The 65,000-nt window shown below is 43.0% G+C and overlaps 3 protein-coding genes across 4 annotated transcripts in view; all 3 read right to left on the bottom strand.

Moving 5' to 3' along the window:
* mat1a (methionine adenosyltransferase 1A) overlaps positions 1-1,682 on the bottom strand; it is a gene marked incomplete at its 3' end in the record, with an annotated part of 12,790 nt that extends 11,108 nt beyond the window's left edge. For both annotated transcript variants that reach the window (XM_080545651.1, XM_080545652.1), the window contains exon 1: positions 1,454-1,682. In XM_080545651.1, the coding sequence (XP_080401777.1) occupies positions 1,454-1,520 (67 nt within the window). In that variant the 5' untranslated portion in view covers positions 1,521-1,682. The remainder of the gene's footprint in view (positions 1-1,453) is intronic.
* Positions 1,683-21,606: 19,924 nt separating this feature from the next.
* LOC308164373 (serine protease 33-like) lies at positions 21,607-49,615 on the bottom strand (the record flags this gene model as incomplete). Its single annotated transcript, XM_080538477.1, has 9 exons — positions 21,607-21,614; positions 29,007-29,263; positions 29,367-29,538; positions 29,655-29,919; positions 30,174-30,319; positions 31,672-31,940; positions 32,043-32,202; positions 32,846-32,866; positions 49,588-49,615. 9 exons carry the CDS (start codon positions 49,613-49,615, stop codon positions 21,607-21,609), a joined length of 1,326 nt encoding a protein of 441 aa, XP_080394603.1.
* A 189-nt stretch (positions 49,616-49,804) lies between these two features.
* Positions 49,805-52,290, bottom strand: LOC308164482 (major histocompatibility complex class I-related gene protein-like; the record flags this gene model as incomplete). The annotated part of the gene is made up of 5 exons (XM_080538564.1): positions 49,805-49,815; positions 50,562-50,675; positions 50,793-51,092; positions 51,329-51,607; positions 52,011-52,290. The coding sequence occupies 5 exons, from the start codon at positions 52,288-52,290 to the stop codon at positions 49,805-49,807; spliced, it is 984 nt and encodes a 327-aa protein (XP_080394690.1).
* Between the last annotated feature and the right edge of the window lie 12,710 nt (positions 52,291-65,000).

Raw genomic sequence — 65,000 nt, forward strand, 5'->3', positions numbered from 1 at the left:
TTCAAGAGTTGCATCATTAGTGTTGGTGATCACTTTAGTGATCGAACTTAAAGTGGATTCCTAACAACAAGCTTAGATTGACTTGGAGACTATTCCAGGAAGCAAATCTCAGTTCACAACAAGGACATCTATTAGCTTGACACATTTTAGGACCATACTAAAGGTGGGAGGATGAGGAATAGTAACTACGGTAATCGATTTTTTTGTAAAATTCTTTAACATTGTCTTGGCAAGGCATTGATGTACGTTGTTGAAAGCAGAAACAGTAATGTTCCTAGGCGTTCCATGTTAGATGGGCAACATTGTAGCTGTACAAGTATTTCTAGACGTATTAAAGTGGTCAGTGTGGGAATAGAGCAGTCCTCCTGGTTGTAATCAGGTAGAATGGTGTGTTCCCTACATCAGTGATGTAGCAGATCCAACCACAGGGTCTGCCTCCAGACTCACCAGCCAGGGATAGAGAGAGAGAGAGCCTGATGTGTTCTTATCAGAAGGGTTTGAAAGAACACACTGTCACTGTATCTCCTGGGTTTGGCTTCAGTGGTGGGCTACTGCATTGTTCTCATGAGGTGACCTCACACCAGGCCACTGTACATCTGGTGAACTTTAATGAGAGTGTTTGTGTGAGGAGACATACAGTATGTGTGGGCAGGCTGTGGCTCAGGAGGTAGAGCCGGTGTCTAATGATCGGCAGGTCGTGGTTTGAAACCCCCGCTAGCCACAAGCCCTCAAGGTGTCCTTGGGCAAGACGCTGAACTCCAAATTGCTCCCAATGAGTGGGAGCTTGCCGCCATTGGTGTGTGAATGTGTGGGTGAATGGGTGAATGAGAGGCCGTTGTAAAGTGCTTTGGAATAAGGTGCTATATAAGTCAGTCCATTTACCATTTAGATATGTTGCCAAGCCAAAAACCCGTACCTGTGGTTCATTTCTAAGAAGGGACACCTAGTAAACAAAAGTTACATAGATTCATTACTTATTATTCCTGTCTTGCTGAAACATTTAAAAAGGTTCTATGTCAGTAAATGTTTTTCTCTCTTCTTGTAATCATTGACATCTATACATTATGTACTGTATTTAATTGCAATAATAACTAACTGCTTACTTACTGTGTGTGCGTGTGTGTGTGTGCATCTGTCACTGTCTATGTGAGAGTGTGTTTTTGAGTGTAATTGTGTATGTGAGAGTGTGTTTTTGAGTGTAATTGTGTATGTGAGAGTGTGTTTTTGAGTGAAAATTGTGTATGTGAGAGTGTGTTTTTGAGTGTAATTGTGTATGTGAGAGTGTGTTTTTGAGTGTAATTGTGTATGTGAGAGTGTGTTTTTGAGTGTAATTGTGTATGTCATTAGGTAATGTAGGTGCAGTAGGTACGTTTTGGCTGCTGTTATTGCTGCGTGGCCACAGGTAGAGAGAAGCTGAAATCAAGGTGTAATGCAGGTACGATACGAGACGTACCTGGATGTCCCTCTCCCACAGACTCCGACGTGAACATGAAGGAGCCGTCATCCAGCAGATCACTCATTTTTACACAGGCAGGTGCTCCGGACGACTCAAAAGCGAGAAAGAGAAAGTTCCTAAATGTTCCTCCAACAGCAGGCGAAGAGATCTGGTGACTGCTTTATATTCCTGCTGCTTGTCTTTAGAGGATTTAGAGAGTGAGAGAGTGAGAGAGAGAGAGAGAGAGAGAGAGGTCTATCTACACATGCTCCTATATATGGTTGAGAGAAACACACACACACACACACACACTCACCCCCCATGCTACCCGTGGGACAGACCATTCCTGGGGGAGTTGTTGATGGGAGGGGATTTGAACTTTCAGAAACTACATGTTAACCTCTTGTGCACTTCCTACTCCTGAATGGTACAGGGCTGTCACCCCCCCCCTCCCCCCACCCCCTTCCCCCTATCCAGAGTTTACTGCAGGAGTAGAAGTTATGCAATCTGCCGTGTTGACCCACTAGACTGAGTTACGTTAGTTTGTCAGTATTAGTGGAAAGACAAAAAGTGCTTTTCTTCATGGTTAGGATAGGATGGGGAGAGAACAGACACTTCTGTGGTAAACTCAAGGAGGGAGTGTTACTGTCAATGGCAAATATGATTGGAGCAGCCATGCACAGTATTCCACCACATAATTGGTGTGGAGTGGGTGCCAGGGTACAGCTCTGTTTAAGCTTGATTGATTGTGCAGCAGATGTCTGTGCTACTGAACACTTCCTATGATGAACTATCCTTCTGTACTAGACAGAAATGGAACAAATATGACAGCGTTTTCAGATGTTCAAGATTTGTAGATGTTGATATACGGTGTACAGTGTAAAACAGCTCCATGTCTGATTGTTGGTGTTGGGAATGCGAGGAGCATGGATGCACTCTCATGTACACACAGACACGCACACAAGCATGCACGTGCACACACACACACACACACACACACACACACACACACACACACGCACACATATTGCCTGGAAACAATAAGACCACAAAATACACTGTACACGTGGCAACAGTGACCTACTATCTGACAGTTTTTTTGTGTGAAAGCATAGCTAATACTATACAAGCCTCTCCATTAGCATGGAGATCACAAGACACTAGGTGAAAAGTAAACAAATGATATATATATGATGTTATGAACGGACGAGAATCACATCACCCACACATCTGGGTCTGGTTACCATTTATGAGTTCAGAGAGAATGAGACGAGAATGTTAATAAGTCTTCAGCGCTGTACAAAATACCCTTCTTCCTGACTGGAAGGAACACAAAGCAGATTGTTTAGAAACTCTATAGGCACTGACAGTGACCAACATATTGCAATATCTATTACTATTATTATTAGATAGCATGGCCAACTGCAAATATCCTTTTTAAAGTTATTTTTTGGGGCAGTCCCACTCATGTTTTTTATTTTATTGTATAGATATAGTGAAGACAGACAGGAAAGTAAGGAGAGAGGGCATGGGCCAGATTAGAACCCATGCCGACACGGGCATATGTGTGCACTGTAGACCACGGTGCTAGACCACTGGACCACCCCAGGGCCAACTGCAAATATCTGCCATGCATGTAGAGAGTGTGCTACCTGCAAGCACCTGTTTCACCTGCACTGAGGATCTGTTGTATTATTTCTGGAGTAACTACAGCATTGTCTTTTTAGTTCAGTTCCACAGCCTTTCAGGTGGGTCTCTGTGGTAGTTGGTTAATAATGGATGATGTGATTGGACTAAACTTCTTGCAATGAACCATAGAGCTTATTGAACCAGAGAGCTTATTGTTGCATTTCTTTGACAGAAGCGATTGATTACAGTCCATATCATTACCATATAATGTTAGGGCATTACCATATGATGTTAGGGCATTACCATATGATGATAGGGCATTACCATATGATGATAGGGCATTACCATATGATGATAGGGCATTACCATATGATGTTAGGGCATTACCATATGATGTTAGTGCATTACCATATGATGTTAGGGCATTACCATATGATGTTAGTGCATTACCATATGATGATAGGGCATTACCATATGATGTTAGTGCATTACCATATGATGTTAGGGCATTACCATATGATGTTAGGGCATTACCATATGATGATAGGGCATTACCATATGATGATAGGGCATTACCATATAATGTTAGGGCATTACCATATGATGATAGGGCATTACCATATGATGATAGGGCATTACCATATGATGTTAGTGCATTACCATATGATGATAGGGCATTACCATATGATGTTAGTGCATTACCATATGATGTTAGGGCATTACCATATGATGTTAGGGCATTACCATATGATGATAGGGCATTACCATATGATGATAGGGCATTACCATATAATGTTAGGGCATTACCATATGATGTTAGGGCATTACCATATGATGATAGGGCATTACCATATGATGATAGGGCATTACCATATAATGTTAGGGCATTACCATATGATGATAGGGCATTACCATATGATGATAGGGCATTACCATATGATGTTAGGGCATTACCATATGATGTTAGGGCATTACCATATGATGATAGGGCATTACCATATGATGATAGGGCATTACCATATGATGTTAGGGCATTACCATATGATGATAGGGCATTACCATAGGATGTTAGTGCATTACCATATGATGATAGGGCATTACCATATGATGTTAGGGCATTACCATATGATGATAGGGCATTACCATATGATGTTAGGGCATTACCGGCCTCTCTATCTGCTGAATCATCACACTGGTTCATCGTACTGGTGGACAGCTAGTTGTACTTAGTCCAAACCAGAGTTCTCCAGAGCCAGGCCCAGTCCAGTTCAATGTCATACGTTGAAACCCTCTCTGGAGACGGCTGTCTCTTAGCAGAGCTGGTGCTCCCGTCTGTAAACACAGGAGGTTAATGACTGACTCTCAGGGAGGTTTTTTCCAACACTGACAAGATCGCTCTGGTTGTGTTGTAAGATAACCACTATCAGATGTTTGACGATGCGTCAACATGGAACATATACTGTATATAAATAATATGTTATAAAAAAGTCTATTTTGGCTTTATGTTAAAGATGGACATTACTTATAACTGGATAAATGACGATATATTCAAAAGTATTTACAGTATCATTAGGGTATAACACATCCCTGTCTATCTATGTTGGGCTGAGACAAACATGTATGTTCTATTCTCAGTGCAGGGAGGTCATTCAGTGGTGGTGGGTTTGTGAAATCCCCCCGGTGTGACCGGGTGCAACAGCGGATAAAGACGAGTCAAAGTTCACAAATACTCTTGATCTTTTACTTGTTGAGAGCCATGGGGCCCTGTGTGTGTGTGTGTGTGGTGTGTGGTGTGTGGTGTGTGGTGTGTGTTGTGTGTGTGTGTGTGTGTGTGTGTGTGTGTGTGTGTGTGTGTGTGGGTGTGTGTGTGTGTGTGAGTGTGTGTGTGTGTGTGTGTGTGTGTGTGTGTGTGTGTGTGTGTGTGCGTGTGCGTGTGTGTGTGTGCACGTGCGTGTATGAGTGTGTGTGCAAGTGCTTGCGTATGAGTAGTGTTGGCCTAGTGGATAGTGAGATGACTGGTGATCAGAAGGTCATGAGTTCAGATCTCACCTGGGAACATCACCCCACTAGTGTGCCCTTGAGAAAGAGGCACTTAGTCCTAAGTTACTCCAGGGAGACTGTCGCTGTAATTGTAAGTTGTTTTGGATAAAAGCATCTGCTAAATGGTCAAATGTGAAAATATGTTTGATTGTGCTCGAAAAAAACTAAAAGGCTATAAGAAAGAGCCGTGGCTGTTGAGTGACCACAAATTGCTCCCAATGAGTGGCTTGCACCTTGCATGGTAGCTTGCCGGCATTGGTGTGTGAATGGAACACAGGTTAGACTGTGAATGGTGGCGACGCATCCCTTGACCTTTGAAAAGAGAGGGGGTGTGAGTGACAGGGAGTACTCTGAAGTGTGTAACGTTATACAGTGACATGGAGAATCCCCTGTGTGTTCTCACTCTCTTGCCTCATTCCAAATCAACCTTGGCCTCAACCGACAGGCACTTTGTGTAGAACTGAAATAATCGGATTGGCATAAGTCATATACAGTAGTTCTACCTCCACCCTGCTGTCTGACCCGCCAGGTGGAATGATCCAAAGGGGGTAGGGGCTAGGGTCCATTTGGGATTGGGCAAAAGTCTATCAGACTCAAACTTGACTGAACAAGTGGAAGGAAGGGCTCTGATTCATGTAAATGTAAAGAGGTTGTTAACACCTGTTCTGTCTCCAGGGTCAAGGCCAGGCAGCCGAGGTAGCCGTGGTTACAGCACAGCCCCAGTGTGTGTTTACTTGGTTGGGAACCAGTCCCATCCAGCAGCAGGAAGATCTAGTTGGATCCTGGTTGTCCCTCAGTTCTGACCTTATTATCACAAGGTCAGGGAGAGGCCTACAAGGGAAATTCTAAGTATTACCTGTGAGATACTACACATTTATAATCACTGTATACTCATTATTAAGGCTTTTGTTTACTATTGCCTTCTGTTGACGAACAGTTCTCTCAAATACACGATTCAGGATGGGTGTGACGATGATAAGATTAAGTTTGATACATAACCTATAAACATTGCAAAGTAAGTTCAAGTTTTGTGCAAGTGCTGTATCTTCAATTGGTATTTTTTAACAACTGCACATTAACAGTGATATGACATGTCTGTGATTAAGCTGAAGCAGCTCTCGCAATCAGGGAATTGGCTCACTTCCTTTTCCTCTCCTTTTACCTGGCTCTCTGATAAGCTGGGATCACGAGGAGGAGTGTGGAGCCTGGACCAATAGCTGTTAGGGAGTGTAGCTAACAGTAGGTGGGGTATGAATATCTGATCCTCATTGGCTGAAGGCTACAAACACTCCCCTTTCCCGTCACAGATGCATACTGTAGTGGTCCAGGGGTGTGTGTGTGTGTGTGTGTGTGTGTGTGTGTGTGTGTGTGTGTGTGTTTGTGTGTGTTTGTGTGTGTGTGTGTTTGTGTGTGTTTGTGGAATGCAGTGCGAAAAAACACAAAAGCAGATCCTCAAGAGAGTGTGAGTGATGATGAAGTCAACATGCCTGGAGAGAGTGCAGACAGAGCCTCTCTATTTCCTCTCTCACTTCCCTGAATGAAAAACACCAGGAACAGCCACGCTGGTGAGCTGCAGAGAGGTGGTAAGGGAGAAGTCCAAGATGTTTGTTAGGCCTTCAAAGGTCTTACACACACACACACCCACCCACACACACCCACACATGCATGCACGCGCACACAAGCACGCGCACACAAGCACACACACACACACACACGCACACACACATACACACACACACACACACACACAGATATGACTGTCTCTATCCTGCATCAGCGATGCCGCCGGACGGAACGCAGCAGCTCTCTGGTGGGAGGGGTGTCACCTGAGCACATCTCTGACGCACACACACACACACACGTGCACACACACAAACACACACTATCCTGGCACATCTCTGACTCTCAGCACATTCCTCTCTGTTTAGTGTATCGCAACTGGACAATAGGTATGTCCTCCTCCCCTCCCCTTGTTTGAAGGAAACATGAAGGAAAGCCATTATGAGACAAAGGAGTTTCAGTCTGTTGAGATGCACCCAAGTCTTGACATTCACCTCCAATTCCCCCCTGAACCTGAAAACACCAACCTGTACATCATATGGATTATGTGTTTTATCTGTGTTTATCAATGAATCTGTAGGATATTTACTTTGGTTGAAATAGATAATCTATTATAGATTACGAGTAAAGCTTCTGAGTTATAGACTATTTATTCAATCAAAGTTACATACAGGTTACAGCATTCCTCTCTGATGTAAATAGAGAGCTCTGGTCAATGGTTGCAGGGTGGAAAGAGCTTTTCTTCAGCTCACATATTTTATACCTCCAATGATAATACAAGTCTATGACAAGGCATCTATACAGTCCTATCACATTACTTAGAGATAGTCAAGGTGTGACCTAATTCAGGTCAAAGGGCAGGGGGCAGGTCACAGGAAGCCATTTTGACCATGTGCCAGGACAATGAAATGGGCCAACTGTCTTCTAGGACAAAGGAATGCTAATTCATAAAACCCCCCTTGTTAGTAGAATCTTTACAGAACCTTACAGGTCTATGAATGTGTGTGCAATAAGACAGATGTCTACACTGGTTCTATACACAGGTCTATGTGTGTGTGTGTGAAAATATACCACAAATCCATACAACAATATCACTGTTGCTAGGTTGTTAGTATCCCTGAAGAGTGACATCTTATGCTGTCTTTATCATAATAACCTGTGCATGGTTTTGAATGCCGATTGCTGTTCATGACAGGCCAATGTACTGTCAACTACTACAATATGACTTTGTTTGATGAAAGAGTTTGAATTTGCTGATCGACTGGTAATGTTGTCAATCTATCCCTGTTTTGACTGAAGGCATTGCTGTCTTTAAGTCTGAGTTGCCATCATGTGTGGTTTGTGTGTGTGTGTGTGTGTGTGTGTGTGTGTGTGTGTGTGTGTGTATGTGTGTGTGTGTGTGTGTGTGTGTGTGTGTGTGTGTGTGAGTGTGTGTGTGTGTGTGTGTGTGTGTGTGTGTGACCACCTGAGTTTAGGGGACATGTGAATGTACTGTAATCTAATCTAAAGGTTATTCCACTATAGCACACTTCCAGCTAGAGGTATTACTCTGTCTGTTTCCTTCAAATAGGTCATTATTATACTGCTTCTGAGTAGAGAGACATATCAGAAAGGTCTTCCCTATGCACACAACCTGTCATTTGGTTTATGTGGATAGAAACATATCACACACCAGCAGCGGAGAAACCAACTGAACTGAGGTGCATGGTGTTCTATAACCTAATATTCCACCTGTTACCATGTCGTATGGACTGTGATTGAAACAACAAACGAGAGGTTGTTTGTTTTTTCAAATGGCCTCCTGCCAGACAGGACTAGCCTGACCTGCTCATTCAGTTCAAAGTTTACTCAAGATGGCGGGGGAACTATAGTGAGGAGGGTTAGTGGGCCACGACAAGAGAAGTGACTTCCTTGGACCAGTGATCGAACATTTTTGTTCATAGAGAAAATCAATATTGTAAATACAGAATACAGTACCTAGAGCATTTGATTTAGCTGTTTTGGTAGTCTGTCCAGTGTGCCTAGCTCACTTGCTCCCCTCCACCAGCCATAGTTTTGGCTATAGCTTGCTGTTCATTATTTTTATTATAAATCGTAGGTAGCTAGCTATAACCCCTCTATATTATACATATACTATATATACTATGCAGGCTATATACTGATTAACAGTTCATCACATTGGAAAATCTATGCATGTATGCCTATTTAACAGATTTATTCATATAAGCAAATGTAATGCTCACATCTAGGAATCGATATGGTAAGTCAAATGAAGAACTACAAATCCCTGGAAGCACATAAGTTCTTCACCAGTGGCTGGGTGGATGTGGTACTGCACCACAAACCCTCTGCTGTCATTACAGTTTTCCAGACCCAGGTCAAGCCATCGTGGAGGGTCACTGATAAATCCCACAGCACTTGGGTTGCTGCTAACAGGACTGGAGAGGTTAAAGCAGCTCACTGTGATTGCATGGCAGGCTAAGCTGGCCACATAACATTAACTGTATTAATCACAATGCCACATATCATATTGTAATTGTAATTGTATTCTATTTTATTCTAGACTGGGAGAAAGTTGTTCCCATATCAGGGAAGGCCACTGTTGTTGTAGTTGGGGGGTCGTGCACCCCCTGGGAGGACCGTATAGGATGTTCTGAGCCGCCAAGTGGGGCAGGGGCAGCAGTCTGTTGAGGGAGACAGAGGGAACCAACAGGGCCCAGACCCACCTGGCTACAGAGCACTCACATCAACGGTAGTTTCTATGTCCTGTGTCAGTGCGTCTGTGGGGGAAGGTCTCGGTACGTGCGATGTGCCGCCTATACATAAATGAATGAATGAATGAATGAATGAATGAATGAATGAATGAATGGTCTTTATTTTTTGTCATTGCTACAGTACAGGTACCAAACAACGAAATTGTTGGTACCTCCCTTTTTTTTGATTGATTGAAAACCTTTATTGTCCCCAATGGGGAAATTTTGTTGTCAAACAGCTTAGTTAGGGCAGACAGAAAACATTCAATAAAATACATAAAACAGTGCAGGCTCAATAAGTAAAGTTCCAAGTTCCAAAGTTCCAGCTCCGGGTCTCCCCCACCCTGCAGGGCCTGGTTGTAGAGTCGGAGTGCAGCTGGAACAAAGGACTGTCCAAATCTTTTTGTACTTTGACGGGGGAGAACAAATCTGTGGCTGAACTTGCTCCTCATCCCCGCCAGCTCGCAGTACATCGGGTGGGAGGGATTGGCCAGCATGGCCGCCAGTTTTTTCCCCATCCTCTGTTCTGCCACCACCTCTAGGCTGTCCAGCCCGGTCCCCACCACAGAGCTGGCCTTCTTCACCAGTTTGTTTAGCTTCGCAGCATCCCTGGCACAGATGTTTCCACCCCAGCAGGCCACGGCGAAGAACAGAACGCTGGCAACCACCGACTGATAAAACATTCGCAGCAGCTTGTTGCAGACACCGAAAGACCTCAGCCTTCTCAGGAAAAACAGTCTGCTCTGCCCTTTCCTGAGAAGAGCCTCGGTGTTGTCAGTCCAGTCCAGTTTGTTATTAATTTGTACTCCCAGGTACCTGTAGGAGTCCACCCTCTCGACTTCCACCCCCTTGATGGTGATGGGGGCTGGGGTCCTTCTCTTCCTCCTAAAATCCACCACCAACTCCTTTGTTTTGCTGGTGTTAAGCAAAAGGTAGTTGGTGTCGCACCACTGCACAAAACTCTCCACCAGGGCCCTGTAGTGGGGAGACAGGTTAAATCCCCTAGTGGGGAGACAGGTTAAATCCCCTAGTGGGGAGACAGGTTAAATACCCTAGTGGGGAGACAGGTTAAATCCCCTAGTGGGGAGACAGGTTAAATCCCCTAGTGGGTAGACAGGTTAAATACCCTAGTGGGGAGACAGGTTAAATCCCCTAGTGGGGAGACAGGTTAAATCCCCTAGTGGGGAGACAGGTTAAATCCCCTAGTGGGGAGACAGGTTAAATACCCTAGTGGGGAGACAGGTTAAATCCCCTAGTGGGGAGACAGGTTAAATCCCCTAGCTTCCTCAGCAGGTGGAGGCGCTGCTGGGCCTTTTTGTAGACTGAGTCAGTGTGCTGGGAGAAGGACAGAGAGATGTCAATCTCTGTCCCCAGGTACTTAAAGGACTGTACCTGCTCAACCAGCTGGCCGTTGATGCTGAGGCCTTAGCCTTAAGCCCAATTTATACTTCTGCGTAAAATCTACGCAGCCTACGGCGAAGGTTGACGGGCACCTCTCCAAAAATGTAACTACGCGGCAGTGCCTACGCAACCGTAAGCACTGTGATTGGTCCGCTTGGAAGCACATGATTCCGACATGATTCCGACTCTCTCATAGGCCAAAATGCGGAAGCCATGACAGAAATGTCATTTACTTTTTCTGTAATTACTTATTAATAAAGATTCGAAAAATTATGCTAACCATCGCATTATCTTAGTGTACTGTCATTTCAATGCATCATAGAACCTTTATTTACAACAAGCATAACAAAAGAAAATCGCTATTATGCCTTCATGAGTACACCGTTCCAACGGAGCGCCCTATGGAAGCGTCAGGCACAGCCTTCCTATAAGGAGCGCGATTCACATTTACGAGATGTACAATCCTGTTTATTAAGAAACAAATGATTAGTTACAGGGAGCCCCATGGCTGTTCAATGATATTTATGATAGACATATTTAATGTAAAGTTATCTATAAGAACTGTGATTGGTCCGCTTGGTAGCGTCACATTCCTACTCTCTCCTACTCTCTCGTAAATGCGGAAGTAAAGACACAAATGTCATTTACTTTTTCTGTAATTACTTATTAATAAAGATTTGAAAAATGATGATAACCATCTTATTATCTTAGTTTAATGTCATTTCAATGCATCATAGAACTTTTATTTACAACAAGCATAACAAAAACACGTTTTTTGATCGCTATTATGCCGCTATGAGTACACCGACCAATGCGTTCGCGGACCGACCAACGCAGAACTATAAACTGGGAGAGCCCTTGCGTAGGCTACGCCGTAGCCGTGCGTAAATTCGACGCAGAAGTATAAATTGGGCTTTAGCCTTAGCTCTACCAGTGGGTGGCGTTAGCCTTAGCTCTACCAGTGGGTGGTGTTAGCCTTACCTCTACCGGCGTAGGATTTGTCTACATTGCACATACCTCTTTTTGATATATTTGATAGATATATATATTACTTTTAATATATTACATCTGTACACCATACTGTATATAGCTACTTTAACTGTACATAGTTTACTACCATCCTCTCCTGTATATACCTCTAAACTACCGTATCATGTTTTATATCACTATTTGCACTTCTGGTTAGATGCTAAACTGCATTTCTTTGTCTGGGTCTTGTACTCTGCAATGACAATAAAGTTGAATCTAATCTAATCTAATCTGTTTGTTTGTGCTTTGCTCAACGTGTAGTGTAGTCTACCATGTCAACGTGTAGTGTAGTCTACCATGTCAACGTGTAGTGTAGTCTACCATGTCTAAGAACCTGTGTCCTACCCTTTCATTCATTCACTCTTCTCCTATCCAAATCAAATCAAATCAAATCAAATTTTATTTGTATAGCGCATTTCTTACAAGATGCAACTCAATGCGCTTCACACAATGAAAATGTTCAGTCAATCAGTCAATCAATCAATACTGACAGAGCCGCGAGCAGGCAAAAGTAAAAACCTGTATACTATGTAGCCAGGAAAAAATTCCCTTGCAGCCCTCTACCAATAGAGCGACTACTAGCCAGTTTGCCTACCAGTACCCAGTGGTCCCCAAGGGGAGGCCAAGGACCACCGGCACAAAGCAAGCAAGCAAGGGCAAAAACCTGTACACCATGTATCCAGGAAAAATTCCTTGCATATTATCGGCGTACACTCTGTCCATAAATTTAGTGTTATATTTGCATCGTTCTGCATCCGGATGGTCACAGGTCCTGCCAAAAGAGAATCTTAGGCACAGTTATGATGCAACAACACAATAAAGACAATAAAGATGACAGCAATACAACCTGATGGTGGTCCTGGTACACCCTTGTACCGGTTCCAGTACTGCTCTAGGTGCTATTTGGAGCTGACAGTGCCTCATCAGCACCCGGGTCCATTTTCCTGTCAACACAAATCTCAAAACACGAGTATGGTGTAATGGCCTAGTGATCCTAGTTCTATAATGTCCAATGTCTCCCGTAGTATCAAAAGGCGACATTGAATAAGTAGGTTTTGAGGTCACGCTTAAAAATGTCCTGAGTTTTAGACAACCTCAGGCCCTCAGGTAGGGTGTTCCACAATCTAGGAGCATATATGCTAAAAGCTGATCCTCCAAATCTCTTTGTCCTAGCCTCTGGCACTATTAAAAGTTCCGTGCCACTAGACCGTAGGGGTCTAGCTGGTGTGTATCTTATGAGCATGTCCACCATGTAATTGGGTGCATCACAGTGAAGTGATTTATAAACTAGTAAAAGGATCTTAAAGTCTATTCTATGACTGACAGGGAGCCAGTGTAGTGATCTCAAGACAGGTGTGATGTGCGCTCTTCGTTTGGTCCTAGTAAGGACACGAGCAGCAGCATTTTGAACCATTTGTAGTCTATTTATCATTTTTTTGGGGAGACCTGTCAGGAGAGCATTACAGTAATCTAGCCTACTAGTAACAAACGCATGCATTAATTTTTCAGTGTCTGCCTGGGAGAGAAATGATTGTACCTTAGTGATGTTTCTTAGATGGTAAAAGGATGTTTTAATAGTATTATTAATATGAGTTTCAAAATTTAGATCTGAGTCAATTATGACACCAAGATTCCTGGCCTGACACTTAGTGTTAAGAGCTAGTGTTTTCAAGTGTGCAGATAATTTCTCTCTCCCAGTTTTCTCGCCAATGATCAATACCTCTGTTTTTTCTTGATTGAGTTGGAGAAAGTTTTGTGTCATCCAAATATTAATATCGGCAATACAATCTATCAGGTGGTCAATCATCTTGTAGTCGTTGGGAGTTACTGAGATATAAAGCTGAGTGTCGTCAGCATAGCTGTGGTATTTAACGCTATGCTTCTTGATAACAGAACTGAGGGGTAGCATGTATAGGCTAAAGAGCAACGGTCCTAAAATGGACCCCTGGGGAACTCCACAGGTTGTGCTATAATTTTTTGACTTATGGTCACCAAGGGCTACAAAGTAGTCTCGGTCAGCCAGGTAAGTCCTGAACCAGTTCAAGACCGGACCTGAGAGGCCAACCCAGTTTTCAAGTCTCTCAATAAGTATGGAATGGTCTACCGTATCAAAGGCTGCACTTAAGTCTAAGAGTACAAGAATCGAGAGTTTTTTCGAGTCTGCATTTATCCTAAGGTCGTTTGTTACCTTAAGCAAAGCGGTTTCTGTGCTGTGGTATGATCGGAAACCTGACTGAAGTGGGTCATACCTATTATTTAAGACTAAGAATTCATGAAGCTGTCTATACGCTGCCTTTTCTAAAATTTTGCTTAGAAAAGTGAGATTTGATATTGGTCTACAGTTTTTGGGATCAGAAGGATCTAGGTTACTTTTTTTCAGGGTGGGTCTAACCAGGGCAGTTTTAAGCGCCGCTGGAAATATCCCTTTAAGTAGGGAGTGATTTACAATGCCTAGTATGTCATCAGACACAGATTCAAAAATTTCCTTAAAAAAGGTGGTAGGAATAGGGTCAAGAGGACACGTAGACGGTTTAAGCTGTGACACAATTTTACCTAATGTTTCCGTACTAATCATGGTGAACATGCTCATAGTCATGTTCTGTGGCGGCGGATCTGTGGTGCTACACAAACCTAGTCTTTCCTGAGTAATACACATTCTAATATTTGTTATCTTATCCCTGAAGTGGGCTGCAAATTCCTCGCATTTGGTGACAGAGGCTGCGCCGTCTAGAGTTTTAGGAGCAGGGTTTACAAGGCAATCAATTGTCGAGAACAAGACCCTGGGGTTATTCTTGTTTGTAGATATTATCTTTGAGAAGTGATTTTTTCTAGCATTTCGCATTGCCAAGTTAAAGGCAGATAGATGTTCTTTAAAAATATTCTGATCAATCTGTAATTTGCTCTTTCTCCATCTGCGCTCAGCTTTCCTACATGTTCTCTTTAGGAGATTTATTTCACTGTTTCGCCATGGTGCTCTCCTCTTGGCTCCAACCTTTTTTAATTTGGTAGGTGCCAGGGAGTCTAGGGCCATTTTTACTTTATTGTTAAAGGTAATTACTAAGTCGTTTTCACACAACGTGGGAGTCCAATCCCCAACTCTTCCTCTCCTACATTGGAACCATACTGCCCTCCTCTGACCACTGGAAATACTGTTCTGTAAATCCCAAATCATTGTGTCATTAAACCACAAATTGTGATCCCAAATCAGCGTGTCAGTCAGTCAATCTTTGAAAGTACGTACATTTTCAATTGCACATTTTCAATAGGGACCAAGTGTCTAGAAAACTAATAATCATATTCTGTTATTCTTATTAAATATAGAAGCCCAGCCCCAACTGCCTCCTGATCATGTGTGACTCCCCAGTCAGCAGTGTGGGTTAGGATTAGAGAGAGAGTCATTCACATTCCTGGGGACAATCATGTCACTAGACCTGCCATCTCTCCTGGACCTGTTCCACTCCTGGGGCCTCATTTATAAAACAGTATGTGAACATCATCTTTGACTTGCACGTAAGCACATTTTTCTAAACGGACGTAAGCATTATTTATAAAACGGGCTGCGCTTGTTTAAAATTGCGTACGTACTAAAGTCTATAAATACCAAATATACTTGAGAATTTTTTTTGACTGATTGCCGCACCCTGATGGTCAAGAAACGCAATGCAGAGCAAGGCAACTGATCAACGCAACGGCCCCATTGAGATGAATGACTTCCGGTGCAACGCAATGGCCATGTGTGCACGCAGCTTAAAACCTCTTCTTATCCACGGACCCAGATGGGCATCCGAAGTGATATAAAGAGTTTACCTCGATCAATTCTCTTCATCGATATCACATTTTTTTCACAATTTTGCATGCTATACGATGCCACAATTTTTTTCCCGAGACGGTAAACACGGCCTAAGTCACATCCAGTTTTCTCCAACTGGAGAATGTGTCATGTCCGTTTTCAACGCCAAATTTCCATACCATTGGTCGGCCAACCCAAAAAAACAACAACAACAAAAAAGAAATCTGATACATGAGAAAGGTCAAAGGTCAAAGATGGTGCCAAAATATCTCCAAATGGCCTAAACATATAGGTGTCCGCCTAAACATACCTGTACTAAAACAGGTACAAAGTTGCATTTGCTCACATTACTAGCATCAACTTTGGCACAAGTACTAATAAGACCCTGGAGTACTGATTCCTAGATGATTTGGGCTTGGTTATCAGGTTTCCAAGGTGATATTCACTGTAAAAGCTGTTGTTTTTTTAGGCGGAGACTGAATTTGAGATGTTTTATAATGTTCTAGCTCTATTTGCTCTGACACAGTAACATATATGTTGATTCTGACACTTCTACAGCCACCCCACAGGTGTTAGCTTTATCTGTTATGTTAACAAGATCATTATGAAGGCCCTTGTCATTGTGGAGATATTCTATATTCACTGTGGGCATGTCATTTCGAGCAGAAAACCAGACAAATTAGGTGGATGGCTTAGACCAGTCTTAATCTATCTTTATGCAACCGGCCCCTGGTTACCCTTTGGAGAGAAGGTAGTCTCTGTGAGACTTTTATCTCTGAGAGCTGATCCATTTTCTTCCCCTTCCTCCTCTATCTGAAAGTGTGGGGCCAATTCCAACAGGAGAGAGGATTACAACAACCTCTCGTTGGACTTGTGTCCTGAGGGAACTCTGAGCAGCAGCTTGGACCTCTACTTCAAAGTCAGCATTTTGAGAATAGAGACTTCTTCTTCTTACATTCAGTGGAAACAGCTCACTGCTCAATCTTATTGTTGTTATTGTATTTTTATAATGTGATGTTGTTGCTGGTTACCAAGGTGAAAAAGCTGGAGGTCACCTGCAGCAAATGTGCATGCAGATGGGCGTCAGAGGTGGAGCAGTTCCACACTCTGCCCCGGTGAGTGGCCTCACTATGACCTCTTTTAGCCATTCAAAGCCCTGTTAATCAAAGAGGATTATTCACTACAATATATTTATCACATGGCCTTCACTCTCTCTCTCTCGCTCTCTCTATCGCTACCCCTCTCCCTCCTTCTCCTTCTCTCCCGCCAACAATCTTTCTCTCTCTATCTCTCTCTCCCCCTCTCCCTCCTTCTCCTTCTCTCCCTCCAACATCTCTCTCTCTCTCTGAGCAGCATACTCGTGCTTCACCTGAAGCGTTTCGGCGGGGATCGGGGGAAGAAGCTGAATGCTCCTCTGTTGGGTCCTGCAGAGCTGAAGCTCTCCACCCTCTGTGGAGACACTGGACTGAGGTGGGATCACACTCCTTATGGACAGATGAACTGAACCTGGGCCAGATGTGGGGATACATCTATGAACTGGCGATCACTTCCTATGACCTATGTCATCCAATCTGACACCTGCTTTCTTTGTGTTTCTCTTTCCCCATTGACCCTAACAGATCACCAGAGTCCCTGGGCTTGGGGCATGCTGTGCAACAAAGCCCCTCTACCAACCAGTGCTCCTTCCCACCTGGACACAGGGAGAGCGCCCCCTCCTGTGCAGGTCGGTCATGGCACCACAACACCCACTAGTCTACTCTAACATCATCCAGACCACCGAGTCATGAGATTAACATTGAACTGGAGGAGACTAGTAGAAGCCAGAGGTTGCAGTTCAAAGTGTATTTGTAGCAGCCATTTTAAGTGGTACATGGTAGCCATTTTAGAACTGAGTAACATTTTCCCATGTTTCCGACAGCTAAATATATTTGAATTTAAATATATTTGATTCCTCAGATTCAATTCACCAGAGACCAAGAACAGGGAAGCAGAGAGCTAGGAGAAGAAAGAGAAATAGAAAGAGAAAAGCATCTAAAACAAAAAGACAAAGAGAGACTGAGATAGAGATAGAGAGAGAGAGAGAGAGAGAGAGAGAGAGAGAGAGAGAGAGAGAGAGAGAGACATGTTTACAGAGAGAGCAGCCAGCCAGAGAGCAGCCAGCCAGAGAGCAGCCAGCCAATGGAAGCTACTGGCTGATGATCTCTCATTTGGGAGGCAGTGCGATGTCAGGTAATGACGAAAATTCAGAAACACACACACACACACACACACACACACTGTCACACAACCTTTACTCACACTCTGTCTTCCTTGTACCACAGGACACTACATCAGTGACATCTTGGGCGCCCGGGGGGACTGGCTCTCTTGTGATGACGAGCAGGTGTCCCTGACTGACGAGGCCAACGTCCTCAGGACCCGGGAGCAGAGTTCCTATCTGTTCTTCTATGTCTACAGGTACAGCAGAGTTCCTACCTGCTCTTCTATGTCTACAGGTACAGAGTTCCTACCTGCCCTTCTATGTCTACAGGTACAGCAGAGTTCCTACCTGTTCTTCTATGTCTACAGGTACAGAGTTCCTATCTGCTCTTCTATGTCTACAGGTACAGAGTTCCTATCTGCTCTTCTATGTCTACAGGTACAGCCACCGCTGGACTGGCCATACAATCTTTCTGCCCGCTGGCAGATGGGCCGCGCTAGTTTTGGGCCGGTCGGGCCGCCTGACCCCCCCCCCCCACAAAAAAAAAAAAAAAAAAACTAGCTCGGCCCAAAATAGCACGGCATCAACTAACGCTGAATCAAGCGGCGGCCCCCGTTTATACTAACACATGGGCTGGCCCAATCACATGCTTAGGCCCTGCTGTCCATCGGCCCCCTCCCCCACTCTGATCCCTCGGCCGACAACCCAAGTACAGTGTCATAGATAGATAGACTTTATTTGTCATTGCTACAGTACAGGTACCAAACAACGAAATTTAGGAGGGGAGGCTCCCCTGGTGTTTAGGAAAGGAAAAAGAAACACATTTTAGAAAAAGCATAGATGCATAAAATCACAAGAAGGTAAGGAGCTGGTTTACATCAATAAAGGCTATGTACACAATCCACTGTACTATACTGCACAGATAGTCAACTAGGGTTGTCATATTGCACAAGAAAGTCTTTTTTCACATTATTTTAAAGTGTCACAGTTTGCAGGCTTGAAAATGTACATGTTTGTGCCTCAGCACTAGCTGCCATACAATCCGTCCGGACTGTCCTGGGCCCAGAACTTAGGCCTTTTCTGTGTTCAGGGCCTTGACGGCCCTGTGGTAGAAGCTGTTCTTCAGTCTGTTTGTCTTAGCGGCCGGGGTCCTGTACCTCCTGTTCGAGGGCAGCTTGACAAAGTGTTCGTGCCCAGGGTGGGTCGGGTCCTTGGAGATCTTGGAGGCCCTCCTGAGACAGCGTGTTTTGTACAGCTCCTCCAGAGAGGGGAGGGGGGCGCCGGTGATCTTCTGTGCTGTTCTCACGACTCTCTGTAGCTCGTTTCTCTCCGCTGTTGTGCAGCTGTGGAACCAGTTGGAGATGCCGAAGGTGAGGATGCTCTCCACTGCGCCGTGGTAGAAGGCCACCAGTATCTCCTTCTTGTTGTGTTGTTTCCTGAGGCATCTCAGGGTGTATAGCCGCTGTTGTGCCCTCTTGATGGTGCCTTTAGTGTTGTCCTTCCAGGCCAGGTCATCCCGCATGTTGTGTCCCAGGAATCGGAGGGTTGAGACTATCTCCACGCTCTCTCCGTCGATGAGCAGGGGCAGGATCTCGGACTTTTTCCTCCTGAAGTCTACGATGAATTCCTGGGTCTTTGACTTGTTTAGCAGCAGGTTGTTAACCTTGCACAGCTTGCTCAATTGCTCTACCTCATGTTCGTAGATAAGATAGTGAAAGGGGGTGCCCAGAAAATTAGGGAGAAAAAAAGTAAGAAGCTAGCAGAGGATGCCTCAAAATGTCAGAAACTGACAGATATGTTCTCTGCATCGACTGTGGGGGCTAGGCCTACTACAGCTGTGGCTGCCACAGCAACATCTTTACCGCTAACTAACGTTAGCACTGATGTGCCGTTAGCAATTGAGGAGGAGACAGAGGACACAGCTATAGAGGTAAGCAATGTTGTTACTTGGTTTTACAAAAGCAAAGTTATGTTAGTCGCTTGCATTGGCCAGATTAAGGGAGCAGCAGCAGAGAATGTCTTATGACTTATGCTAACCCGTACAGGCAGCATGATTGCATTGCGCTTCACCAGGACTTGGCTGGAATTCATGCACACACAATGATCTCTCTCGTGGTGTAACGTTAGTGCTGCTTGGCTGTGGACTCTATAGCTAACGTTAGATGGGGGTGTTCTGCATTTTGTTGCTAGCTAGCAAGTTGAGGTATCACTGTCACTGACATAAATGCAATACCAACAATGGGTGTTAATAATACTTTTTATTTGGAAAAAAAAGATATAAAAAAAAAATCTACACTAGCCTAGTTCAGAACTAATGAATGCTTTTTATTGCATGGAGAAATAAAACTCATGCAGTCTGCAACCCAATAATGTTGTCTTGCAACCTTCCATTTGAAATGACTGGGCTTCTGGTGTAACATAATGCAATCATGCAGCCTGTGTGTACATGTAAATGAGAACTTTGCTGATTTTGACAACCAGTTAGTTTACTTCTCTGTCCATGTCTTGTTGAACCAGGTTGAGCTGCTGCTGCCCTCCCCAGAAAAGCAGAGTGTCAGGGAAAGAGAGGAAAAGGAGAGAGAAAAAGATGAAACAGAGGAAACAGAGTGCCAAGTTCAGGACTTCAATTACTTTGCCTGTCCTGAGCCTTCCATGCTAGATCACTTTTTAGATTAGGTCGATAGATTTTTAGATTATTAGTCTTTCAGACTGCCAGCATGTTGATCGGCGGTGTCGGACCGATTGTGTTGGGCCGGTCTGAGCCACATGGCAGGGCCTAATTTTTGTCCCAGTCCAGCCCTGGGTACAGCAGAGTTCCTACCTGTTCTTCTATGTCTACAGGTACAGCAGAGTTCCTACCTGTTCTTCTATGTCTACAGGTACAGCAGAGTTCCTACCTGTTCTTCTATGTCTACAGGTACAGCAGAGTTCCTACCTGTTCTTCTATGTCTACAGGTACAGCAGAGTTCCTACCTGTTCTTCTATGTCTACAGGTACAGCAGAGTTCCTACCTGCTCTTCTATGTCTACAGGTACATAGTTCCTATCTGCTCTTCTATGTCTACAGGTACAGCAGAGTTCCTACCTGCTCTTCTATGTCTACAGGTACAGAGTTCCTACCTGCCCTTCTATGTCTACAGGTACAGAGTTCCTACCTGTTCTTCTATGTCTACAGGTACAGAGTTCCTACCTGTTCTTCTATGTCTACAGGTACAGCAGAGTTCCTACCTGCTCTTCTATGTCTACAGCTACTGCTTTGGCCACCGGTTATTTGACCCTTGTGTTACTGAGGCAGAATCAATGAGATATAGCCAGCTAAGCTAACTTACAGAAACAGGACACTGCGACCCAATACGACCTCAGAATGCCTACAGTACCATGCTGCTAGCTGACCCACTCATTGATCCTGCCTTGTGCAATCCTTGTGCGATCCACCCTCCACCTGGAATGTATTGCCAGCATGTGCTCTGTAAGTAAGTGTTGCCTGTCACATTATGGTTCCAGGAGTGCAGGTGAGCGAGACGAGGGCTTGAGGGAGAGACAGTAGGCTCCAGAAACCTACGCGGCTTCACAGGGCCCAACCTGGGCAGTGGGCAGCACCGGACCCATCTCATCAACCTGCCGGTTGGTGCGAGGTGTTGGTCTTGATAGACCGGAACCTTTTTTCTGGATGGAAGTCTTTGGAAGAGGTGGTCAGCGGTGATCTTTCCTGCTCTCTTACTGGTCCTGGAGGGGAACAGGTCCAGGACTGATGGCAGGTTGCAGCCCGGTTACATGCCTAAAAAGACAACATGACGCACAGAAAGAATATGTTTCTGTTTTGGTCAGTGTGGGAAGCATGGCGCGTTCTGGCCTGCAGGTGGAGCCGGACTGTGGTGGAGTGTGGATGACGGGGCTGATTACGGACAGGTGTGTTTGTTCCCCCCGGACAGTGAGGAAGGCAGAGAGATCCTGCCACGGAGAGAGTGCAATACTTGAGCAAGCAGATCCCGAAAGGGGAGACAGCCGGACGTGGTCGTCCAGGACGGCGACCCGCACTCTGTGTCACGCATTGTCTGTACATTATTTATTTATTTTTGAAAAAAAACGTTGAAAAGAAAAGAGGACGTTTTGCTGAGTTGTACTCTAAAATAAACAAGCTGCTTAACCCATTCCCCTGTGTCAACCTCCCTCTGTGCCTCGAGACTCTTACAGTCAGACATGGTCCATCCTCAAACCACATCTGTCTGTCAATCCATGAGTCTACAATAAAACATTCTAGTCGGCTTGGCAGAGTTATGGTCCCTTACAACACAACCGACAACACTTCGCCTGCGCCCACAAAAACATTTCCAGATGGCACTTATTTCAGGTCAACAGCAACCAGTTTATGACAACACCAACTTCTCCAACAGAACGACCATAAGAACCCGAAAGTGATGCATATCCACCTTCAAATGACTTGAAACTATGGATGTCCCGATCCGATATTGATATCGCATATCGCCGCGATATTGGTCCTGAATGCTGGATCGCAGATCGCACCAGACAAAAAAATAGGCAGCGATCTGAGGCTCGCGATCCGGCGTGTCACTCACGTGATGACAACAATAGTAGTCAGTGGTCACGGGCATGAGAGTTGGCTAGTAGCTACCTGTGTGTAATGAGTCTGACAATGTCATGATGCTAGCTGGTGAAATCATAAACCATTTGCTTACGTAATTTTTCGGTTGTTTACATAGTCTGAAACTACAGATGGTAAGCATTCAAATGATGCGTCATACATTGAAATCGGAAAAAAATTCAAGACGACACGAGTATTTGAATGTTTGTTTGTTTGTATCAATGTTTTGCTCAAGAATGGTGACTGCTAAAAACGCTGCTAACAGCTAAAGTATGTTTACAAGCCAGGTATCACTTACCGGTAGCCTCTGGCAACAGTGAATCCAACCCACAGATTATAAGTATTTAGTGATCGTTAAACTGTTGTATATTATATCGAGTGGTACTAGGCTCAGTGGCGTAGCGCAAAATCCCGGGGCCCCCCCGCAAGGTGGCGGCGGGGGCCCTTTCGCAACGGAGTAAAAAAAAAAAATGCGTTTTTTAGAGGCCGATGCGTTATTGACGTTGCGAAATTTCGCAATATGCACTCTACATTCTAAATGCTTGACTTAGCAAAAGGTACAAACAAGTGAGAGCAATAGCCTATAACTAAAACCAAATGGTAGACTACACTACATCAGTAGAATGTATTATAAGTAGAATAGTACAAGCTTTATTTCTTTTAACAAAGTGTGGTGTGCACAGCAGTGTGATATCTGTAAACATATCTGTAGACTCTCCGCTAAGGGTTGCCAGATGGGATTGAGAATTGCCAACCTAACCAATCTAAAAACTTCTATGTGTATGATGCACTGACAGCCTGTGACTGTGAACCTGGCCGGACCCTGCCCTTCTGCCTGAGTTTGAGTATGATGCTGTCCAAATAAATGTTATTGTTTAGTGCTGTACGCTTTCGTGGTATTATATTGTGTGAATTATCATCTGTATGTTGTTTTTCTTTCACTCGACTAACCGCCGAGATAATACTTGAGACATGTACTTCCGTAAACATACATTTTTTATTTGATTTTTTTACAATATCGGACCGACAGTCCCACATATAGCGGCTATAATGTCCGAATAGAGAATCTACCACCACCTAAAGAATGCTTATTGTACTTTGTATTGTATTTTCGCTTGCTCATTTTCCTTGTGTCTCGCTGCCTACGTTTGACGTCAAAGTCATGTTGCTATTGGATACGGCTAACTACCGGTATGTATATATTTTTAAATATAGGCCTATATATTAAAATTAAGGTTGACACAATGAAGGGCCACTTATTTTCTTTATTTTATATATTTTTAAATTATATAAAAATAAAAAAAAACGTTTGGATCCAATGTTAGGGGGCCCCCTAGTGGCTGGGGCCCCCCCGCGGTGCGTCGCCACTGACTAGGCTACACTTTTAAAAAGGGTGCTATAATTGATTTGCCATTTGTAAGAGAAGATAAATAGAATAAAAACCTGAAGGCACTAAAACTAGAAATCAGACAGTAACTAATTTTTTTTCTACAATGCTGAATGCTGCAGTTTAAATTGTTTTAACTTTAAACCAGTTGGTCACTGAGTACTGCAGAGTACTGTTTTTGTTGCTTGAATAAAGGCTGGTCTTTAATAGCCAACTGTTGTTGTGGACTATATACTGGGGAAGTATTTGTTATTATTCAGGAGTAAAACAATAAATACAAATATCGGATTGATATCGGTATCGCAGATACCTGAAGCCCAGGTATCGGTATCGGTATCGGTAGTGAAAAAATGGGATCGGGACATCCCTACTTGAAACCCATCACACAATATACTGTACATATATACACTCACCGGCTACTTCCTTTTCAACTGCTCGTTAACTCGTTAATCAGCCAACACGTGGCAGCAACTCAATAGATTTAGGCATGTAGACATGGTCAAGACGATCTGCTAAAGTTCAAACCAAGCATCAAAATGGGAAAGAAAGGTGATTTAAGTGACTTTGAACATGGCATGGTTGTTCGTGCCAGACGGGCTGTTTTGAGTATTTCAGAAAGTGCTGATCTACTGAGATTTTCCAGCACAACCATCTCTAGGGTTTACAATGAATGGTCAGAAAAATAGAAAATATCCAGTGAGCGGCAGTTCTCTGGGTGAAAATGGTGGTGGTGGTGTAATGGTGTGGGGGATATTTTCTTGGCACAAATTTTCTTTAACTGTGTGATGCTGTAATGTCAATATGGACCAAAATCTCTGAGAAATGTTTCCAGCACCTTGTTGAATCTATGCCACGATGAATTAAGGCAATTCTGAAGGCAAAAGAGGGGGTCCAACCCGATACTAGCATGGTGTGCCTAATGAAGTGGCTGGTGACTGTGTAATAGAATAAAATTCAAGCAAAAAGATTTCAGTCAACCTCCCAGAAGCTGTCATCAGTAAAGCCGTAAAGCCGGGATTGTGGGACAGTCTTTTTTGTCAGTCTCATTTTTAAAATGATGAGCATCCTTCGGTCATCCACACAAGTCTTCCTTGGCCTACCAGGCCGTTTGCAAAGTTCACCAGTGTTTTTCATCTTTTGAATGATGTTCCAAACTGTTGTTGCTGGCAAGCCTAAGGTTTTTATTTTCACAAACTTCACAAAGACTAACCAGAAGCACCTGTCAAGCCAATTTTCTAATACTACTTTAGGGGGACTATGTATACAAAGGGTTATCATTTCTCATGTCTAATCTATAATTAGAATCTCAACTTTAACCTCATAGTAATTATTTGATTTTTGATCCCAGAATATCTCTTCTACAGCATTGTGAAGAGATTGTGAAGACCGTAAAAATGGTTTTAGACAAGTAAAAGGCCTTCACCAGATCAATGTTGTTTATTACAGTAAATATTTGATACATTTAAAACATACCAATAATCCATAACATATAGAGTGAAGTGTAGTATGTATACAGATAAGTGAAATAGAGTAGTGCATATATGTGCCATGTTAGGTCACAGTGACCTTGGTCTTTGGATAGCTGAGTGAGTCAATTACTTGTCAAATACATTGCATGAGGTAGCAGATTGAAGTTAGCTCATCATCCTAGCTTTGGAGCTAAACGACTCTGTCGCACTTTGTCTGTTGCACAGTTTGTTGTTGTTGTTGTTGTTGTTGTTGCTAGCTTCTGACTCCCTGAAATACCTCTCAGATTGCGGATGAATTCTTAATTAAACAAATAAGTTTAAATTAAGTTTAAAACTTAACTCCTATAAATCATGTCTGCACAAACATTATGTTTGAATAATAATTGAAAAAAATAAACTCAGATTTTTAGGTTACCTACTTTAATTTAAAATGCTCAAAAAGAAGCAAGAAGTAGCTTTTTTGCTAACCACAATTTCTCAGGCAGCAGACTACGGGATTGACAGTTTGTGTCATGTGCCCAATGTATTAGCAGTCTACAGTGTCTCTCATGTGTGGATGTTTCTGTTTGCAGTTGGATACTATTACATTTTTGGTAAGCTACTTTTAAACTAGCTTACAGTTTTTCTCTATCGCTTTAACACTAATATCGGAACCTCAAACACAATGACCAAAACCTGAAACTGCTGTGTTTTATCTCACTCCAATTCTTCATAATGATAAACACATTTCTTGCTTATCACTCATTTTGCAGCTCTAAACCACACAGTTACAAAACACAAAATACAATTCTCTACATTTGGCACATTCTTCCTTGATAAAATCTCTAGTGTTCACATGGAAAACACGACCATTCAGAATGCTAAACTCAAACCACCAATCACACAATCACACTCCTCATATGGGCAAACACCTATTTCATTTGAATTCGCAATCATAGCTTTAGCAATAAAAGTGCCAAATGTGAGCTCTCCTGTGTTGAAATATGTCTGAAGTATATCAGGGCTGGATTCATCATGCCAGGCAATACTTTCCCATCTGCTTGACCAGGGAGAACATTGCCTGTGATGTCGACGAGGTCTTTTCATTTCATTTCAAACCTTTATTTAAAACTCGATAGGCACTGAGGTCACCCTCATTTACAGTGACGTCGAGTGTACAATAGAATAGTGAGCAAGGGCAAACAAACAGTGAGCAAGACAGGATTAAAGGGAAAAAAAGAAAAAACTAAAAACAATTGCAATTATTAGAATACAGTTTTTGCACCAGGAGTTAGAGGTAGAGGCAGAGGGGAGGACCTCCAACCGGAGAGTTTGCTGCAGAGTGTTCCATGTATTAGGGGCATCAATTTTAAAAAAGGCTGTTTTACCCAGGTCTGAACGCGCATACGGAACCCGAAAAGAAAGCCAACTATTAGATCTGGTCACATAAGTACCAAGACTCCAGTCTAATAATGATGAGATATAAGGAGGAAGCTTGCCACAGATGGCCTTGAAAACGAACAAGTTCCAGTGGTAACTGCGCCTCAGAGAAAGAGAGGGCCAGCCAACCTTGTCATAAAGTATGCAGTGTCATAACTGTACCCGGTAATAAACCTTAGAGCTGAGTGATAAACTGAGTCCAATTGTTTCAATGTAGATGAAGCTGCATGCCTATAGATAACATCACCGTAATCTAATACGGACAGGACTTGTGGCCTTTGTGTAGTAGAGTATATGCAGAAGGCTTATTTTATTTTTTCTATTGTTTGTTCTGTATGAAGAACACTTTACAAATCCAACTGTCATTGCTGAGATGTGTACAGTATTTCAGAATTAAAAAACAGGCTACTGTACGTATGTAGTGTAACACTGAAAATGCAAAAGGCCTACTGATAATCTTATCATAGTACTGTTTTCCGCTGATCATAGTGTTTTCCATTGTGCACATCAGTGTTCAATTGGTTCTTACAAGTGTCTATTCATTTGATGGTGTGTGTGTGTCATTTGACGACAACATTTCATTTTGAGAAGACATAACATCATTTTGAATGCAGTGTTTGCTTTTGCAAGAGATTTGTGGAGTTTAGGGTTTTGTGTGTGAGCTTTTGGATATGTGTTAAGAGAAAACGTGTTAAAGCGATAGAGAAAAACTGTAGTACAATTGTTTGCAACTTTACATATTTTATAACAAAAGTTAGCGAACGGGTAGTTTTTCTAGCTTGCAAAATATAACACTGTGTTAACTCAAACAACAAGATAACTTCAGCTACAACGTTTTCTTACCTGTGCGTTTTGAACAGTCTTACTAGATTACATTAGATTCAACTTTATTACAGTCCTTACAGACTTTACAGTCAATGCAGTCTTACTGCATTTTAGCACAACATTCTAAATGGCCAGTTCCATACTTGTCTCAGATATTATCTGTACCTGCCGGGAACTGACAATGCTGACAAATCATATATCTGATTTATTTGATTGGGTTTGGTCTGGTGACGAACGCATATAAATCCAAAATCACATTAATCCAAAACGGAGCACTTGAGGAAGAGAAGATAGGACAGAATTTTCTGGAAACAACAGTAACCTCTTCGTATTTGGTTGATGCTAATTTGATTTGGGGTGAAGCCAAAATTAAAACTAAAAATACTGGAAATGACGGTTTTCACTTTACTGGGCCTTAGTGGGCCTAAGAAGACACAACAATGAGGGTGAAGGAGAGAAGAAGAAGAAGATAAGAGAGGGGAGAGAAAGCTAGGGAGGCTCCTCCACTGGTTGTGGTGGCTGAGGTGGTATTGGCAGCCGAGACGTCCGTGCTGTTGACTCTGGGAGACAGGAACCGTCCCAAGACACCTGTGAGGAAGTTTGCATAGCGTGATGTCGCAGAGAAGACCATAGATGAGGCGCGTTGCTTTCCTCGGTCTGAGGAGGTTTCGTTACTGCTGATGGTCAACACCGCAGCTTGAAACCATGCGCCGTCCTGCTTACACATCAAGGGGCCTCCGGCATCGCCCTATAGGTTTTTTTTTTTTGAAAACTTTATTAGAATGTTTGCAGAAGTAGGTACATGAAAGTACATATTACATACAAGGTCAACTAAAAGGATAAAAACCCAAGAAAGCCACTGGCTTATTTCAATTGGGGTCCTTGATTAAGGGAGAAGGAATTGGTGGAAAACAAGGTTCAGTTGTGGCTAATCTGGCTATATTAATCTTGTGGCTATAATCTTGTGGCTATGTGAATATAAAGACATGCTAAATAGTTAAAGATGGATTGCAACCGTACAGATGTGCAGATTGATCATCGGTCTTTACCTGCAGTAGTGTCACAGCTCCAGTGCAAATGTTGTCAGTTGACGATGTATTCACACAGTCCACCACAGAGGTTTGGAACTGTTGCAGAACTTGCTCAGCTGAAGACGGAGCGTGAGGTGCATTAATTCTCATATCGATGCACACACACACACACACACACACACACACACACACACACACACACACACACACACACACACACAAACACTTAAAGGTACACACAATAATTTCTCTGTACCATAAAAGAGTAAACATTGCAGTAAATGCATTTTCATTCGCAAATAGCACTTGATTTTTGTGACATTTCCATAGGTTCAAGAAATTAAATGACATGAGAGCAGCTTTACTCTTTTTAAAACATGACTCAAAGCCATAAGTTCTCTTTCACACACGCATACATGTGTAGTTATCCACTCACCTCCGCCTTGGCCCGCTCCCCAGCCGGCGGTCCAGCATGTAGACCCTGATCTGAAGGTTCTGTCTCCACCGTCCAGACAGAGAGGCGTGATGTAAGTACCGAGTGTGGGATTGGTGGCCAGATGGAGGACAGCCACGTTATTGCCTGTGAAGTTGCTCAGGGTGATGTTTGTAACGTTGATTGTCACCTCAAAGGGGTTGTCCCCGTTCTGCTTCAGTCGACCCAGGATCACATTCCAGTCAGAGGCATTGGGCTGACTGAAGAGAGACTGTTTAGTGAGGGGAAACACACAGCCCTTCCAAACACTGAACCAGGACTTGTTCCTTCTTGCTTTGGTGTAAATGAGTGAGTGTGTTTTACCTGGAGAAGCAGGCTGCATCGCTCAAGACAGCGCCCTCTGCCACCAGCGTTCCACCACAAACATGTGTTCCATTCTTCTGTAAGCTGGCCATCCAGGGCCACTGCCCTGCTGATGCCGTAGTGCTTCCTCCACCAATACGGGTGTTCAAATCAGCCGTGCCACACACCACGGCTGCAGAGGGGGGAGAGGGTAAAAGGGGAAGAGGCACAGGTCCATTCCAGTGTCAGGCTGGGGATTCATTATGATGTAGCCATAATAACATACTGTAGGGGATAGGTGACACGTACGTGCTGGTGTGGGGGGGACAGTGGTTGGGGGCGGTGGCAGGTCAGTGCAGGTGATACTGAGGTCACTGTCAGTCCCGCTGGAGGAGAAGGTGACAAAGCCTGGCTGGTTCGTGGTGATGTGGCTGTTGATCCAGGTCCGGTACTGGGACACTCTGGTATAGACACCAGGGAAGTTTGCCAAGGCACAACCGTTGCCAAAACTCACAATACCAGACTGGATCCAGCGAGTACCCTGTTTGCTCACCATCGGACCTCCTGAGTCCCCCTATGCAGGAAAGGATCAGCAGTTGACAGTGAGATCGGTTTAAAGCAGCAATCCGTAACTGTGATTTGGCTGGCCTACCAACTGGAGTTAAACAATCCGAAAAACACGGGGTTGCGCTTCAATAACTTGGTTAGAGAGGAAGATGCACATTGCATCTTGCACAAGTAACCTTGTGCTGTTATTTCCCTATATTTTGCCATAAAACCGATTGCACCATTAAGACATACAGTGAAATGTTATTGATAATAACTCACCTGACAGGAATCTCTCCCTCCCGCCAGTAGACCAGCACAGATCATGTTGTCTGTGATGCTGCCCACGCCGTAGAGGCAGTTACACTGCCTGTTCCCCACTACTGGCACTTCCACTTCCTGCAGGGTCTGGGGCGAGGGCAGGTTCACTGATGAAAGACATATTCAACCAGTTAATGAATACCTTCGTACACCGTGCTGCCAAAACAGACTCATTTTGTGTGAATACAAGACAATCCGAATGATAATAATCTGTTGACATTCAGCTTTATATATGAATACTCAATGTGTCCCTTACATATACTTCATACATGCTGACATATCTGAATGTGGCTTTCAAATCGTAATAATGTACAGTAGGGTTAGGTACGTTTAATAAGCTCACCAGTAACATACCGGACATACTGCACACAACTCATACAGAAAGCTACAATACAGTATTCTTGTAATGTAAACATATCCATCATGCTCAACACTGTCTCCTGGTGGAACTCCTGCGACATTGTCACACCAGTGGGGACTTTCTAAACTTACCTAGGGGGCACTATGCATAAAATGTGTTGTAATTTCGGAATGGTTAAACTAATGTGTACACATATTACCATCAAATAAAGGTGTAGAATGTCTACTTTAACCTCATAGCAATTGTTTGATTAGAAACAAAAAACGTTTTGGAGAGTAGAGTCAAAAGAAGAAAAATGCTTCACTGTCCCATTACTGACGCAGGGCGTCAGTGCCAAGTGTGGAGTCTGCTGTCAGGATAGTCGATTGTTAATTTTATTTACTACAGCTACAGGCTGCAATGTTTGTAAACAGTGAAAGGGGTTTATAATACACTGTAAGCCTATCCATTAGATGTGTTCTACGATGCTCCCTGGTGGTTGTTTTGTACATATTTGATCTATATTTTGTTTTCATCTAGGTATTTTTCATATAATTGTCTGTATAACACAACTTGTCTTTACAGTATATTGCTGTAACATAGGTAGGTAGGTGTTGTGAAGTCATGCATCCTTAGCAAATTTCAGGGCCTTTCCATAAAGGGATGGTTCAGCCTATTTTCATATTTAGGTGAAGTATGATTTTACCCTTGTCCTCAAAAAACCCTGAATCTGCAACTCATATCACAAACTCTATAAACATTTTAGTTGCTACAAGTTTAAAAAAGTTATTATTATAATTATTATTATTTGTGAATTAATCAAATATTTTTTTTAAACATCAATACCATTACTTTATGGATTCATACTTTTTTCAATGCCCAAATCCTATAAATTAAGATTAACAAAAAATTACCTAACTTAACTAATGAAACATAGAAGGTCTCATGGTCCTGTGAACTGGCACAGTGAACAACATTCACATGATGAGTTACCTTGCCTTGTCTTGTGGTGTGCTGATAACTGTCTGTTATCACAAAGTATTATTCCTATGACCTATTTAGTGAGCATAGAGTATATTGACCATTTACCAGATGACCACCAGCCCCATCAGTCCTCACCTCCACTCCTGATGTCCCCCCAGCCGGTGACCCAGCTATCAGTACCAGCATGGAAGGAGCTCTCCCCTGCTGCCAGGCAGACCGGCAGGATGAAGTTGTTAAAAGACACAGGTGACGAAAGCTTCAGCAGACACAAGTCATTTTCACTGGTACGTCTGTTGTAGTCGGGGTGGGGGGTGATCTGTGTAACTGCCCGGGACACTTCGTTAGCGTTGTCTCCCTCCTGGTTCCTCCGGCCCAGGTAAACAGTCAAACCGAATGTGCTGGTGCTGAGAGAGAAGTGTGGGTGGAGGGGGACGTTAAAGAATGTGGTAAATGTTTTAGTAAAAAACGTTTGTAGCTTAAATAACAATTGTATGACTCCTCCTCACCTAGAGAAACAGTGAGCGGCAGTCAGCACCCACTCACTGTTTATCAGGGAGCCTCCACAGAAATGGGAACTTCTATGGAGACTAGCCTGCCAAGGCCAGCTCCCGTCAGGGGCATCCTGACCCCCAACGATCCTGGTGTTTAAGGGTGGCGTTCCGCATACTTAGAAAACGGATCAAACAAAGAAAGGGAAAAAAGGATACTGAATGTTAGATTCAATGCTCTAATGTTAACGAGTGAATGCATGAAAATGTTGATGAACACCACCATGACATAAAGGTACAGGAACTGAATGCCATACCAAGACCAATGCCAAGTAGGTCATTCCACCACACAGTTGTAGCTGACAGTTATATAACTAAATACCCACATGTCTTGACGTTCTGGGGGTGAGTGCACCCAGTAACGATGCAACTGATCCCAAGCTTAGTGTCTACCTGTCACTGTCCCAGCTACTGCTCAAGTATGCAAAGTATGCAACTCTCTCAAGTCTTCTGGTCTCATTGGATTAGCTTGATGGGATTATTGCTTTCCTTTCTCAGCATCAGGTTTCTCAGGCAAATTTGAGTGCATACAATGAGAATGCAGCCTCATTAAATCTCTTCTTTTGTACATGTGGTACACAGAGAAAACCAACGTCAGAAGACCTGAGAGCTCTATTGGGCTGATATGCTAGCAAAAGGTCTTTCAGATATTCTGGTGCTGTGCCAGTGAGAGCTTTATAAACAAGCAGAAGGATCTTGAAATCTATTCTGAACTTATATAGAGAGAATGGACACTGGATTGCAGAAGGAAGGGAACTTACCGTCCAACTGGGAGTGGGACCCTGAAAAATAGGAGGAGAAAACAATGAATCAATTCATAATATTCATCAATTTGATTTTGGCACACTGTGGGCGGGTACGTACTTCTTTACACCACCAAGTCATGTTTCAATGATACGCTCCTGAACACGAGGGCACATACAAGAAGCAAACTTTAAGCCCAAATGTCATTTGTATTGTATTGTAATGTATGGTTGATAAAAGCATAAACGTGCAACTATACGGTTATTTCTTTATTATTATTATTATTATTTATTATTATTTATTATTTTACATGTGTGGCTACCTATAATGTAGGCCTATTGCCCATCAATAGTCCCATGTATTTGTGTGTGGGGTGTCAACATTGCTCCTCTGTGAGAAAACTCTGACTTGGCAGATTGTTTGTCATGGGTCTGAATATTTTTCTGGGAAGGATGCAATCCAACTGGTTTTACCAGTCTACCTTATTTAGTGTTATACTAGAACATGCTAAGCGTGTCTAAAGTGGCTTCCTCTCCTGTCTATAGTTTGTGCTGATCTGAAATAACTGAATAGGTGAAAGCAAACCACAGGGTAAAGGTCTGCCTTCACTCAAGGAGAGGAAGCAGGGGAACCTCTAATACTGTATGTACCTCTAATACTGTATGTACCTCTAATACTGTACCTCTAATACTCTATGTACCTCTAATACTGTATTTACCTCTAATACTGTATGTATGTACCTCTAATACTGTATGTACCTCTAATACTGTACCTCTAATACTGTATGTACCTCTAATACTATACCTCTAATACTGTATGTACCTCTAATACTGTACCTCTAATACTGTATGTACCTTTAATACTGTATGTACCTCTAATACTGTATGAACCTCTAATACTGTATGTACCTCTAATACTATACCTCTAATACTGTATGTACCTCTAATACTGTACCTCTAATACTGTATGTACCTCTAATACTGTATGTACCTCTAATACTGTATGTACCTCTAATACTATACCTCTAATACTGTATGTACCTTTAATACTGTATGTACCTCTAATACTGTATGAACCTCTAATACTGTATGTACCTCTAATACTATACCTCTAATACTGTATGTACCTCTAATACTGTACCTCTAATACTGTATGTACCTCTAATACTGTATGTACCTCTAATACTGTATGTACCTCTAATACTATACCTCTAATACTGTATGTACCTCTAATACTGTATGTACCTTTAATAGTGTACCTCTAATACTGTATGTACCTCTAATACTATACCTCTAATACTGTATGTATGTACCTATAATACTATACCTCTAATACTGTAGGTACCTCTAATACTGTATGTACCTCTAATACTGTAACTCTAATACTGTATGTACCTCTAAGCAAAGGAAAGCCTCGTTCAGGCAACTCTCGATTGGGATTCAAGCCTCAGGCTTGTGTCATCAAAATCAGGCTTGTGTCATCAATGTTCACAGAAGTCTGGTTTGAAATTCTCGATTTGGGCGCGTGCCTGCAGATAGAAGGAGCCCAGAAGAGCCGATTGTTGAAAAGAAGATACTAGACTGGAAAGTGACAGCGCAGCACTCCTACATATTGATCTTTATGAAGACGAAAAATAAGATGTAAAAAAAGTGGGAAATGGTTAGGCAACTAATTATTTAAATGCCATTAAATGCACAGGTCATACTAGCCCCTACTTAACGTAAACTTCCTTGACACGCAGTAGGAGAGGTATTCAGTCTTCAGCAACTTCAAAGACAGTAGTGCACGCACACACACACACACACACACACACACACACACACACACACGTGCACGCACACACACACACACACACACACACACACACGCACACACACGCACACGCACACACACACGCACACACACACACACACACACACACACACACACACGCACTTGGCTGTGATAATTGATATGTTTTTGTCACACCATGTTTAGTAGCAACAAGGAGGGCCAAATTGTTTTGGCTGCAGTGAATTCTACCATGAATGACAATGAAATGTCACAAAGGAGAGAAGGGATACAATGAGAAAGAAGTCTCAAATGAATTGGTGGGCAGATATAAATTGTTGGAGGTCACTGTTTAAAATACGCATATTATCATCACAGCAGCTTAGATTTGTGTTCCTTTCTTTAACAGAATAATCCCAAAAATAAACATGAGACAGAGAATAGTTTATGATTGCAGAGCCTTGCTTAATCAACTTGATAGATGGATTAACTCCTTGCACAAATGATATAATGCCTTATTGATATGTATTCTCTATATTCATACACAAAAAAAGGACAGAAATAAACTACTACTACAATCTCCTATATTTGTTCAAACAGAGTTGATTAGCATATCAAGTCGTTTTTAAAATATCCATATCTACTCTCACACAGTCCAGTTGTGCATCTATTCTAATGTATGAATATAAATGACATAGCCTATGTGTTAGTGTGTGTTATGTCAAAAAATGATGAACATTGATCGATTGCTTTCAGATAATACTGTCCTTGGTCCAAGAGGCAACCCCTGTGTGCACAACTGACATTTTCTTCTGGATGCCTTGCAACATTTTCATATGCACTAGAATCGTATGCTATTAGACTTTCCTATGTTCTTTGATCTGATTAACTCAATTAAATAGCATACCATTTGTCACATCTTTCACCATTGCCTTATGTGTGTGTGTTTTTTTTATTGTGTTTGTGAAATGCACTTTTAAACTGAATTAAACGAATTATCATTGGCCTGGGGTGTTCCGGTGTTCCAGTGGTCTAGCGGCTTACAGTGCACACACATGTCCATGCGGGCTTGGGTTCGAATCTGGCCCATGCCCTGCTGACGTGCGCTCTCCTCCTTACTTTCTTGTCTTTGTCCAATAAAGAAAATATATAAAAGTGGGACTGCTACACTAAAGAAATTACCTTTAAAAAGGGGAAAAAACACTAACCCTAACCCATCAGTAGCTTAGAGAAGATAATACATTCCCTCAGAAATGGAATCACACCAACACTCTACATTGTAGACTAGATAGGTACCCACTGCAGACACATTACATAGAGGGAATTTGTGTGGCTTACAGAAATGACATAGAACATTGAGATTTCATTATGGCTTTACATTCCTGGTCTTTGGCAGTTGTTGTTGTCACAGTCCCATAAATGTTTTCATTGGTTCCATAGGGATATACAGTAGCTTAGCTGTTCTCTGTGACTGTAGTATGGAACTAGGGCCACTGGTATAAACAGTCTATGCGGTTGTTTGGGGCCACAGCCGCTAGAGGTGACCACACTTGGCCACACTAGCTCTCCGTCGATGTAATGCAAGCTACCACCCGTCAATCAAAAACTCTGCTACCACCACCCCTGTCTGTCAACGAAACACCCGACAATGAAAAACTCAGCTTCCGTCCTGTCCCGTCCCACCGCCCCCCCCCCCTCCACCCCCTGGCCTTGGTCCATTTCTCCTTGGTGTGGAGTGTGTGTTTCAAACCACGCAGTAAAGGCAATGTCCTGAGCAAAGTCAATACCAGGACCAGGTTCCTCGCCAGGAAGTCCCGATTAAATCAAAAATGTGTTAAAACCCTAGCCTCATGCCTAGTTCAATGCCATTTTGATTATGCAATCATCTCATGGTACTGGAACCTCAACAAACCTCTGAAAACCAAACTTCAAACAGCACATAATAAATTAATTAGAGTGGTGTTGGGCTTCCATTACAAAGCGCATGTTGGAAAGGCCCAATTCACGGAGCTTCAATGGCTGCCAGTTGAAGCAAGAGCCAGTCAGATGCCTCTAGTGACAGTCCACAGGGTCCTGAACAACAGAGCTCCGGACTACTTTAATAACTTCTTAGAGAGAATAGCACACTCACAACAGTAGAGGAAGCAGCAATAATCTAGTCCCCTGTAGACAGAGTAAACAAATAGGAGAAGTTTCATTCAGATATACAGGTGCAGTGGAATGGAACAAGTTGCCTTTAAACATCTTAGAAACTGACAGTACAGCAGCTTTCAAGGCTAAAATCAACATACAGCTGTTTCGCAACATTCCACTGTAAACCAAATAGAGAGTTATAGATACCAAATAGGACGTTTTTATTATTTTATTGCTTTTATTGTTTTATTGTTTTACTTGTTTGTAGGAAGTTTTTATTGTTTTATTGTTTTACTTGTTGGTTGTTTTTTGATGTGCTTCGTCTTGCACATTCAAGGACCTGTTTGTCTGTTTGTTCTGTTGTACTGTATGGGAGTGGCAGTGGCTGCTGGTGTGGCCCCTTCCCCTCGTGGACCTCTTTTCAATTTATTTATTTTGAAATTCACAAACTTTCAACGATTTCAAGAACCCGTGGGAACCCTGTATATAAAACATGCTGTCATGAGGAAGTCCAACCTGCCATGGTCTCAAAGGCAATTCCCAGAAACAAAAAGGCAGATACCTTACAGTACATGTCATTGAAAGGCAATTCCCAGAAACAAAAAGGCAGATACCTTACAGTACATGTCACTGACCGGCTACACCAGGGACAGCGACGGAAACAAAGTCACAGACTTTATCGCTCTATCCCTGACAATCACAAATGCCTATGTATTGTATTTTTTGGGTCAATAAATAAAATAAAATAAAATAAAATAAAAACATGTACAGTAGCTCTATTAATCTAATACAGTAGGTAGACATTTTTCCTCATTTAAAGGTAAGGTTATACATATATTATATATACATATAAGGTCCACAACTCTCCCCTTCAAATTGATTGTTTGATTGAATATGTGTTATGCCAAGTACATCTGAATGCCATGTAGTTGTACGCAAGCCTAATATAATTATAGAAATTAAAGATATTATTAGTGATACATTAGACCTGTACCATTATGTTATATGTACAGGTTTTCCTTGTAATACACCTGTGCCATTTTTCTTTTTTCAATGTAATTAATGAATCTTCATTCCTCTCGGCAACTCAGCTGCAAAGCCGCAAGTGTACACCTGTTCTAAAAATACATTGTTTTACATTGTATTAAAACAATGTTAACTACCACAGCTATGCTGACGACACTCAGCTTTATATCTCAGTAACTCCCAACGACTACAAGATGATTGACCACCTGATAGATTGTATTGCCGATATTAATATTTGGATGACACAAAACTTTCTCCAACTCAATCAAGAAAAAACAGAGGTATTGATCATTGGCGAGAAAACTGGGAGAGAGAAATTATCTGCACACTTGAAAACACTAGCTCTTAACACTAAGTGTCAGGCCAGGAATCTTGGTGTCATAATTGACTCAGATCTAAATTTTGAAACTCATATTAATAATACTATTAAAACATCCTTCTACCATCTAAGAAACATCACTAAGGTACAATCATTTCTCTCCCAGGCAGACACTGAAAAATTAATGCATGCGTTTGTTACTAGTAGGCTAGATTACTGTAATGCTCTCCTGACAGGTCTCCCCAAAAAAATGATAAATAGACTACAAATGGTTCAAAATGCTGCTGCTCGTGTCCTTACTAGGACCAAACGAAGAGCGCACATCACACCTGTCTTGAGATCACTACACTGGCTCCCTGTCAGTCATAGAATAGACTTTAAGATCCTTTTACTAGTTTATAAATCACTTCACTGTGATGCACCCAATTACATGGTGGACATGCTCATAAGATACACACCAGCTAGACCCCTACGGTCTAGTGGCACGGAACTTTTAATAGTGCCAGAGGCTAGGACAAAGAGATTTGGAGGATCAGCTTTTAGCATATATGCTCCTAGATTGTGGAACATCCTACCTGAGGGCCTGAGGTTGTCTGCAACTCAGGACATTTTTAAGCGTGACCTCAAAACCTACTTATTCAATGTTGCCTTTTGATACTACGGGAGACATTGGACATTATAGAACTAGGATCACTAGGCCATTACACCATACTCGTGTTTTGAGATTTGTGTTGACAGGAAAATGGACCCGGGTGCTGATGAGGCACTGTCAGCTCCAAATAGCACCTAGAGCAGTACTGGAACCAGTACAAGGGTGTACCAGGACCACCATCAGGTTGTATTGCTGTCATCTTTATTGTCTTTATTGTGTTGTTGCATCATAACTGTGCCTAAGATTCTCTTTTGGCAGGACCTGTGACCATCCGGATGCAGAACGATGCAAATATAACACTACATTTATGGACAGAGTGTACGCCGATAATATGCAAGGAATTTTTCCTGGATACATGGTGTACAGGTTTTTGCCCTTGCTTGCTTGCTTTGTGCCGGTGGTCCTTGGCCTCCCCTTGGGGACCGCTGGGTACTGGTAGGCAAACTGGCTAGTAGTCGCTCTATTGGTAGAGGGCTGCAAGGGAATTTTTTCCTGGCTACATAGTATACAGGTTTTTACTTTTGCCTGCTCGCGGCTCTGTCAGTATTGATTGATTGACTGATTGACTGAACATTTTCATTGTGTGAAGCGCATTGAGTTGCATCTTGTAAGAAATGCGCTATACAAATAAAATTTGATTTGATTTGATGATTGTAATTGTAATTGTTTCATAGAAATATATTTCTAAGGGTTTCAATGATAACCAACCCCTATTTTCCACAGAATGGAAGGTTCCACTTCATAGCCAGACACAGCACCCTCAAGACCCAAACTAAGGGTCTATACTTTCCTACTATTGGTAATTCACTTAGGCTCACTCCTTAAATAAGCCCATATATCATATGCATAACACAGAAAAATGTGAATGGAATAATAAATGAAATAGCATGCAGGTAATGTACACCAAATATTCATGCATAAAACAATGTTTTTAATATATAGTGAATATTTTACATTTTTGTGGTTTTGTGGTTGAAACTATTCCTTCCATGCAACCATGAATATTCACACATTCATACACCTGCTGTTTACAGTCTAACTACTGGTAAACTAATGATTAACTAACATAGCTTTGCGATGGTAACTGCAATGTTCTAACCATACCATGCAGCATCAAGTGACATCTATGTTCAAGTTCCCTGGGTTACTTTGATTGCTATGACATCCATATAGCCCACAAATACTAATCCAAAAAGTTGGCATGACTAGTTCCTGAACTCCAGGACTTTGTCTGTATATACTGTATACAACATTGGAATAATGGAAATTGTGCCACTTACCATTTGCATGAAAGGCAACCATTAGAGTCAACAAACACAGTACTCTGTAGACTGCCATCATTTGTTCGTGTCCGGCACAGCAACCTTGTTTGTCTAAATAACCCTCTCTCTCTCTCACACTCCTCCCTCCGCCCTCAACCTGGGAACACCTGTTTCCTCTACCTGTATGCCAAACTCTATAGAATGTTTGAGGAATTTGTTGGCTATTGTTTCCCCTCACGTTGTTCAAATGTTCTATATGTATATAAGCTCATTTATTCTGTGCATGAGGGCAGTTGAGACTATCTGAGGCAACTGTAGCCCTGGTGTGTTTTTTTAAAATGTATTTCTCCATTGTACTTGTTTTATCAATTAATTGATTAGCCATGTACTGTATGACTTGCTTTGTGTCATGTTCAGTGTTGGGGAGTAGTTCAACTATTAGTTAAACTGCATTATGCAGTAGCTGTGTGGTAGTTGAACTAAATTCAAATCCTTGTAGTATTTCCAGTAGTTAACTATTTGTTTTGCCAGGTAGCGGTGTACCTGATACTGTCCCTACAAACTATATTTTTCTAAAGGGAAAAATAAGAATACATTATTTGAATTAAACATCAAGCCATTGAACTTGAATTTCCCCACTATTTCTTACTTACACTTTGCTCCACTTCACACGTTTTTTATTTCTTTTTATTTCTTTCAGAGAATTTCAAAGTAGAATACATTTGACAAACTATATTTAAGGCTACTAATGGTAGTTTTCGTAAGTAATTGGTAATTTAGTTAAAAACATTTTCAGAGTAGCTTACCCAACACTGGTCATGTTGAGAATACAGTGATCCAAAAGTGCATGATTAACAAACAAAACAAGCATAACAAATAGCAATGTCAAAACAATTTGTGAATATAAACATTAGCCTTATTCTTTACATTTGTGCTCTATGATTATGACTATTATTATAGAAAGAGAGAGAGAGAGAGAGATTGAGGGAGGATCATAGCTTAGAGGCCAAGAGTATAATACAAAACAATAGAGCAGCTTATCGCAGAATCCAAAAGACATTCAAATAAAAAAACTAATAACAAAAGCAGGCACCTTGAATGGATTTTCAGTCAAACAGACAGGTAGCATTTGTCATTTGTCAAAGCACTGCCATTACTGCAAGCATCTCTGAACACATATGGTTGTAATGTGATTGGACCTGAAAAAGAAGCTTGCTCTGCCACATTCCTGGCTACTATGTACTAATGACTGGAAACACAAATGCACAGACTATTTTTGTTGTTTATCGTTTCATTGTCAGCCAACCAGGAAGGCATGTCATGACACTCAAGCCAATGAAAATTCAAGGATAATGTTCATTGTCTTGAAAAGGAAGTAAATCCATCCACATTGCTTAGTCATTGCTTTTTAGACTAAAGAACATTTCAAAACTTATGAGATCAGTTGGAGCAGCACCTTCATCACATAATAATTAATGATAAGAAGTACAGGTAGTAATTAAGTCATTAAATGAAAAGTACAGTAAGTATTTAGACAGTGAAGCATTTTTTCTTCTTTTGGATCTATACTCCAAAAGGTTTGATTTGAAATCAAACAATTAATATGAGGTTAAGACTTATAAGAGGGGTCTGATCAGGCTTTCAGAAGCTTGGGGATCATATGAAGGTAAATTGGTGACAAATACACTACCTTACGTAACTTATTGTTTATTCTTTAGGTTCTATACATCAAGCATAAACAAGGGTTCTTGTTGAAATGACCAGACCAGGCGTAACAGTGACATTCCCCACTATGAGCTTACAATGAATTCAATAAAATAGAAAATAGAAACGTCTATAAACTGCTTGCAAATCTTATTGCATTTATTTTCATATCAAGTTACATGTTTGCAAGTGTTGTATTTATTCATACATCAGTGACATGTGGTCACCTTCCATATTCCCTAGGCACTGCTTCCCTGTTCCCTAGGCACTGCCTACTTTCCATGTTCCCTAGACACTGCCTACTTTCCATGTTCCCTAGGCACTGCCTACTTTCCATGTTCCCTAGGCACTGCCTACTTTCCCTATTTTCATGGAATTTGGTTTGTTATAAAGGTGAGAAATTGAACATGACATTAAATTAAATTCACTGGGGGCAAAACTGGTGAATCTAATCAGCTCTATGCCAAAACATGATCCTTCTGAAGGCCACAACTTCCTCTGGGACATGCAGGCTCCGATCTATGCAACTCATCTGTAAATTATTTAGAATTTCAGATTTTGTGAGTTTCTCCAAAAATGTTAATTTCTATATCTAATATATTGTTATAAAGCCGCCTTGTTGCTTGTTATTGCTCTAAATCGATGGTGATGTGGTAGATGGTGGCTATTTAGAAAACATTCAGTCCTAGAGCCCCGGATGCCCAGGCCTAACGACGTCACTGGTTGTGTTGTTGACTCACTCATTGCCTTATGAGTGAAGTTTGCATTGTTGTGTTTGCCTGCTTAAGTTTGAATGGTTTGAATTATTGGTGCGCCGGCGACAGCATTCATCATGAAACTAATATGACACTAGACTTTACTTATAACGTTATGAGTAGAGTCTGTGCATTGCCTTAAATTGCTTGCTGATTCTAGGCAGAGTGGTTTTGTGTCATCAATTTACCTTGACAGTGATAGCAATTCTGGGCCCTTCTTCGGAAATTAAGTAAAAGGTAAAATGGAAGGAATGTTCTAACGTAAACTCACCCTACCTGTTAATCAACCCAACTTACCAATCCTTGAAAGGTCAACACCCAGTCATGCACTACACACGAAGATATGCAGTTTGATGTGGGTAAAACTGATCTGACCAGGAAAATAACCCAGAGTCATCCTGTCACCATCAACAAGGAAATACATTGCTCTCAAGGATGTTAACAAACATTGAACGAGTTGTTGACAGACAAACGTCTCCAGCATACCTACCATGAGTTTCTGTCTAATGCTGAGAGACAATCACAAGGAGCCTTTGTAGAACTGGACAGTAAGATGACCACATAGAGGCCTTCAAATGGCTGGTCTACCTAAGAGAAGGGCCAAACAGTTAGCAAAATATTGCTCAGTATCCGCTGTTGTCCTTTAGAATTGTACATGTATGTGGACATAAATAAAGCATTTAAAATGTGTGTGAGTGTGAGTGTGAGTGTGAGTGTGAGTGTGAGTGTGTGTGTGTGTGTGTGTGTGTGTGTAATTCTTTAGGCTTAGGGTTAGGGTTAGGCCCTACGAGCCAGAACGATAGTAAGGATTAGGATTAGGGTTAGGGTTAGAATCCTTGCGATCGTTCTGGCTCGTAGGGCCTAACCCTAACCCTAACGAATTACTAAACCGAGGGAACGAATTACTAAACCGAGGGAACAGATTTACTCAATCGAGGGAACAGATTTACTAAATCGAGGAAATCAAAAAACACATCAAAAAATGTTTTCTACCATGTGACCCCAGGAGGGCTCCGTACAATTCAGAGTGCCAGGTGTGTGTGATAGATTCATCCGTTGAATAGAATACAAGTCATATAATTACAGCGAATGGCATCTGTTCTCTGAAAGACAACAAGAGGCACATGCTGACATTAAAGACTTCCCTTTTCATTATCGCAACTTCGAAATAAAAGCGTGAGCTAAGCGTTGTTGAAAATCAACGACACGTCGCTAGTCAACTAACACAGCTTGTTTTGTGAGCCTGCTAACAATGTAAAGTAGTGTTCTAGTTAACTAGGTAACAATGTAAAGTAGTGTTCTAGTTAACTAGGTAACAATTTAAAGTAGTGTTCTAGTTAACTAGGTAACAATGTAAAGTAGTGTTCTAGTTAACTAGGTAACAATGTAAAGTAGTGTTGTAGTTAACTAGGTAACAATGTAAAGTAGTGTTCTAGTTAACTAGGTAACAATGTAAAGTAGTGTTCTAGTTAACTAGGTAACAATGTAAATTAGTGTTCTAGTTAACTAGGTAACAATGTAAAGTAGTGTTCTAGTTAACTAGGTAACAATGTAAAGTGGTGTTGTAGTTAACTAGGTAACAATGTAAAGTGGTGTTGTAGTTAACTAGGTAACAATGCATTGCAAGTATAATTTTACATTTCACACGAATAAGCAGAATTGTAGTAATCTAAAAAAAAGTACAGAAGAGATATATAATGACAAATGTCAGCAAAAGGTGTTTATTTTTTCACAATTATTTTATAGTTTTTATTTAAATAAATGTACATTTGCCCCATGTTGTGACAGTGTTGTGGGGTGAGAGGGGGGGGGGCTCACACATTTCTTGTCCTCCCAAGGGGGGCTTGACAAAAAAGTCTGAGAACCACTGGACTAAAGAGAGATGAGACTGTTTTCTCTGTGTTACATATCTCCATGATTCATGTAAAAGAATGTCAACAGAATGCAACACATCAACTCGCCAGCAGGCGGCGCTATAGGATAGGTTTCCCTTCCTTTATATCCAAACCCTAACCTCACCCTAACCCTAGATATGCACTACAGCGCTGTTATTCACCTACATTGTAGGTGTTATTCACCTACATTCAATTTGCAATATCGATTCCTGAGTGTATGATTTTCTTCAGTGTTTAGGAGGGAAAATTCCCTTTGTCTGAAGTTGGAAGGAAAGTTCCCTTTGGGTCAAATTTACCATCCCTCAGAGGGGAATGTCTTGAGGTGTAAAATCTGTGATGTCATGAGTTGAGTTCTAGTGAGAGACTAGTTGTAGATGGTATGAAGGTGGAGGTGAGAGACTAGTTCTAGGTCGTCTTTGTCCCGGGGTTCTGTGAGTAAGGTCATCTTTGTTCCTGGGTGCTGTTGTTGTTGTCATCATGTTGTAAGTATCACAGTGTTGTAATGACCCATGGTGATGTCTCTCTCTCTTTCTCTCTCTATTCTCTGTACTAGAATGTAACTTTTCTCTATTATGTATTTGCCTATTCTCTGTGCTAGGATGAAACTTTTCTCTATTAAGTATTTGCCTTGTACTACATGTACAAGTATACATTATTATTAAAGCCGCATTGATTCATTGTATTTGACCTACCTTGTCCTAATAAGCACAGACTCAACATTTCTATGCACACAGTGATTAGATTGGATTGGAGATTAGATTGGAGTCAGATTATCAACATTAGATGTGTTTTTCTATGATGGAATCATAGACAGAAATCTCTGCCATATATAATAGACAGAAACGGATTGTAGTTAAATTCCGGTCTACAAGTGTGACAGGCTTACATCATTTTTTAACAAATCTACCAAACGCACTCATCTACTGGAGGGATTGGTACGGCGGTGCACACCCAAGGCGGCACCCACGATACGGATTTAGAACTCGGCTTGTACAGACCATAACACTTAAAACTAAAGGGGACAGAGTGTTTGAGGTGACGGCCCCAAGACTCCAAAACGCCCTCCCCCCTGACCTGAGAGACTCTGGAACGCCCTCCCCCCTGACCTGAGAGACTCTGGAACGCCCTCCCCCCTGACCTGAGAGACTCTGGAACGCCCTCCCCCCTGACCTGAGAGACTCTGGAACGCCCTCCCCCCTGACCTGAGAGACTCAGGGAACGCCCTCCCCCCTGACCTGAGAGACTCTGGAACGCCCTCCCCCCTGACCTGAGAGACTCTGGAACGCCCTCCTCCCTGACCTGAGAGCCTCTGGAACGCCCTCCCCCCTGACCTGAGAGCCTCTGGAACGCCCTCCCCCCTGACCTGAGAGCCCCTGGAACGCCCTCCCCCCTGACCTGAGAGACTCTGGAACGCCCTCCCCCCTGACCTGAGAGACTCTGGAACGCCCTCCCCCCTGACCTGAGAGACTCTGGAACGCCCTCCCCCCGGACCTGAGAGACTCTGGAACGCCCTCCCCCCTGACCTGAGAGACTCTGGAACGCCCTCCCCCCTGACCTGAGAGACTCTGGAACGCCCTCCCCCCTGACCTGAGAGACTCTGGAACGCCCTCCCCCCTGACCTGAGAGCCTCTGGAACGCCCTCCCCCCTGACCTGAGAGACTCTGGAACGCCCTCCCCCCTGACCTGAGAGACTCTGGAACGCCCTCCCCCCTGACCTGAGAGACTCTGGAACGCCCTCCCCCCTGACCTGAGAGCCTCTGGAACGCCCTCCCCCCTGACCTGAGAGCCTCTGGAACGCCCTCCCCCCTGACCTGAGAGACTCTGGAACGCCCTCCCCCCTGACCTGAGACACTCTGGAACGCCCTCTCCCCTGACCTGAGAGACTCTGGAACGCCCTCCCCCCTGACCTGAGAGACTCTGGAACGCCCTCCCCCCTGACCTGAGAGCCACTCCTTCAGAACTGCGTGCTAAGCCCCATCCTCTACAACCTCTACACCTACGACTTCACCCCCGTCCACCCCAGCAACTCCATCGTAAAGTTTGCAGACGACACAACCGTGGTGGGCTGCATCTCGGGGGGGGACGAGGCGGCGTACAGGGATGAGGTGGAGCAGCTGGGCAAGCTGTGCAAGGTTAACAACCTGCTGCTGAACCAGTCAAAGACCCAGGAAATCATCGTGGACTTCAGGAGGAAAAAATCTGAGGTCCAGCCCCTGCTCGTCGATGGAGGGAGCGTGGAGAGAGTCTCAACCCTCCGATTCCTGGGGGTGCACATACAGGATGACCTGTCCTGGAAGACCAACACAGCACCAATCATCAAGAAGGCACAGCGGCTCTACTTCCTGAGAGTCCTCAGGAAAAACCACATCAGACAGGAGCTGCTTGTGACCTTCTACCGCTGCGCAGTGGAGAGCATCCTCACCTACCGGTACTGCATCTGCGTGTGGTTCTCCAGCTGCACAGCCGCAGAGAGGAATGCGCTACAGAGAGTCGTGAGATCGGCCCAGAAGATCACCGGCGCCCCCCTCCCCTCTCTGGAAGAGCTGTACAACACACGCTGCCTCAGGAAGGCCTCCAAGATCTCCAGAGACCCATCCCACCCTGGGAACGAACACTTTGCTCGGCTGCCCTCGGACAGGCGGTTCAGGACCATGTTCGCAAGGACAAATAGACTGAAGCTCAGCTTCTACCCCAGGGCCATTCAGGCCCTGAACACAGCAAAGACCTAGGTTCTAGGCCCTGGACAATCTAGACAATTTGATGGCAGCTACTAGATTGTAATCAAGTGCAATACTGAAACACAACTGTGAACATTTCAAACCTGCAAACTGCGACACTTTAAATGAATGTGCAATAACACTATGTGCAATATGACAACCCTCGGGTACATAAGGTTCAGAGATAGGAAATGGTAGAATAGGTATAGCATAGCATAGAGTACAGCACAGTGTTTTATTTGTATAGTATAGTACTGTATAGTGGATAGTGTACATAGCCTTTATTTATGTAAACCAGCTCTTTTCCCTTCTTGTTTTTAGTTTTTTTTCCTAGCACCAGGGGAGCCCCCCCTCCCAAATTTCGTTGTATGGTACCTGTACTATATCAATGACAATAAAGACCATTCATTCATTCATTCATTCATTCATTCATATCCTCCTCCGGTCTCTGCTTCTCTCCTGTTAGGACACACACACATACACACACACACACACACACACACACACACACACACACACACACACAGACACACACACACACACACACACACACACACACACACACACACACACACACACACACAGATACACAGAGATACAGAGATACAGAGATACACAGACACGGTCAATACTGAGTTCAGTGATGTCCTTTTTTTTTTTTTTTTTTACATTTTAACCATTTAGCAGATGCTTTTATCTAAACAACAGACAATTAGAGATTAACATGGTTCCAGTCTCCCTGGAGTAACTTTTTATGTAAAGTGCTACAACACAGGAAAATAAAGCAAAAAACATTTTCAATTAAAAGGCTAAAAAACGGCTCTATTAAAAAGGTGGGTTTTAAGGCCTCGTTTAAAAGCATCCACAGACTGTGGTGCCCTTAGGTGGTCAGGGAGAGCATTCCACAGCCTGGGAGCAGCCGAGCAGAAGGCCCGATCTCCCATGGTGCGGAGCTTGGTCCTGGGGGTCTTGAGGAGGTTGGTGGCAGTAGAACGGAGGGTGCGTGAGGAGGTCTGAGGGGTATGGAGGAGTTCCTTGACGTAGGGGGGGGCAGTTCCATGGATGCACTGGTGGGTGAGGAGGGAGACCTTGAATCGATTCTGAGGGAGACGGGGAGCCAGTGAAGTGATTTGAGGATTGTGGTGATGTGATCATATTTGCGCACCCTCATCAGGATCCTAGCAGCGCTGTTCTGGATGTATTGAAGTTTCTGGAGGCAGCTGCTAGGGAATCCCGATGAGGAGTGCGTTGCAGTAGTCCAGTCTGGAGGAGACAAAGGCGTGGATGAGCTTCTCTGCATCTGCCAGAGTGAGTGCGGGACGGAGTTTGGTCCCACATATAGCGCCTATAATGTCCGAATAGAGAATCTACCTCCACCTGAATAATGCTTATTGTACTTTTATCCATGTTGAGAGTGAATGACACAGGGACAGACAATCAGGCAGCGGGGTGCACCGAAGCGCACTGACGCTGAACCCCTCATAGTGAATCATAAGCAGGTGGACAACGCGTAGTGCTGAAATAGCCGACATGCGGTGTGTGGTTTGAAAAAAATAACACCAGCTCAGTAAATCATTCAAACGTAATGTTTACATATATGTGACTGCAACACACATATGAACAGTAAAAAAGCACATTCAGTTTAATTTTCTGAAAAACATTGACAACAAAATTGGCGAAAAAAAAGAAAAAAAGCAGAATCCGCTTGATCATGCGAGGGGTGGTGGTGCATAGATTGGTTGATGAAACCAGGTAGGATGAACGTATAGTTCACTGTCCATTCCTCTTTAAATGCCCTGTTTTCACCGTCAACTTTCCTCTTTAGACCTTTGGAGAGTGACATTATGTTTCTCTTGCTAGCTAGCAGGTTAAATGTTTAGCTAACTTCACCCGACACGCAAACAACCAATCCAATAATAATGTGACCTTGTCTGGGAGGAGGGGGGAATCATTATCAGAATAAAAGTATGTTAAATAATTATTAGAATAAGTTAGGCTGCGCTACATCGTCAGTCCACACATTTATTATTCAAAAATATGGAAAAGGGTGAAACTACGTTTCAACGTTGTTGAGAATCACAACACAAACTCGCTAGTCAAGCCAAAATACTGCAACGTAATGGATTGGACTGCTACCTAGTTAACTAGAACACTACTTTACATTGTTAGCAGGCTCACAAAACAATCTGTGTTAGTTGACTAGCGATGTGTACATCTCTCGAAAGAAAAGTCAAAGCATTAGAACGTGTCACATTTTTAAACAATCAATTACTTAAATTAGCCTTTGATTAGGTTCGGGCCCGCCATCTAGTGGCTAATTTCTTTTTGGCCCGAAGCCAAACTTAATTGCCGACCCCTGCCCTAGACCTACATGTTCCTCTGAAGGTCAAAGAGACCAGACTTGAGAGACCCACCTCCTCTAGAACTGCCTAACATGTCTTGTCGGCCCTCAATCACTGACTCATGTCAACAGAGGACTAGTGTCGTATGCATGGATGAAGTCTGTTTCCACAACTAGAATCTCACCTGTTTCATCAGTGCAGAGAAACCTCATCTTTGGGTGCAGAGTTGTTGGAACTATCGTCAGAAGCTACGAGGAAACAAGACAAGGCCAGTTCAACTAACCAGGAATACAGAACTACATTCTAACATGGAAACAGTCCCATGTTATACGTCAACAACATTTACATGATTTCATTAATGCTTTATTTATCCAGGTCCCTTTGAGATATTAATCTCTTTTTCAAGGAAGCCCTGGCCACAACAAAAGACACAACAAAATAGATACAATACTAAATTAGATGTTGAAGCCAGTAAATATTTTAGTTTTTATGGTTTCTAGTAAAAGATACATGGTGAACAGCCACACATGATTGTCATTCAGTTCAGTGTACATTTGTAAATGCAACATGAAGATGTAGAATACTTACTGCTAGCTTGGGAGAAGCCTGAAACATAGAGTTTGAAGATATTACTGACTTAGTAGAATATTACAACTAACCAACATGTATGACACTTTACTAACTAAACATGTATGACACTTAACTAACCAACATGTATGACACTTTACTAACTAACCAACATGTATGACACTTTACTAACTAACCAACATGTATGACACTTTACTAACTAACCAACATGTATGACACTTTACTAACTAACCAACATGTATGAGACATTACTAACTAACCAACATGTATGACACTTTACTAACTAACCAACATGAATGAGACGTTACTAACTACATATGTCACATCCTGTATTTCTAGTGTATTTGGTGTTCCTGACAGGATCAAACCTGATAACACGCCTGTGTTCTCTTTAGGATCCTTAGAGGCGCTACTTCTACAGCCTGACTTCACATCACAACACTATTCCTGGTGAAACATCGACATCTACCAACTCCACTAGAACACATCAATACAGACGACTTCATCACTGCTAACATACTGACAACAACACCTCCACTGATGATATGATGAAGAGGAGGCGTTTCTCACCTTTCTTGTTCTTCTTCTTCATGATGAAGAGCACAGGGATGATGATGATGATGGCAGCCAGGAGGAGGAGTCCGACCACAGCTCCAATGATGACGCCCAAGGGGGTGGGGTTAACTGTAACCAACACAGAGCAGTCAGACTGGAACTTAGGGTCACAGTTGGTTTCCTCTCAACAAGCCACTTTCTCTGTCACTCAGTAAGAGATCCTGAAGGGACGTTGTGTCTTCTTACCTCTGTTGGTCTTTATCACGGAGCGCTCCAGTTTGATGACGATGTCGTCCTCCATCCCAGAGAGCTGAACCACACAGTCATACTGGTTCTTCTCCCAGTCCTCAGGCTTCACAAGGAGTCGAGTGCTCATCTGGAAGGTTCCGTCTAGGTTGGGGAGAACCTCTCCGTACTCCACATCCTCATAAACCACCTGTTCATCTCTCCTCCAGAACATCACAACTTCTCTGGGGTAGAAACCTGTAGCGTGGCAGGTGACTGGAGAGGAGGGGGTCTTCTGGAGCAGAGACACTGAGGGAGGGACTGGGGGGAAGAGGTGGGGGGAAGAGGGAGAGAGGGAGGGGAGAGAGAGAGGAACGGGGAGAGAAAAGGAGGGGGAGAGAGAGGGAGAAAGAGAAGCAGGGGGAGAGATAGAGGGAGAGGGACAAGGAGAGAGAGATGGGAGAGAGAGAGATGAAATAAAAGGAATGTAATTGTTCCACTTCACAGTAGTTGAATATGAACATGTTGTGTCAGGTGATGTGTCAGTGTGTGTGTACCTGTCCTCTTCAGAGTGCTCTTCCCGTACTGCAGGAGCTTCTTCAGCCAGTCAACGCAGGTCTGGGTGTAGTAGTGCTTCAACCACTCATTATAAGCTAGCTGTCTGTCCATGTTGTGTTTGGTGATGACGGCCTGTGATACTGGAGCGATCCATGTAGACGTCCGTAGGTCAAAGGACAGGAAGTCCTCTCCATCATAACCATACTGACTAAACCCCTCTGTGACTCCAGTCTCCTCATCCCAACTACAACCAGACATCTTCTGGTAAATATGTACATCTGAGAGAGAGAGAGGTAGGGGAGAGGGAGAGAGAGAGGGAGAGAGAGAGAGAGAGAGAGAGGTTCAGTTAGACAGTTCATGACTCAGAGAGAGTGTGTGTGCGTAATGTGTCTTTGTGTGTGTGTGTGTGTGTGTGTGTGTGTGTGTGTGTGTGTGTAGTGAGATGTAAAGGTCCAGAATGAAAGGTTCTGTGTCTGACGGTCCCTCAGCAGAAGGTCCACTAGGTTGTTCTGTTCAGTTCAGTTCAACAGTGTTTTATCTCATGTAGGATCATGTTGATGCTTCTCAATGTGAGACGGATCATGTCAGAACTTCCCCAGATCCAAGAGAACAACATGGAAATATCAATTATGTTTAAAACCATCAGGAGGAATGTAACAGTAAAGAAGGTGTTGCTCTTACCTCCACTCTGGTTGAAACGCTGCTTTAGATCACCAATGTCTACTTTGTAGATATGCTGCCTACCCCTCAAACGCAGAGTCTCCGTCTCCCAAAGTTGTGGGTCATGTGCAGTTGCCTTGTTCATCCAGTCCTGTTTGGGCACGGCTCTCTTGGTGTTGCTGTCATAGTGTCCAATCTGAACACCATCCACCATCCCCACAGCCACAAACTCTGGGAGGTTTGGAACTCCAGAGGATGCAGTGTATAGATACTGAAAGGTGTGGGTCACTAGAAGAAACATGAATGAAAGTATGCAGAGATATAATACTATGTATGTATGAACTCTTACAAAGGAGGTTTACCATCATATTTGGTCACACTGATGGTGAATCTTCAGACTATAAGAGGCTGTCGACTCAAATCTATGTTGAACATGAAACACTTTTACTTTTATGTTTTCTTCTCATTCAGTCGACCTACAACACCGGAGAGCATTGTGTTTGTTACACCCTACCCCCTCTATCACTGTGGACAGAGGTAACCTAGAATTTAGCCGGCTCCTAAGCCTTAACATGTGGCTCTCTGGTACGTGCAATCTTAAAGGGCTGAAATGTATTGACCACTGGAACATATTCTGGAGGCAGAGAGACCTATTCAAAAGAGATGGCCTCCATTTAAACAGATCGGGAGAATACCATTTAATGAACAACATACTCTTCAACCTCATAAACTGCTCTCCCTTCCCTCGATGCTCTTGAAACAACTGAAAGGCCTACAGCGCAGGATTCTTCAGACTCAGCACAGGCAGCTGAACTGCTCACAGTGGATAAACTCTCCCCACAGTCCTGCGACTCACCACAGCCTACAGTGGGTTTAGAGGGGGCGTTAGAGAAGGCAGAGACTTTCTATGAGGGTGCACAGTTGAGGGAGGGGGGAGCAACCCCCACCCCCGGTGGCATCCCCAGTGAGAATCCTCTCCCCCCACCCTCCCACCCTGCCCCCAACCTCCCAGAGACACTTATCCACTGAATCCATTGAGTTCTCCTTCCTCCAACTCACGTTCCTGCCTTTCTCAGCTAGGTTAGTGAAAATGGTGAAGACAGGAGTAGAGCTCACCCCGAAAGCTGCTCCATCTCAGGCAACTCTCCATTCTACAACACCTGGCCCCATACTCCCTGTGACGCCAACCTCATCAACAATGCCAGCCTCATCAACAATACCCATTGCCCTACCCCGACACCACAGGACGCTATCTACAACACCCATCCCCATCCCCCGGATGACACCCATAATCAGTTGATGCTCTAACAGTCCCTGCTTCCATAGAGTTGATACCATTGACATTCCTGATATAAAGCTGGGACTCTCAATTCTTGCTATCCCTGTTCATATCAGTAACAGAACAGTTAATTGCAAGTCTGAATGCTTTATACACCCCTCAAATTACATTTCCGTACCCTGCCACACACAGCCCACACAGAGACCAAACACAAAACCACTCAAGCTAGCACTTAGCTCCTATGAACTAACTGTCTTATTTATAACTGAGACTTAGATAAAGATAACAAGACACCAATTCTTATTGGGGGGTAGTGGTGGTCTAGTGGATAGTGAGTTGGACTTGTGATCGGAAGGTTGTGAGTTCAAATCCCGCCTGAAGCCACACCACTACTAGTGTGCCCTTGGGTAAGGCACTTAGCCCTCAGTTACTCCAGGGGGAATGTCCCTGTAATTCGTAATTGTAAGTCGCTTTGGATAAAAGCGTCTGCTAAATGGCAAAATTATTAAATTAATTAAATTATTATTATTGAGTCAGCACCACCCAATTTTAGAACCTTAGATATCGTTAGATCCCATAAAAAAGGTGGTGGAATCACCTCTTTTTTCCGAGACAGTTTTAACTGCAAACAGACATCCTTCTGGGAATTTTTATCATTTGAATATCTTTCAATTGTTTTTAAATGTTCCACTCGAATTCTTTTTATAATTTTATACAGACCACCCCAATACTCTACTAGCTTCTTTAATGAACTTACAGAGCTTCTCTCCATCATTACTACTGAATTTAATGGTCTGATCATTGCTGGTGATTTAAATATTCATGTAGACAACTCAGAGGACAACAAAGCCAAATTACTCTCTGTTGGGTTAGATGTTTTTGAACTTCAACAACATGTGAACCTCCCTACTCATAATCAAGGTCACACTCTGGACCTTATCATCACCAAAGGCCTAGAGATTTCCAATGTTGTTGTAACTGACATTGCCCTTTCTGACCATTGTTGCATATTCTTTGACATATCTATCTTTCCTGTTATTCAAACTATGTCTAAAACTATTTCCAAACGATATATCAATGAAAACACCAATGCACTGTTCACACAAAGAGAATGTCGTAAAGCAGAGCGCAGATGGAGAAAAACAAACCTTCAAGTCCACTATATAAAGAGAATCTTCAGAACTATAACTTAGAAATAAGAAGTGCCAGACAATAATTTTTCTCTAAGATCATAAACAATAACATCAATAATGCCCGCATCCTTTTCAGAACTGTTGACAGACTTACAAATCCCCCAACACCCATTGCTCAGGGAATTTCACTCGACTAGTAAATGCAATGAGCTTGCATCAATTTTTAACAAAAAAATATTAGACAAGGCATTAGGTCTTCTGTGTCAGGCATGAAAAACATGTCCCCATTAACAACCCCAAATAGGGCGGACATAACAACCATGTCACAATTTAACACCATTGATTACAAGACCCTAGATAAAATCATGTCACTTCATAAACCATCCACCTGTGCCCTAGATGTCCTGCCAACAAGCTTTTAAAAAAACATATTTAGCTGCATGGCAGGCGAACTAATACAAATAATCAACACTTCCCTTTCATCAGGAATCTTCCCTAAAGCCCTGAAAACTGCAGTTATTAAGCCTCTACCAAAAAAGAATGGCCTAGACCCATTTGTACTAAACAACCACAGACCTTCCCTGTACAGGAAAAATTATTGAAATGGTTGCCCAGGAACAACTTAGCAATTATTTGCAGTGTTTCCTCTAAATACATTGATTCGTGGCGAATCAATTTTCTCTGCCACTAATTGATTGTCCACTTTGATTCAGGCTGCGTAACGATTATATGACCGGAGAACAGAAAAAAGCAGATTGAAGCTAGATGGAGGCCGCTTTCAGACCTATATTTCGTTACGATTTAGGGTGTAGTTACAATATGTTTCAACATGTTACAATATGTTACAATGTTGCAATTAACCTCGTCGTTTGTGTTCGCACTGCAATCGAGACTGAATCGCTCTCAACAGGCGCGCGGCGCGAGGCGACGCGCTTGCAAAACAGTTTTGTGATTGGTCCGAATTTCACGGGACATTTGGATTTCAGGAAATCACTCTCCTCTCTCTCTCTTCGCCCATCGCCGGTGCCTTTAATCCCGTATCCTAATCGAAAATGCAACATCATCAGCGACGACTGTGGGTTATTGCATTTACTGCTGTTCTCTGGTTCATGTTCTTATACCAGTGCTCAGTATATGAGTATTTTAAATGAACATTCGTAATATAGTCTGATATTCATGGTCAACTAAATCAGCCTATTTTGTGAAACAAATAATGTTCCCGCTAATGGGTTAACCGAGCAGCCTCGCACCTAACGCTAGCTTCGAACTATTCATAGCAATATGCACGGGGCAAAAATAATCTATTGCCTCTAAAATCACCACGAACAGAACGGCGGAGGTACGGGTAAACAGGGCTCATGTCGGTGTCATCAAAGGTAATAGTTAGTTTTCTTTAACTCAGCTGATGCATTACCTTGCTGTTGGTTGTTTACCGAATGCTCCATCTGACTGTCCCACTGTGATTTTACTTGTGTAAACAGTAACGTTAGCCGGTTTTGTGCGTGTACTCTCATGTAGCCTACTTCGTATTGATGAGCTGATGATCTTTCATTGTGTGTGTCTGTGTGTGTGTGTGTGTGTGTGTGTGTGTGTGTGTGTGTGTATGTATGTGACCAGGGGCGCCGCTAGAGATTCTGGGCCCCATGACAGAATATCATTTTGGGCCCCCCCACCTAAACCACCCATCAACCTAAACCCAGTTGAAGTTGATGAACTATTGATGCACTGCAAGAAATCCAATGATGGACGTCTTTTGTAAATGTAATTTAAAATTACAGTTAATACAGGAATCAACAATTCAGCAAAGAAATCTCAACATTCTTTAACTTATTAAATTAAGACTTGAACAACACAAGGACAAAAGTATAATTAAATGAAGATTGGAACCCAATTATAAAAGTATAAATCACACAAAAAGTAAAAAATATAATTGTAATGGGGTGGTATTGTGTCTAAATAAATGTAGATCTTGTAAAGATCAGTTGGCCATAATACTGTCAGGATTAGATCAATGAAGAATTACAGCAGAGAGATATTTACTGACTCAGCATTGCTTGTTTCACACAAAGACAAACGTGTCTTATACAAGAGGGAGCAACACAGACATGGTGCCAGCGAAATTGAATGTGAAATGGGAAGATTTTTATTTTTACACTGCGGCAGTACTGTGGAATAGTATACCTGGAGAGCTAAAAACTATATCTAGCCTAATGCACAACGATTCAAGATAGGAGTAAAGAGATCAAATCAAATCAAAGCTAAACGCTGGGCCTTCTTACTAGCAACATCTTTAATAAGATCCTTGAAATCTAGTGATGAAGCCAACTTGCTGTGCTGCTGTCATTGTCCTTTGTTACTTCTTGCTCTTCTTCTTCTGCCTCTTTACCTCTGCTCTCCTCTCTGGCTGCCTTGCTTGAAGAGGGCCCTGGCATGGAGTATCCATAGGTACATAATTCATAATATGTCCTATAATAGTATTAACATAATAATACATACATTACACCAGATTAGCTAACTTAGATGTTATCTAGCTAGCTAACAATATTATTAAGATGCCAGTGGTCAATGTTATTGCAATTACTGGAAGAACTATTAACTAAATATGAATATTAGCTAAAGTTGTATTCAATGCATGCATGGTAATGCAGCATACATTAAAATATTCAAAATATGTTTGTTAACCCCAAACTCCTACTGCTCACCTCCTTCTCCTTCAACTGGGAGGTGGGTTGAGGGAAGGAGTCCTGATCCTGAAACTGCATCTGTGCATGACGTGATTAGCATGTAACATTATACTAGTTAGCTAGCTAGCTATAGCAAGAGTGCATAGCTGCTGGATACAAATTCACTGAGCTCTAATAACCTATATTTGGACCAAAATTGCACTCATCTCATACATTTAACTGAAATTATACTGACAGTGCACTGTAAGTTAACTTTACCTGAAGTTAATCTTAATTAGCTATAGCGAGCTAACTAGATCATCCACGCAGTGATTAGATCACTAAACCACTGTTGTCTAGATAGATAGCCTACATACTAGCTGTCGCCCTTTTTTGTCACTCTCCTTGTTCTTTACTTTTACTTTTCTCTTTTGAGACCCTGACTTTGGCTTTGCCTTTCACGACATCGTCTCTCTCCTTGTCAGAATATTTGCGGTAACGTTCCTCTAGTCTAGTCTAGCAGCTCGCACGCGGTGGACTGAACCATGCAATGAATAAATAGAGGGGTAAATAATAAGGCTTAATTTTGTTAAACATAGAGAAACAAAACTCCAGTTTTGTTTTAATAACTTAGAATTATAATTTGAATTCGGCTACATTAACGTCCTTATGATAATAATAATAATATTATTTATAAATATAATATATTTTTTTTAAAAGATTCTCATGGGCCCCTGTCAGTGCTGGGCCCTTAGAATCGTCCTAACTTACCACCCCCTTAGCGGCGCCCCTGTATGTGACTGTCAGTCACAAGTTTATATTCTACGGATGTTGTTCTGTGCTGTATGCGCGTTCCCGGTTCTATGTGTACTCTACTCTTGTGTACTTCATATTCGATGAGCTGATTATCTCTCGTGTACTTCGGCAGATCGGTGGTTCAAGCCCCGGCTGGCCACATGTCGAAGTGTCCTTGGGCAAGACACTGAGCCGCAAATTGCTCCCAGTGAGCGGGCCGGCGCCTTGCATGGTAGCTTGCCGCCATTGGTGTGTGAATGTGTGTGTGTGAATGGGTGAATGAGAGGCCGTTGTAAAGCGCTTTGGATAAAGACGCTATATAAGTCAGTCCATTTACCATTTACCATTTATATTCGATGAGCTGATGATCTTTCTGTGTGTGTGTGTGTGTGTGTCATGCGCGTTCCGCATGTTCTGCTGCAGCTGTAGGATATCTTGGTATTTGATCACCCTCTATATAAAATCACCTGCTCGGCTTTAATGACTTAACCTCTATTTAAATTGTTTAAAAATGGCCACACTCTAGTTTTGGTGAAATTACGTCTTTGTTTTTAGCGCTATGCGCGCGAAAACTGAACACTCCGCCACTAATGTGGAAAATCCTGGAAATGTGGGAAAAAATGGAGGTGTGTACAGGGGGCCTGGCAGCAAACACAGAGTTCCCTGTAGTTGTCAGACTGGAATCACTCTGATGATGTTTGACATCACGCTGAAGGAGGTGCTTCTCCTCTTGATAAGAAACGCTTTCATAGCATCACAATCAGAACACTCATAAAACCACACAGTGTGGCAAAGCATTTCCTGGAAAGTAACACGTCACGTTTATTTAGTCCTTAAGTGCATTTCTCAACAAATTTTACATCATATAAACAACAAACACGTTAATAAACTCAACATAAATAAACTCAACATTAATAAACCTCCTGTCAGAGTGTGTTAGTATGTGTGTATGGAGGGATTACCACAACAACTTTCTTTCTTACCTAACAACTTTCTTTCCTAACACCAGGGGAGCCACCCCTCCTAAATTTCGTTGTTTGGTACCTGTACTGTAGCAATGACAATAAAGACCATTCATTCATTCAACAAGTGCAGTTATCAGGCCATGAATCAAGGACTGGAAAGTCCCCTGGTGAGAAGCAACACACACACACACACACACACACACAGAACCGTGGCACATATCGCCCTCTAGAGGTGGAAGGTTGTATTACACATCCTTGATGCTGTTAAAAGAAATCATGTGACTATTCTAATCTCCCTGCCAGACCTACACAGCAGCATTTGGCAGGACAGATGCTAAATGAGATCCTTGGGATGGCCTACGCTTAACCCTAACCCTGACCTTAACACTAGCCTTAACTTAACACTAACTCTGACCTTAACCTTAACTTAACCCTTAACCCTGACCTTAACTTAACACTAACCCTGACATAATAATTATAATAATACTACTAATACTACTACTACTACTACTACTACTACTACTACTACTACTACTACTACTACTACTAATAATAATAATAATAATAATAATAATAATAATAATTCATTGTATTTATATAGCGCTTTTCCAGGGCTCAAAGACGCTGACAATATGGGAAAAACAGAAAACACAGAAATAACAAGCAACATGAGCACATAGAACACAGAGTTAACGAACAGGGAACAATTAACACAGCAATGTCCAGGGGGGGAGGGACATAACTAACCTTAACTTAGCCCTAACCCTGACCTCAACCCTCACCTTAACCCTGACCTTAAACCTAACCTTAACTCAACACTAACCCTGACCTTAACCCTGACCTTAACTTAGCCCTATACTGTATACACACACACACACACACACACACACACACACACACAACTATAGATAAGCATTTCCACAATATGTTATGTAATGGTAGTGGTATAAAATAACTATATCTAAAGTTAACTATATCTATAGCATGGTCATATTTATGCCATGTGTCTGACACTGATCCAAAGCAGCTCACAGTCCAGTGAGAAGGCTACATACACTGTTTGTATTTATGGTCCCAGCAGGAATTGAACCCACAACATCAGCCTAGCCACTGAGCCACAGAGGAACATCAGGTCCTCTACATCTGCTGTTCCCAGACCAGGTGTGACACCCAAACATTATTATTGTAATATACAACAACCACAACATTATTATTGTAATATACAACAACCACAACATTATTATTGTAATATACAACAACCAAACATTATTATTGTAATATACAACCAAACATTATTATTGTAATATACAACAACCAAACATTATTATTGTAATATACAACAACCAAACATTATTATTGTAATATACAACAACCAAACATTATTATTGTAATATACAACCAAACATTATTATTGTAATATACAACAACCAAACATTATTATTCTAATATACAACTATACAAAAGACTATGAATTATTGTTTTAATGAACTATTTTAATTTACTATATCAGTACTTTCTACGCACTCATTTCCCAATACAAAGGGAAACTCACACAGACTTCCCACAGATCACAAACACCCCCAAAAGATGTTGCAGACGTGACTAAAGACAAAGTACGTTAGTGAAGTACAACCATGTGAAACACAGCAGCCAGGCGTGTGAGATGTTGTGACAGTAGAAGGACGTCCAGTGGAACACAACCACCTTAAGACTGTAAATATCTGACCTGTCTGCACCAGGCTGGTCTCTGTATGTACCAGGCTGGTCTCTGTATGTTTACACACTTCTCATTTAGTTGTATTCATATTTTAAACTGCAATGTCCACGCTTTTCTATTTATATTTAAAGTTATCTATCAAGGACCCCAATTGAAATAAGCCAGTGGCTTTCTTGGGTTTTTATCCTTTTAGTTGACCTTGTATGTAATATGTACTTTCATGTACCTACTTCTGCAAATCTTCTAATAAAGTTTTCAATCAATCAATCTTTATTTACCTGTATAGTATATTCATACACAGCTCTGTTTAACCATTTCTTTATTCTAGTCGTACATTACATCCTTTTAGTTAGTTTTTTATCTTCACACTTCTTTGACAATGTAAACGTATGTTTCCATGATACAATAAAGATGTTCCTATTTTTAAAGGGAGTCTGACTAGAGAAACACTGTCTTAGATCGTTTGATCAGCTGTCATTAATCCTCCAACCACCTGGTAAAACAACAGTCCTGAATTGCTTTCCGGGAAAGTACATTTGTGTAGTATAATTACATTTGATGCAGCAAATATCATCCAAACCAAGTTTTATGGAGTGAATAATGTGAAGTGCTTTAGTCTGAAGTGAAGAGGCAGAACAAGTGTAAAACAGCATTTCCATGTGTGTTGTAGCTCACTGACCTGCAGATGCGGTGTGAACGCAGAGCAGCAAACCCAGAACACCCAGAACACCCAGAACACGCCTCATCTGGACTTGTTATGAAGATAACCTCCAGTAGTGACAGAGAAGTGCGTCTGTCCCAGCCTGCTTGGTTGAGACGTTGAGGAAATGTGGCGATGTGACGCTCGAGGCAGTCGTCCAAACGGTACGGGCGCATGCGCAATAACACCTGATGAGAAAGACAGGATTTGATGAACCAATAGAAATTAAATAAAGGCTCCTACGTCATTAAAAACCAGGCAGGACGGATCTGAGGTTGTCACTCGAAATCGAAAGGACTTGGCCAGTTGGCCTGGCGCACAATACTGATCATTAATAACATCATTTAGACAACAGGTCTGCTCAACATATGAGTTATGTTTTCGTAAGCCTAATTTACAAATCAAATAAACTTCAAAAAGTGTATTTCTAATGGATTGACAACAGGGCATCCATAGGATCACTAAGATCACTATTAGTTGGCACCCGCTTGTTATTGGAAAAATGCATGACTTTGGTCTTCCCTGTATTCAACACCAGTCTGAGCTGAAACAGCTGGGACTGAAGGGCATCAAAAGCAGTCTGCAAAGCCTTGAAGGCACGGTTGATAGAGGATGCAAAGCAATACAAGATTGTGTCATCCGCATACAAATGAACAGCAGCATTAGAGATTAATCCTATTTCATTGATATAAATCAGGGGTGCCCACACTTTTTTGAACCAAGATCTACTTTTCAAGTAGCCAGTCTGCCAAGATCTACCAGTCTAGTTTCAACATCGCAAACGTACACGCATGCACATACTACACACACACACACACACACACACACACACACACACACATACACACACACACACACACACACACACACACACACACACTTCCCAGCCTGCATAGTAAACTCACAATACACTCTCTCTCTGTCACACAGCCACACAGGAGAAGACCATCACAAACCCTCCCTCTTTGCTATTCTCACTCACACACACACACACACACACACACACACACACACACACACACACAGACACACACACACATTCACACACACACACACACACACACACAAACACACACACACACACACACACACACACACACATTTGCCAGTCTGCATAGGGAGCCATAGCACAAACCCTCCCTCTCTCTCTCCCCCCCCCTCTCTCTCTCTCTCTCGCTCTTACACACACACACACACACACACACACACACACACACACACACACACACACACACACCTCAATTTCTCTCACTCACACACTGACAGCCAGTCTGCAGTACCATAGCCAACTACTGATCCAACAAACAGAAAAGTAAACCAGATACAAAACAGGTAATTCCCTAGTTTGAAAGGAGGAAATAAATGCATTTCTCTACCTTAGTGGGAGACCTGGCACTGGGAGGAGGCAGCTAGTTTCTAGTAGTCAGGGCTGTAGGAGCTGGTTGCAAGGTGTAGGCAGGCTGCAAGGTGTCATCAGCCATTGTGGATCTGTCATCGAAAAGGCAATCTGCAGCCTCGAGAAACGCTTTTTTCACAATTTCGCCGTCTTTGAATGACTTCTTGTGTTTAACAAGAACGTGACTGACGCGATAAGAAGCTATCGTTACAGCCGTACGTTTTCGCTCTTTTGCCACATTTCCCTTCTAACAGCCATCGTAGATCTGCAGATCAGACAGACGCACTTCCAATATCACATCGTGTAAAAGTCCTCCTCCCATTCTGGATGGAAGTTGTACGTTATTGGTTTCTTACTTGGTCCAGCTTCCCCACTCATTTGTATACCCTTTCTTTAGTAGTAAATAGTAGAAATTGGAAGGCTAACTAGTTAATTAGTCTCGCCGGTATTTTGTATTTTGTAGTTGGCGCTGTTGACTGCGCATGCGTGGTGAACCGTGTGTTAGGTGAAAAGATCAGATCGCAGACTGGCTTACCTGTACGTCAATCAAGTGGCAAAAGCCATAGTGAGGATGGATGATACTTTTTTTGTTGTTGTTGTTCAATGCCATGCGATCTACCCATACTACCTTTGCGATCGACCGGTCGATCGCGATCGACGTATTGGGCACCCCTGATATAAATGGTGAAGAGAGTTGGCCCCAAGACCGAACCCTGTGGCACCCCATTGGAAACAGTGAGCAAGTTGGATGAGAGATCACCAAACTGCACAGACTGTTTCTGTTGTGACAGGTAGTTGGTGAACCAGCCAACAGCATGAGGGGACAGCCCAATATCAGAGAGGCGCTGGCATAAGATGGCATGATCGACGGTGTCAAAGGCTTTAGACAAGTCGATAAAAAGCATACAGGGAGAACCTGTCAGACCGAGAAAGAGAGAGAGAGCTGTGGTGAGGACCAGCGAGATCCCGAAAGGGGGTGTGGTGCCGAGAGCCAGGCGGCTGCACAAAGTCCCGAAAGGGGAAGCAGTGGCAGAGAGAGAGAGCGCTGTGCGAGGAGCGAACAGGACCCGAGAGGGGGGTGTGTCGCGGAGAAGCGCACAGCGGACCGAGTCCCGAAAGGGGACGCAGCGGGCGTGACGGCAGTACCGGCCGCACGCTGGACCTATTCTTTATTCTTTATTCTTTTCAAAGACCAGCTCAGAACGTCAGTTGCTGAGCCGTACTGTATCGAAATAAAGACATATTTACAGCTGTTCCTCTGTGTCGACCTCCCTCTGTGCCTAGAGACTCTTAAATCTGGCGCCCTACGTGGGGCACAGAGAGGGGGTCGGCACACACCCAGAGGACCATGGATTCGTCGCTAGGCCAGGTGGTGGCTCACCTGGCCCGGATGCAGCAGGCGCAGGAGGCGATGGCTGCGGAGATGGTGCGGGGACAGGTGGAGCAGCGGGCCATGCTCCGCGAACTACTGGACCGCACCAAGCCACCCGGGGGAGGTCCCAGAGGAGGGGGGTGCGGGACTGAGCCATTCTCGACCCCTCCCCCGACAACCACCTGCCCCGACCGCTGGTTCCAGCCCCGGGCCCATCCCCGGTCCCGCGCCCTACCCCGACCCCGGCTCCGCGCCGACGGGCCAGCGGGGCGCGGCCTGGGGTATGGCCTGGGTCACAAGCAACTGCAATAAACCCCAGGTTCTGTTCAAGGTCTTAAACTCTCTCATTAACCCCTGTGACACCCCCTCTGTTGTACCTTCACCTGTCCTATGTGAAAGTTTTCTTAATTTTTTTATTAGCAAAGTCTCTGCCCTCAGACCCCTCTCCTCCTCGCCCCTCCCACCCCCTCCTCTTCCCCCTCATGCCCTGCCTGCTGTCTTTGATCAGTTTGTGCCGGTCTCCCTCTCCTCTCTCTCTAACGTTATCAAACATCTGCGACCCACTACCTGCCCCTCTGATGCACTCCCCTCACGCCTTCTCAAGGAAGTCCCTGACTCTGTCCTTCCCGTCATATTACTGCTGATGAATGCCTGCCTCAGCACTGGCTGCGTCCCGGCTGCGTCCTAACGATTCCCACCCGAGTTGGGGTAGACCACGCCCCGAGTTGGGGTAGACCACGCCAACTTCTGGAATATGTAGGGGTGTTCTCTGTATCTTGTTCTTCCGCCCCGCAGGCCGTTCCGCAACCCCATTGGATTTTAGCTTGTGACGTAACACGGGGTGCACGATTAGATATAGGTTACCCATCTCTGTATGCAACTCGGCGGCGCTGAGTGTGCCGCGGGCCAACGGTCAATGTTCGCCGCGGGCACGGCCGCAAGCGGCCGGGCGCGGCTCTCATTGCCCTGTGGGCCCTGGAACGCGCGCCTA

This window comes from Nansenia antarctica (genome assembly GCF_963989245.1).
Source record: "Nansenia antarctica genome assembly, chromosome: 1".
NCBI lineage: Eukaryota > Metazoa > Chordata > Actinopteri > Argentiniformes > Microstomatidae > Nansenia > Nansenia antarctica.